General features: G+C 41.9%; 2 protein-coding genes across 3 annotated transcripts in view; one reads left to right on the forward strand and one right to left on the reverse strand.

Moving 5' to 3' along the window:
- The first annotated feature begins 12265 nt into the window (after positions 1-12265).
- c1qtnf6b (C1q and TNF related 6b) lies at positions 12266-28724 on the forward strand. Its single transcript, XM_085785479.1, has 3 exons — positions 12266-12388; positions 18399-18591; positions 28088-28724. Exons 2-3 carry the CDS (start codon positions 18411-18413, stop codon positions 28633-28635), a joined length of 729 nt encoding a protein of 242 aa, XP_085641605.1. The 5' UTR covers positions 12266-12388; positions 18399-18410; the 3' UTR covers positions 28636-28724.
- A 34593-nt stretch (positions 28725-63317) lies between these two features.
- The window catches only part of mgat3b (beta-1,4-mannosyl-glycoprotein 4-beta-N-acetylglucosaminyltransferase b), a 70299-nt gene continuing 61527 nt past the window's right edge, over positions 63318-72089 (reverse strand). Inside the window, exons 2-5 of one of the 2 annotated variants that reach the window (XM_085785496.1) lie at positions 70904-71396; positions 66697-67364; positions 65167-65449; positions 63318-65053 (exon numbers count right to left, since the gene is read on the reverse strand). In XM_085785496.1, the coding sequence (XP_085641622.1) occupies positions 64556-65053; positions 65167-65449; positions 66697-67364; positions 70904-71396 (1942 nt within the window). In that variant the 3' untranslated portion in view covers positions 63318-64555. The remainder of the gene's footprint in view (positions 65054-65166; positions 65450-66696; positions 67365-70903; positions 71397-72089) is intronic. The other variant, XM_085785503.1, reaches the window with a different exon arrangement.

Below are 72089 nucleotides of genomic sequence, written 5' to 3' on the forward strand. Positions count from 1 at the left end.
GTTAATTTCATGTATATATCTTTTTTTGGCCTGAGATAATGGAGTTTTAGCCGAGCAGTCGTCAGAAGGTTGTTTCAAGGTTTATGTGTCTAACTCATAAAGTCAGAGAGTTACTGGGGACAGGGGGGCTGCAAAGCACTTCTGCTCTCCTCACTGTGTGTTCAACGCAATGGAAACTAGTTAAAGAGAGTGTGTTACACAAAAGATGAGGACAGAAAGAGATCTTAAAACTCTAAGTCTCTAAGCCACAAATAGCCGAAGGTAATTTGCATGGAAATGTGGAAGATGGTTAAGAAGGTTTTATGACGCATAAAAGATTTTAGGTGGATTAACACATTTCTATATTGTCCTATGAGAGCAAACTTTTTTTTTTTACAAAGATTAAGAATTCATACAGTAGGAAAACATGGTTCTGCACAACAAAACACTTCATCTGTTGTTGTGTCCTGAGCAAAGACCTTTTATTGACTTTATGTCATGCTGTGATCTGATACAACAGATGCTGACAGGAGATCAGCCGCTTTGACACATCTGACCGGTCATGGAGGACACGCTTTTTTTTTTTCGTTTCCTTTTATGTACTGATCCTACAGACTCTGCTGAACTTCAATTTAAGAGAGACTGTTTGCAGAGAACCAGAGGTATGAGAACCAATAAAGCCACTGAAGCAAACAGAGGACAGATCAAAACCAACAGAGTCACAGAGACGAGCAAACTAAACAAACGCACACAGGAAGAAATTATAGTGCACACAGTCAAGAGCTGGATCTCAGTCTGTTCGCAGTATATCATGTTTGCTAGCTGCAACTGGCTGTAGAAAAAAATGTTCAAGGTGCAGAAACCACATGTTTAGACACAGACTTTAGAAGATTCTGCAAAACATCCAAGTCATGTCAAGTTTATTGCATTAGTCTCTCTTGGGAGAAATTTGTCTTGGATAAATGGAAATTGTGGTATTGAAGTTACAAAAATACAATAGAAAACCACCACAATAAGAAACAATGAAAGGACAGATGTGCAAAAACATTAGCTCATGATGAGCTGTGCAAATTAGTCAATTACACATTCAGTCATACATTTATTCTATAATAAAACACAGGATAAACACTGCACACACAAGTACACAAAACCCTCCCCTCTGCTCATTAATGAGCAAAAAAAGTGGAGATAGACATCCTAAAATCCTTCATGCATGCATTTATAAATATATATATTCATATTTAAAGTTGAAAAGGAGGAAAAACACTGCTGTAATGATGCATACATTAAATCTGCACAAGAACATAAAACTCATACAAACATAGATGCATACTCGCAATCGCCTCCACTGGATGTCCACAATAAGAAAACTGCTCTTTGCCACTCTCACTTACGATTTGAACTTATGCTTCCTGATCCAAAGTCAATGGCATTACCCAGAGCACTATCCAACAGGATGCTCTCACTTCACCTCCACCTTTCTATTATCTTACATCACACTTCACGACACAAAATACAATTCCTTGTGATTTCAGAAAACAACCCAGGCAAAGATGAGCTGTGCCAATGTCATTAGCTACTGAGCTATCCAGCTGAATGTGTTGATCAGGGACAACTCTGACTCTCAACACTCACTCACACAAATACACACTAACACGTTGACAGCTCCTTCCTGTCAGTGGTCAGAGGGAATGTGTTTACCATGTGTCTGTTTAACTCTGTTTGTACATGTTGTTACTCCTGATTTTAAAGGGAAAGTGCAAATCTGGTCGCGTTTCCACTGTTTTGCTAACCCTCCTCCTGGCCATGTGCATTTGTTTACAACAAAGCTGGCGGGGAAATCAATCAATATAGCGGTACATAACGTTATATATCATATATGATGTTACGACGTGTATATTTGTGTATTCTTATCTGTCATAAACAACACATTACGGGTTGCGGGGTGCATTTGTGTCGCGGTGTTGCAGAGACGAGAGCTGGGACACCGGGGCGGCATCTTGCAAAGTTGTTTTTCAGCCAAGAGACACTACGTGGACGGCTCTCTCGTAGGTGTCTTTTATGAAACCATCACAATAACTCCAAATCTGTTTAATTAAGGTAAAAAAAATTAGCATAGTTAAGCTGAAAATCCTGCATAGTTCCTCTTTAAGGTCACGGGATCAATTCCCATGTTGACAGAGATCATACCTTGACAAAGCCCCCAATGGCACTCTCAAAATTTCTCTGAGGTTAATTTCTACTTTGTAATGCAGTCCTGCATTTGGAGGATAAAAGCACCAGTGGTATAAATGAAACCTGCAATCTTTGTGTTTATTTTTCTATCTATCTAGATTTAGCTCCCCATCTGCTGCGGACTGCTTTTACCCATTGATCCCAACTCTATTTACATTCTGTCTGACCACTACCTTATTGTTCTGTCTTATTTGTGGCCATGTTATGTTTATATACTACCAAGCTGATCCAGAAACTACAAAGTCGAAAACATAATCATTAGCTGGATTATGTCCAGGGGTAAGGTTTTCTTTTTCTTAATGAATGAGACGCTACATTTTCTTAACAGCAGGGAAAACCAGGAGGTGGTCGCAGTGTTGGCTGTTGTACAAAGCGCACAACTGTGACACAAGAGACCAGGGTTCACATTCACACTCTGATGTAAGAAATGCACATCGGTTAAAAGTTAGAGAAAGTACTGAAATGTACTATCGTTACTTGTGAGTTAATTTTGTCTCTCCATCATTAAACTGCACAGGTCTCTGTTGACAAAGAGATTATAGTGGGGCTATGGATTGAATAACAATGAAAACACAATAAAAATCGACAAATAAAAATACAATTTCAGTTTGGGCTGATGCAAAGGGAAGGGAGATAAATACAGGATACTGAAAATTGAAACAGATAATAATAGGGAAATAAACAAAGGTACACACACACCTTTGTTTATTTCCCTATTATTCCCTGTTTCAATTTTCTGTTTATATCCTGTATTTATCTCCCTTCCCTCAGCCCAAACTGAAATTGTATTTTTATTTATGCCATCTTTAGGCATTATATTCTCCAAATCAACTGGCTTCATATTTGTATGTTTTTCCTGCATATAAAAATCTTCCCCTTTAAAGAGGAACTATGCAGGATTTTTTCCTTAGCTATGCTACATTTTTACGTTAATTAAACAGCTTTGGAGTAATTATGATTACATAAATGACTTTTTACAGGGAGAATGGAGGCTCTCTGCCTTCCATGTAGCGTTTCTTGATTGAAAACCAACCTTGAAAGATCAGTCTCTCCGACCCGGTGTCCCAGCTTTTGTATCAGCGCCCTGTAACCTGTAATCTTATGTTTATGACAGATAAAACTACACAAATATGCACATCATAGCGCATATAATGATAAATAACGTTATCCACCGCTCCATGGATTGCTTTCTCGCCAGCTTTGTGAAAAATAAAATGCACATGGCCAGGAGGAGGGTTAGCAAAACTGTGGAAAAGCAACTAGACTTGCATAGTTTGCCTTAAAATGCCTCAGAAGCTAAAGCAGATGTATTTTAGTTTTTGAATAACATGTCATTTTAGAGAGTCAGTATAAAGTCAAGTGGAATCAAATAAAAGAGAAGAGTGTGTTTGTGTGTCTGTTCAAGTTAGACCTATAGCTATTCTCTCTTATGCGCTGCTCCTCTGTTGCTCTGCTTTCCAGTTCACAGAGATACCTCTTAGCTTTCAACAAATGCATTGCTCTCAGCCATGACACACACACATACACACTCTCCCACACACACTAATACATGCACACACAGAGTCAAAGTCAGAGAGAGGCTGCAGAATGAATTGTATTCATCACACACACACACACACACACACACACACACACACACACACACACACACGGCTCAGTCTCAGGTCTCTCCTGCCATCTGTCTCATCTTCTTCCAAGTTTAGTTTCGACAGATGGGACCCAAAGGTGTCACGCAGAGCTGGGAGATGATACAACTCCTTAAGAAAAAGAAAACGCTGGTAAAGATGTTAAGAGACAAAGAAGAGCAGAGAGACAGAGACACACACACACACACACACACACACACACACACACACACACACACACACACACAACGAACAAAAGACACTGTGACAGAGAGACAGGCGGTGCTATGAAAGTTTTATATCCGTTCACCAAGGTACCACATGAACTGTGAATACTTTTGACATGTGGAGCTGCTTGGGGGGTGGATGCACATTCAGCCTCATTCACATCACTCTGAAATGTTATATTACAGTGTGAATATTGAATATTTCTCCATGTGACTTTTTCTTCTGTAGCTCAAAGTTGCATCAGGAACAGTGTTAAACAACACCAGGTTTCATCAACCTATGAAATCTTTAGTTTATTTCACAGTTTTTCGTTTTTGTTCTGTTTTGTTGCATTAAAGGTCCATTATGGTTCACTTTTACAGTGTTTTATTTACAGTAAAATGCTGATATGTGGCTACATCTCTCAAGAAGCTATAACCCTCTCCTCTGATTGGCCGACTGTTCAATGAGTTAGCCCATAAAGATATCACAGATTTCAGGAAAACACAGAGAAGTCAATACATGCAAGGTGGGTGGGGCTTGTGGCTTGGCTAAGAGCCAGTGACTGCTTCGTTGTGACATCACAAAGTTACAGAAGTCCTGATGGCTCAGTTTCTGAATAAAGGCTGTTTTTATTTCTCTGTGGACTGAGGCTTTGGTACTTTCACAGTGTTTCTATAGAGCCTAGAGCTGATCTATAATCAAAGCAGACATGGGAATCTCACTTTGTATACAACATGGGCCTTTAAGGTTTTCAGTCAAAATGACATTTTCTTCGGTACACTACAGCAGACGGTGTACTGGAAAAGCTGTATTTTATTAGCTTGTGATTTATTCTTTGCCCACTGGACAGCTGCCTTTTGGCTGTGTCTAGTTTTGAGTTTTACTGAATCTGGATTTTGATCAACTTCGCAGATACTTTGTTTATTTTCACACACATCAGTTGCTATACACAGATAAAGTTGTGTGTTTCACTTTTCACTTTTCTTTCAGCTCTGTTTTGCTGCATGTCCAACTTGATCCTGAAGGAAATGTCTGGTTTTTCAGCTGCTGAAGGCCTCACCATGTTCTCGGCTTTCTCACTGAGAGTAACGGTGAGAATGAGCTGCAGTCTGGAAAACAAAACCAATGCAACTGCAGACTTTATTTCCACGAGTAAAACTTTCTCAGCACACCTTGTATTTCTATCCATTTTTAATATGAACATATTGATTATTGCATCTTTAAACCACCAACCTTGCTGGTGCAACACATCATAAATAACAGGGTTAGAGAGGTGAACCAATATTCCTCCAATGAGCCAACACATTTCACTTTGTATTCAACTTGTGCGCCCAGATGTGGTGTCAGGATGTACAGCGCTTTTTCCACGCCCACAGGAAGAGCCAAACCTTTAACTTGTAAATCCCGACAAACTCCATATTAGATGAACAGAGACGTGACTGTCACATCTGCAGCCAAGTTACGTAGTAGGACCTTGATCCTGCTTAGACCTGCTATCAATGATAAACATGCATTGATACACTACACAAGTATAGCCGGGAGCCAATGAGCAGGATGGGAACATGGAGGAAGGGCGGGCTAACTTCGAACATATGGATGCCAAAAGCAGTAAAGAGCATCCACTGCAGACTCGGATGAAAATGAAGAGCATTTCACGCCAAACAGGCAACTTCGATTAGGAAAATGTCTGCTGTAATACCTGCTTTGAAGACAGGAGGGGACTCACGAGCCCCACGGCTACAACAGGACTATAAGAGTGAGTGATAGCAGCCATCCCTCCCTCAATAATCAGCACTGAGCAGCTTTAGAGCAGCGCCGGTTGTGTGCACTGTGTTCAGATGTTTTAGTATCTCCTGTCATTTTGAATCATCATCAGTGGTTGAAAAAGAAAAAAAACATTTGAAGTTCACAGAGTTTTGAGACTTTTGAGCTGCTGCTGAAAAAACCCTGAACTGTTGATCCTGCTTGTGTCAGAATTGAATAAAAAATTATTCCTTTTTAAGGGTTTTTAAAAGGAATATTTAATTATTGTTTTCAAAATAGTAAGTTGTTTTTATGCTTTATTAATAATTGAAAATGAAAATTCATCAAGTATCCATTAAGCTTTTGAGGCTGATGTATGATGGATTCTGTTTGAGGCCGATTTAATTTTGCTTTCAAAACATCTGATGATGTGAAAAAGCTGCATAAGCTCTGAGCGACTGTGCAGGTGCAGCTGCAGCTACATGTGGTTGTTAAGTGTGAATGTGGAGATGAATCAGAAACTGTGTATATGCGCGAGACCAGTGAGTGTCTCTCCAGTCACCTTGTTGAGTGGAGAACAGGAGCCGTTCCCTTCACATCAAAGGTCCAGACGACCGCAAACTCAAACAAATAGTGTTCAAATCACAGCTCCAAGTGCCGTAAACCTGCTCGGCCGTGACCGACAGACTTTCAACGTCATGCTCCCTCACTTTTTCTTTTGTCTGCACTTTATATTTAACATCTGATATATCTGTCTGTATTTATTAGATTTTTAGCTTCCTTTAACTGGATTTGTGTGAGGGTTTTATGTCTCTCTGCACCAAAGTGTCGGCACAAATGAGACATTGAACTCGTGAACTTCTGTGCTCTGAAAAAAGCTGCAAGAATAAAAGTGTCTAAGTACAGGGCTACACTTTTCTAATGGGGTTTTAATGATGTAGGAGAGACTGTTTCTTTCTTTTTTACAAAGGAGGCTAAATTCAGATGTGAAAGAATGTAACTTATTTTATTTTTGAACAGTTGTATTGTTATTTAATTTAGGTCTTAAGTGTAGGTCCTACACAGTCTTTTTCTTTTTTGTTCCTTGGAGTGAAGCACCGCAATCGCGACCAACGTTTGCTAAGGTGCCACAAAACCACAAAAAGTGTCAAAAAAAGGAAAGTATCTGCACACTTGGATAATGCAAGTTTAATATAGTTATTTTTTCGGTCTTCAACAGTTTTCCATAAGTACGGCTGAAAACGACTCTTAGTTTCGGCCTGTATGTGGCGCTGTAACACTGGCACAGAAATACACCAAATACAGCGAATAAGACATGGAGTTTGTGCGAAAAGCTTGCACACTGTCGAATAAATGCGACAATGGTGACTGGGAGTTGTGCCGTCTAAATATGACGTTAAATGGACACGTTTCAGGCGCAGATTTGGATGCACCCCATGGTAATCCGCCATTATTGTTGTTGTTACGTAACATCTAGCAGCGTGGCTCCAGTTACAGGTTAGAGAGGCGGGGCTGTGACATATATCAACTTTATTTAAAGGAAAAGCCCCTTGAGGTGGATCACCTCGTTTTCAAGGGGGATCCTTAGCATCTCAACAATCAACACTGATACAGACAGAAGCAAAACAGAGGCAAGACAAAAACGAAAGGACAAAATCAGAGGAAAGGAGACAGAGACAAAAAATATAAGGCAATGCAAATACAAAACAACAACAAAGCACACGGGGGAAGGAGACGCATTGTACATGTACATCCGACACCTCCAAGACCAGGCAGATATCACACACTAGAAGCAAGAGCATTGTGTTTTTAGGTGGTTAAGTAACTCAATCTTGAAAGTATGTAAAGAAGATATGGAGCGAAGGGAGTTTGGCAGGTTGTTCCAGTCAAAAGGTGCTTTGAATTTAAAGGCTCTTCTCCCAATGACTCTGGATGTTCTAGGAACAATAAAGGAGGGATATTGCAATTGTCTGAGTAAGTATGACGATGAGTGTGGAACAAAGTATTGTTTAAGGGTGGTCAGGTCAGAAAAATGCATTTAAAGATAAACTGCAACCAGTGAGAGTGCATTCCCGCGTTAGGGGTAAGCCAATCCAGTGGTGGGTGCGATATGGACATTGCATGGTGAACCTGCATAAGCTGTTAAAAGTGACATACAGAGGACTTAGATTTGTATCAGAGATATTTTGATAAACAATATCAGCATAGTCTATGATTGGAAGTACTGGTTGCGTGATGATTCTTTTCATACGTTGGTTGTCTACATCAAAACACTAGGACAGAGTTTTAAGAGTCATTCACTCCAAGACGTTCAGGGATCCTGAAATGCTGGTTCCATGTAGAACGAAATGGAGAAATGATTTAAAAAAAAACTTTTGCGAATACTCATAAACTTGTCTCCGCATGGACAGGCCCTTAACGAGGCTACAACCATAGTACATGTAGGTCACCACTATGGAGAGAAATACAGGTCTTGTCAATCAATATTACATGTGTGTGTGTGTGTATGTGTGTGTGTGGGCTTGTTTTAGTACATTCATGGGGTCCTGAACTTGGGGGCCCACTATAAATGTGCGGTCCCACAGCTTTGTGGGGAACAGAAAGTTTGGACCTCACAATTGTAATGGCTGTTTTTAGCGTTACGACTTCTAGAGGTTTGTGTTCGGATCAAACATTCATTTCAGTTCAGGGCAAAGAGTCAATGAAAGATCCCAACGACAGTAAAACAGAGATGCGTGTGTGTGTCTAATGTAAACCATCTGTTTTCATCTGCTGTGGTTGGATTGACAGGTGTAGAGTTTCTGAAACCGTACACAACAAAACATGTACACATCTTTACATCTTTCCACACATGCCTTGAATTAAACACTGAATTTAACACGACTCTAAACTAAATCCTGCTTTTAATCTTTACCCTTAAGCCACATCCAGGTCTTAAAACACAGCCTCATTAACAACGATGGGCTGTATGATGGGCAACTAATGACGTGGTCTGAGCCTTTTTATTTTATTTAATGATTAGAGAGCAAATCCTGTTTCCACTAAAGACTGAAGTTGGCAGTTAGATCCAGACAGGTCTGGCCTGCGCTGCAGAAATGTATAGTTCTCAAAACCCCTATTATATTGTGTCGTTTAAAATGTATTTCGTAAATGTAGGCCCTTTATATCTACAGGGTTGATAATAGCATATATAATATGAGGGCAATTGCATCAGTATAGAGGGCAGTTTGCAGGAATCTAAGGCTGGTGATGGTTATGGGCCTCAGGGCAGCTTCTTCCACACTAATCCATAAAAGCAGCGAGAAGCAGACAAAGACAAATATCCTCTCTTCGGGTGTTTTTTTCTTTCTTTCTTTCTGTTTCTGATCTTTCCAGCTCTGTGAGGACATTTCGTCCTCTTTTACAGAAACACAAGCTGCTACCACACACAGAGGTTTCATTGTTATTCTTCATGAGTTTGCTCTATTTTGTCTTTTCACCTCTGTGGCGTCTGGCTGGCTGGTTGGTTGGTTGGTTGGCTGGCTGGTTGGCCGACTGCTCGGTGAGCTGAGCAGGCCGACAGGAAACAGAACAAGCGAGACACAGGCAGGCTATATAAAAAAAGAAAGGAGGAAAAGACCAGGTGATGGATTGCTAGACTGAAGAGCAAGGAGCGAAGGATGTGGAAGTAGGGTGAAGGGAGGGAAATTTGGAAGACGAGGTGTAAATATGCAGTAATACAAAGTAAAGTTCTGTTTAACTAAGAATAAACAGAGAGTGAATAAAAAAAGTCCTGTTGCTTCTGTTTCTGGGTTTGAAAAGACAGACGACAGAAATGCGGTTAGCTCCTGCCACAAACAACCAGTGATGTCATCCATTAGTGCATGAGGCAGACAGACGGGGGACAGAGGGAGAAGCTGTTTCCAGGCTGGATGACCCCGTCCTGCAGGAACTCTCAAGTGCAGCTGCTAACAAACTGCTCATGATGCAGTTTTAACCCATCGCAGTTGTCGACCAATGAGAGCAGGCCCCAGGCCGAAGCCACTTAAAAGCAGTGTGTGACTTTGTTCCAGACATAAGATCATAGAGGGTCTGCTGCTTATCACATGGAAACCCCCTCCCAGCTGATCTAACACTGTAATATACTGTAATTAAACTGTAATTTGATGACTCCTGCAGCACGAGTGCCTTTCATCACACCTCAGATTGTAAGAAGAGGATGTTACGATCTTTGAGGTTTTTGTTTTAGGTCAATGATGTAATTGTAACAGAGGGTCCGGGTGCACTTACTCACCCATAAAGGACGTGCAAAGCCAATTACTAAGCGGTCATTGACCTCTTGGCACAACGGTGTGCATCGTTGCCCGCTGTTGCTGCCCGCTGAATGATAAAGCAAAACAAAACATTTGTTAGTGTGGCTCTGTCTCTTTTTACTTTTTAAACGCACACTATGTAGTTGACCTGTGTCTTAAGCCACAAAACTCCACAGTTCTTCTTTCTTATGAGGGTTTATTGAAACCTTTCTTCAAGTTACAACAAAATAAAAACTGCAGCAATCAAAAAAAGGTCTCTCCATAGTCACAACTAAACCAAAGTACGCACACATCATGTTACACACTACAGTACTTGAGACCGGTCTTGGTCTCTCTTGAGACCACATTTTCAAGGTCTTGGTCTTGACTCGTTCTCAGTCGAGCTGGACTCTGGATTTTTTCTCAAGACCAGTCAAGACCACAGCAGTGAGAACTTTTTTTCTATTTGTTTGTCTAACCACCAGAAAAACTTGGTGTCACCAGTGTCAACAATGGGAGGAGACTTCAGCAGGTTCTGTGCTGTGTTCTTCTGCTCAATCCAGACTTTATTTCATTTAAATATGTTATAGATTTTATATAAAATATATATATATATATATATATAAATATTTCCTTTTAGCTGAGGAATAAAATATCAAGCCACATGATTATTATTGGTAGTGGTACTGAATACAGTAGTGGTCTTCACAGCGGTCTCGCATCGGTTTGGTCTCGGTCTTGGACTTGGTCTCGTCCCCCTCACAGTCTTAGGTCTTGATTCAGTCTCCACAAAACTATTTCATCCTCCATCGTCTTGTACTTTTTTGCAAACGCCCTTCTGGCGTCCTTCACATTCAAATGCTGTGCAATAATTCAACACATCTCTGTGAGATCTCTGAAACTTTGTTGGTCTTCATGCATCAATTTCTGATAATGCGATAAGACTTTACAGCTGTTCCTTGTGTAATGCTTTGTGTATGAGGTTTAAAGATAAAACTTTTTTTTTAAAAATCCTACTATTTTGCCAGAACGGCCTCACAGCCCAGCGCTGCTGCTCCTGAGTTTGAGTTTTTTTGTCCTGAGACCGAGTTAAAGAGAACGGAAAGATAATTATTTGATGCTACGCTGCATCGTGTGTCCGCAGAGAGTAGGAGTATTAGCAGGGAAGCGGTTAGAACTTCCTGTTTGACTAAGACCTCTCTCTGCCCTTCTCACTCTAATCTTAAAGTTATCCAAACATGCAGCTTGTTACTGTACCCCAGTGTTGTTGTTTTTTCCCCGCTCTTCTCATGCCGTCCTGGAATTTGCACATCCTCCAACCAGTGAACCCATCCTAGCTGTCGTTCTGTCAAAAAATGGTTTGCTTTCCAATTCATATACTAATTAAAACATGCATACAAGTCAGACACCGCTCTGGGCTGCTGGTTTTTACAACTCACACACCACTTACTTACAGTAATGATGATAATGTTCTCCGATCAGGCTGCTCCTCTGGGCGCTCATGACACCCAGATGTTGGAGCTACAGCTGCTGTAGAACAACCTCTTCTTCCTCAAATTTACAGATCAGATATGTGAACGAAACATTAACTTTAACAAGCAGATTTCTCTTATTCGTTTTTACACCACGACAGAGAGACACAGAGGGCAGCAAATATGACAGGTTTATGTGATTGACAGCGATATAAAAGCAACTTCCACCGTGTGATTTAAGAACTACAGTGGGAGTTTATGAGAAAATGAATGATATAATGTGGTTATTTCTGGCCCTGCAGAGTTTTTGGAAAGCATGGGACGAATGAAAAAAGGAAAAAAAAAAAAAAAAGGGTAGCTTGTTCCTCTTCCAGAATCTGAGTCATGGACACTGAGAGGTAAAAGAGAAAAAATGTGGACACAGCAGAGAGAGAGAGAGGGGAGATCGAGAGTCAGTCGACCTTAATTTGGTGTTTGGGTGTTGACAGCCGACTCTGTCACATTGCACATAGCTCTGTGTCATAAAACTTCTGGGATGAAGGTGCAGCAGTCGTCGCTCTCTTAAGTAATGATGGATGTGGAGTTTTCTTTGGAGGGGGAGAGGGTGAAGTACATGAGATGATCACAGGAGGAAAAAGGCAAGAAGGGAAGTGAGGAGAGGAGAGGGAGGGGGGGCACTGAGGGGGAGAAACTTTTGATGTAGTTGTGTGTGTAAAGACAGAGAGAGAGGGAGGGAGGGAAGGAGAGAGGGAGAGAGAGAGAGAGAGAGAGAGGTTGCTCCTCAGTTGTTCCTCCTCTCAGCCTGACACCAGCAGTCTGCTCTTCCTCCTCCGCTGTGGTGAAACTCCACCAGGTAAGAAAAGCGACCAGACACTGACACGATGTGATGTGACAACGACTTTGTCTCTGACAGCGCGCGCTCCTCTGCGTAACAATCCTGCAAGTTTTTTTTAAAAAAGAGGAGAAAAAGAAGAAGGAGAGGAGAAGGAGAAGGAGAGGAAACACCCGGCGGCGCGTTTGCGTGCTTGTAGAGACGTGCACGATTGAAGAAGTTATTCACAAGTTGCCAACGCAGCAGCAGCAGCAAATGTTTCTAGAAAGTTACCCTCCTAATATCGCCTGTGCACGCGCTCCCACGCGCCGGCTCACTGACACGTGTCTCCTCAGTGTTGTGTGTTGCATGTGGGTTTTTTTTTCTGTGTGTGTGTGAGTTTATAGTTTCCTGCAGCAGCAGCCAAACTGATGCTCCAGCTGTTGTAGACGTGGCTCCTTAAATGATTTCATTATGACTGTTGCATGAGTGTTGCGGCTGGAGGAGTTGCCCCGGCAGCCTTTGTCCAGCTCATTAGCTGATTATTCATCATGTTGTCAACATTGTTATGGTGCAAATCCTGAAAGCACCTCTGGAGGGGTTGGGTTGAGTTGGGTTGAGTTGGGTTGGGTGGGGGGTCCCCATGGTGGAGGCGTGATGATGAGGTGAAATGAGTTCATGATGTAACAGATGAATTTAATGAGGAACTGTGAGATTAGCTGATGAAATGGGTCAAATCTGTAAAAAGTTTTTCTATTGTCATGCACATTGTGTCACAGTGGTATCAAAATGTGAAGTCCATAGGCTACTTTTTATTTATTATGACATATATTTCTGCACAATATGCACATGCAAGCAGCGGGTAAGTGTTGTAAAGAAGAGTAGGCTATTTCTGATGCAGGATAGGATGGAGTGAGAAATAACACAAAACCAGCAGGTTAATTAATGCAGACTATCACATGTTGCACACCCACAAGCCCGACAAACGCTGTGTCTTAACATGTAGACTGGACAGATGTCAAATAAATCACTGTGTCAGCACGTTGTGCATTAGAAATTGTCAGGCTGCAGAAGCTCTGAGCCAAATATTTCTTGGCATATCAGCGAAGGTTATCATGCTGAAGAATTTGTTGTTTTAATTTTCAATGAGCACAGCTGGTTAATGTTAATGTAGGCCTCGTTTGAAGTTTGTTAACTTTGGTGACAGATGGATGAGAGAAACATGAACTTCACTGAAATTGAATTTCTGAAAATATCATTTTGTGAATGAGACTGAGAGTGTGGAAGAGCCATGCAGGCAGCCAGGTGAGGCTGTGCTAAAGGAGCTAAAGGCTAATCCCTATTTTTGTACTTTATCTTACTTGATCTCAAATTTGCACTGTCCTTGCACTTTCCTCCTCAATTGTATGTATGCTTGTGTATGTGATTGTGGTGTGGCGGTCAGTTGTAGAAACAGAATTGCCCTATGGGATAAATAAAGTAATCTCAACTCTCAACTCAACTCAACACAGATAACCTGTTAAAGGGATAGTTCAACATTTTGGCAAATTGGCCCATTGCCATAATCCCTATAGTCATAGCAGTAGGTTTGTTACCTTTAATTGTCGGTACAAGCTATTTTTAGAACGGCGCAGCAGAGCTGTGAGCTGCTCAGAGCTACGCTATGGAGGCTCAAGGGATCTCTTGGTTTCCCTCATCAAACTCATCAAATACACAATCCAACAACTCCAAAATTCTCTCGTGGACAAGTTGTGACCTGCACATTCACCACAATTTGAGGTAATAACAGAACGTTACGAGACAGAGTTGTTTTAGAGGTAAATTCATGCAAAACCGCTGATGCACGTTTCTGTCGGGGGCAGTTTTTCTTCAAGCAGTCTCTGCATTTGCCTCAAAAACAACTCTGTCTCGTAACATTGCATTATTATCTCATAGCGTAGTGAATGAAACATTTTTTTTGCCAAAATGTTGAACTATCCCTTTAACTTTGTGTATTTGCTAATTTGCAGTAAAAACACACTTAGTCTCATACAGATTGCAGATATGTGGCCATGACACAACATGACAGCGCTGCTGTGGTTCATCCACAGGAGAGTATGAATGTCACAGTTGACAGGTTTCCTCTGCTGGACTGACAAACTGACAATACCACCCCTATTTTTAATGAAATGATTGGTGGAGTGTGGTTGACGGTGTTGATTGGTTATTGATGAGTCAAAATGGCTACTTTTGTACATAAGTGCAGGTTTTTCTGTCCATTCAATTCTACATCCCAAATAGACCAATCACAACAGGTAGTGGAGGATGTCGTCCAGCTATCAGGATTGTATAGCTATTCTGTGTGTTGCTTTCAGGTGACATTGGATTTTCTAAAACTACAAAATCAGCAGTTTGTGCAGCAGGTTTTTATGACCCACAGCCTGGTTGTGTTTTTATTAGGCGACATCTGGTGGCTGTTGTAATTATAACAGGCCCAAAGGGGAAAAGAGCGATGATGTAATATATAAAGAGTGACGAAGTCTGCATCGGGAGGCTGATGTTGTGGTGGATAGACGGGTCAACGACACACAGGAGAGCCGAGTTTGATTCCCATGTGAAAGTAGCCGCTTATGTTTACGTTTCTCTCATCCAAGTTAGCCGCTGTGTTTTGTCTTGTAACCACGGAAACACAGACTGTTTAATGTTAAGGAGGATGTAGCCTGCTTTTTTCTCTTTTTTTAAAACCCAAACTGTCTCTTCCGTCGTTCTTTTTTTTTTTTTTTTTTTGCAACTAAACTGTTATTATGGTAGAACGTCTTGTTTATTATTGTCACAACTACAGGTCTGAGGTCCAAAAGTGACCTATTTTTTTATTTATCTATTTATTTAATGGAAACAGGCAACAACATACACAATTTATAAACTGACAATACACTGACCAAAAACAGACAAACAGAAAACATAGGACAGAACAAACCTGAAGACATAATAAAGCAGAACCAAAACAGGACAGAAAAGTTAAAAAAAACAACAACAACAACAACAACAACAACCTGTGACTTGTTGACACTACAAGTACAGTGGCATTTGGGCAGGGGTGTTTCTAGACACTCTGGAGGCCCCAAGCAAGAGGCACCTTGGGGGCCCCCCTCACCAACCGTAGCCACAAACATGTGGCAACAACTGTTAATCAATCCAAACATCCATTCAATTTGTTTTGCACAGTGTTCTGTGTACACAGCCAATGGCAACATCATGTTGTCATTGATATGGACCAATGTCAGCCATCTCAGGGGGGCCCCTTCCAGCATGCAAGGTTGTTTGAAGGCTTCAAAATCAAATTTTTTGGTTCTAAGAGCTCTTCAAAACTGCTTCAAGCTCCTCATAGTTCCAGTCTTTCAACTTTACTTTGTATTTTTGTATTTATTTTGGAGGGAAATTGAAGCCATTCTCATTGCAAATCATCCGGGGTATGCAGATCAAGTAAATGACAGAAATGATAAATCCGCACCAGTTTTTCTACCATGTTGCGGAAGTCGAGTGGAAATGTATCCTCTGACATCTGCCTGCCTGCGACAGTGATGCAGCCTCAGATCACAACTGTTATGATAATAATATTTTATGATCAGTAGTCGGGTTGAAATATTGAGGCAGAGATCTCGACATTTCATTTTCTCAAAGTCACGCTCCATTTGTCATCTGAGATCCTGTTAACTTTCATCCATCACTGTGGGGGAAAAAATAAAAAACCTCCCGGGAATCTCTCTGTTATCTCTCTCATCTTTCTCTCCCCTGTTTATTTATCTTTTTTTTTTTTGTTAGTGTAGCTCTGTTGTTTTCTTTCCCTAGATTGATTTTCACATGAGTGGGAGTCAGAGGCTTGAGAGGTGGTGGAGGAGGAGGAGGGATGACAGGAAGGAGAAAAGAGAGAGAGAGATGTGAATGAGCCAAATGAGAAAATCCTGTGCCAACTTTAACACTTTCAGACAAGTTTATATTTGCGATTGTAAAAAGTGGAGATGAAATTCAGAGACAAGAAATGGAGATGAGGCCAAAAAGCCTTTTCAAAGGGGCGACAGGTTCAGCACAGCAGCACATTTTGTCCTTGGAAATGTGTGTGGATGTTTATGTCTGTGGGAGGAATCGAATCCCAGCTGATGTTTTCAAACCCAATTCAGTCCAGGTGTGTGTACATGTGTGTGTTTGAACGTATAGAAATCCACGTGACTCCCTCGACTGTATCGTCTTCCTCTTTTCAAATCCAAAAGCTCTGGATCCCATATGAAAACTCGTCTCCTCTGGTTTTGACCTTCATACCTCAAATTTCTTCAAAGTAGAAGGAAACTTATCTCTAGTTCACCATCAGCCTGTGGTTCAGTGTGTGTGCCAGGAGTTACCGAGTGCCGATGTGTTGTAATCTACTTTTCTTTGGTTTATTAGCTTTCTTTTTCATCCCCACTCCTGTAATTAGTGATTTCCTACATATCCCACAAACCTTTCAACCACCGCCAGAGAATAAATATGAGGTACTTCTGCCTATTAAAGATGATGACAGCGGGTTAACTAGTCCCTGAACACTGGAAGATCTCCCATGATTTTGGATTTTGGTCGTGGCCCTTACTCAAACCACATCAGGGCTTGGCTGCATTGCATTCTGGTATATTGAGACAAGCTGCTGCTGTTGGAAAAAAAACAAAAAAAACTTGCATCTCTGAGAAAAAACTTCCCTGACTGACTGAAACATCCGTGAAAAATGGTGAATCTGGAAACATTTTCTGAAACCGTCCATCAACGGCCCAAAGATAACTTGAGTTTTTTTGAACCCTCAAAAATCAACGTTGTTTATAATCGGCATATCTTGACTCTTGTCCACAGGAATGTGTAAAAATAAACCAGCTTACAAAATCTGTCCATAATTGTTGGTTTTGGTTTAGTGTTTCTTTGCTTTTTTTTTTAGTGTTTACTTTCATTTCTGTTTGTTGGACGTTCTCTGGAGAAGTTACGAAACAAAAGTCTGATTGGAGAAATTATGCTGGGTATCATGGAATGATTTGTGTTGAGAGTCATGCAAATCTATAAGTGCTGAAAGACAAATGCTGTGTCTCAGTTTAGAGGCGGGATCCTTTGGAGCCTATACACGGTCTCTGGAGGCAACAGCTTCGGAGGCATCTCCAATGGTCCGCGTCAACCATTGGTAAATTGGACGGTCTGGCCTTTCTGAGCATTTCCTGATTGCGTCTGAACGCAGTCAACACCATAATGTTGAACATTTGAAAGTGGCGGCTTTTATACACTTCCAACGGCCACTCAGCTCCATCGCATCGGGTGATTAACAGTTGACCACGCCTGCAAGCAGAGGCATGGCTACAATGCAGAGCTATAGATAGCTAGCATGCTAGGTGGCAAATAGTTCCAAAGTTATAGTTAGTAATCCTGTTCAGAAACACTGGGTGAAATGGTCCTTCTATCCTGAGAGTAGTCAATACATTATGTATTCAGAAAAAGGAACGAAAATAATCCGACCTCTGTGGCAGCTGCAGGACTGACAAAACTCTGACCAATCCATGCTTTTCGCTCCAGAAAGGAAAAACCCATCAGATGCCTTCTTGTCTAGTTCAGCCTACGGCCAATCAAGCGGCCGTCTCTCTCCCCCTCTCCCTCCTCCCGCTTGCGTGACCGGAGTCTTCACCTACGTCCGTGGAAAAGCCAGTCTGGTGGATGGCAGTGTAGCTCTGGTATGCGTTGGGTGTCTTCACCTACGTCTGCGGAAGGGTAAAGGTGCGGCTTCAGAGAGAAGTCTGAGGAAAGGGGCTGGGACTTTTGACTTGTGTATTTTCAAAATGTGGCCTGCTAGAACCAGTTTTCCAGAATCTCCAACACTACCTTTAACGGCACGCAAAGAATCGTGGGATACAGGAGGCCACGAAGGAAAGGTGCAGTGTGTCCTTCAAGAACAGGCAAGAGAAGGCCCGGTTTGTCTCGCCGCATTTGGAGGAGCCTTCGAATTAGGACAACCCTTGTCACGATGCTGTGGCGTAATCGACTTTTCCCCTCTCTTTCCTTCTGCTCTCAGGTCGTGACCACCATGTTGACGGTGTGCATGAGGCTGCTTTTGCTCCTCCCCCTGGTTTGCTGTGTCCCCTCCCCCTCCAGACCTCCCTCCAGACTCTGCAGACGATGCTGCGACCACCAGGAGCCGCCACACGCCACGGGCCAGTACCAGATGCCAGAGGTCCGCACCGTCATCAACATGACCATCCTCAAAGGTATGAGAGTGAAGTAATGGACCAACATGACTGGTCTACCTTCTTCACCAGGTGTTGTCTGTCTTGTGTCTTCTTCATTCGTCTTTAAATATCTCTGATGCTGTCTTCCTGCTTCAAGCTGCACTTCCTGAATCAGATCACTGCCTTTTCTCCAGATGTCCCAGTTTCTGGTCAAGGTTACTACTTAATCAGAGGCATAATCATGTAAGTTATAATGGAACAGAGTTTCTCAAGTGTGACCGTGCAGTGATGGTGAAGTGGAACTGAGACAAAAAAAAGAAAAAAGAGAGAGACTGTGAGACAAGATGGAAATTAGACATCCACCGCTAGAAAAAGTCTGGAACTACTCAAAAGAAGCAGATTTCCAAGAATCAGTGACTTTAATGGGGTTTGACAGCATCTGTCATGGGAAGTGTAAATCAACACAGGACTTTATTTTACAAAAAAAAACACGTGGAGATATCTATCTCCACTGTTAAATGAGCATATCAGGGTTAAGGGTGGGGATTTGGGTTAACCCTTTCAGCACAACAACTTTCTGCATGGACGCAGGCCAGAAAACAAGCATGTCTCTTCACCTCCTTTAACTTGTTTGTAGAAGTCTTATAAGGGCCCGTCCACACAGAGACAAGCGTAGGAGTATCCTTGAAAGTGTTTTATTGTATTGGGGTTTCATTTACATGGAGCTGGTGCTTTAAACACTTTTTTTCTTTTTTAGAAAACATGTCCCAAAGTGAACAAATCTCAAAAAAACACCCTTGAATTTTCCTGTATAAAATACCCAGCTTTTGTGAAACAATGATCCCACCTCTCTCACCTCACCCAAAGCACTTTACAGAAACCTTTATTCATTCATACCACATTCACACCTGGTGGTGGTAAGCTACGTCTGTAGCCACAGCAGCTCTGGGGCAAACATTCATGCGCATTCACACGAGGCAACTTGGGTAAGGTGACTTGCCCAAGGACACAGGATTCAAACCGCCAACCCTCTGGTTATTGGACGACCCACTCTACCTGGGTTTTCAGTGGTTTCATGTGTGTCAAATGATGCTGTGTTTATGAAAAAGAAAAGTATTGTTTAGGAAAGGCTCAGTTTCCGTGTGGATGAGGCTTTAATGGGTCCAAATATTGTGAATTGAAGAGACTGGATCTTAATGGGTTGATTTGGGTTGAAGAAAATAAACCACAATCCAAAATAGAGCAGGAACTGGGTTGCTAGCTTGGCAAAGAAATCAACTCACAACTCTCAGAGCCTCTGGAGCCCCAACTTGTCAGTGTGGCAATTACTGCTGCTATTTACTTCGTGATAAATTGATTACTAATTACATTTTTTTTTTTTTACAATAAGCAGGAATGTGAAAGTTCCTCAGGTTGGCACCTATCTCACAGCTCTCTGTTGAAAATGCAGCTTTATCACCTTAAATAGCTCAGGTGATGTTTCACATACCAGATGTGTAGTCTCAAATGAGTTTGTGTGTCGTTACATAACCACAGACTAACAACAGCAAACCCTGAGCTTCCTTGTGCATGACTCAATCCATATGGTTGCAGTGAGTCCTGCCAGAGCCTAATCTGTATAAGCTTATTGAGGAGGCAGCGACGATGAAGGCCAACTGCAAAGATGTGTGTGTGTGTGTGTGTGTCTCTGTGATTAATTGCTCCTTAATTTGTGTTTGCATGTTAGTATTAGAACCTGAGGGAAATGGAGAGAAACAGAAAAATATGATGAGAGATTAAAAAAATACAAGAATTTGCAACTGTCCAAGAGCTGCACAGTCAGTCGCAGCTGGAGAGGGATTTGTTGCGAACATGTGTATCTAATATCAGAGGCGTAGCGGGCCAACTCCACCGGCGCGGTCCAAACGATGTGTCATCACTTTGTCGTTTTATCTGCTGGTCCTTTGATAACTGGACACGCCAAGTTTGTTCTGACCCCCAATCAACCCCCCCTCAAAAAAAAAAAAAACAGCTGAACCACGAAATCTTCTCTCCTCCCTCTCTCTCTTTACTTGTCTCTCAGGCACAAACACACACACACACACACACACACACACACACACACACACACACATAGTTTCAGGGCAATTAAGGCGCCACAGAAGAACTCATGAACTTTTCCATTGTAAGAACTTTGGGTCCAATTTTAATTTCTTGGACCAGGTTGGTGCCCGAAAAATTGTGCAGCATTTTCCACTGGGGCCACAAATTCCCTGGACGATGCCGTACTTACAAAAATAAAAATAAAAAAAAGTTCCTGCTGTTATTTGACATCCAGGTCTGATTGTTCACGGGTGGGAAGCCAGTGAGGGATCGTGTCAAACAAAAAACAACATGCTTTTATTGGCTTTTGAGTTTTTACATGATGCATCACTAGACAAGGACTTTCACTTTGTCCTTCTTCTTTTTTTTGTTGTCATTTCCTGTCAGCTCGTGAAATTGTGTGTCAAGTGTTTCTCCTCTGTGAAATGAGGCAGTGAAACAGTGTCACTGAGTTGCAGCTGTGGAGCGAGGGAGTTCCCAGCAGGCGCTTTCACCTGGCACTGAACCTGCTTATGTGGATGAAAACACACACACATTGAGACACGCAACCATGCACAAGGACACACTTAGCTATGGACAAATATAGCTGCACACACTCCATTTTCTTCTGCGTTTCAGTGACTAACTGGAAAACAATAACGCCTACTTTCAGTTTGCATGTCAAGTGTGTGCGTCTGGCTTCCCCACACACACACAAAGCCGCTGTTATCAAATTTAAACAGTGTAACCCGCAATCAATTCGTCAAGCGATCTGAATTAGGGGGGGGGGGCATCCAGCCAAATTTCTCCAAAGAACCCGCAGTCATGGACAAAGGCAAATTCTGCGCCCACACATTTTCTGCATCTGCATCTTCACAGGATTAAATTATGCTTTTTTACACTGTGTTGAAATATTCAGGACGCTCAGGGTGGCTTACGTGCGGTTAAAACGTAACATGCATATGCATCATCTCAAATGTAGCTATAGCGATGTTGCCTTTGCATCCTGTAAGACGAAAAAAAGTCACAAGATATGTTAATCAGTAGACACGCTTGAGAGATTTCTTGAGCTTAAAAGTTGTAAAAAATTTAAATTCTGATCACGATTTAGTTCTGGACCTTGCAGAACATGTCGATCCTTCAACATTAAAAGGTAAAATGTCAGCGTGTCTTATATATGTCAGTGGTTCCCAGCTGGTGTAGGCTGCAGGCGCCACTCTGAGTGGGTTGTGGGAAAGTGAGTATTGACTTTCCAGACAAGCAATTTTTATTTCTGCAGCACTGCCCCCCCCATTTCACCACATCTGTTGATTTAACAGTCTTTTCCAGTGCCTTTGTTCTCCTGTATCTGCTGCTGCTGCTCCTGCTGCAGTGCCTGTAATATTGGTTTAAATGTTGGTTTCAAGCTCTAATAGCTGCTGTGCTTTTAATTTGTTAAGCCCCAGCTAGTTGTACTTTTAATTTTGAAATTAGTATTGTCAGTATTGTGCAAATTAACAGTTGGATGGATGGATGTAAACTGAGTGGGTGTTAATTTGAGCTGATATGTGAACCTTTGTAGGTTGATATAAATATGCATATAATAGCTGATGGGGGTTATAAACTGTGATCAAAGATGTTTGCTGTTATATAATGTAAACGGCCTCCTTCACTGACTCCAGTCCTCCTCTCTGCAGAGTAAATATATGTTTACATAGACTATTTATTTATTCTTTGTCTAAATCAGAGCAGATATATCCAGAGACCTCTGCCACACAGATTGTCGCCTTTTTCCTCCCTCAGTGTTCACCTCTGGTTGCAGCCAAGTCACACGTCTGTTCACACTTATCCAATAGATATCTTTGCAATGACAGAGTTCATGAAAACAGTTTCAGTCATTTGGTGCTTTGTGTTTTTTAAAAGTGCCATTGCCAAACAACTCATTTTGTTCAGTTGTTCAACCATGTTCAAATGATCATCAGTGACCTATTAAAGAAAGTAGGCTATCTAGCATAATGACACTTTAACTGTTATAAAACCAGCCACTAGTATGTGATGTGTTTTATAATTTTCACTGTGTTGTTGTTTTGCCAGCACATTTGTATTAATAGTGCAAATACACGTATCACATCAAATGAATTAAAGAACATTTAAAACAATAATAAATGTAAGAGTTTTTGGCTCTGAATGTAACCAAAATGATAATATGACACACTGGAAGGTCTTACTAGTAAAAAAGCAACGAGTGAAGTAAATAAGGCTTTAATTGCAAGGGCAAAGAGAGCACGATTAGTTATTCATTCCTAGGTTTTTTTTTTAATGATTGGCATTCGTGTGTGAGCTCATGTTTTACAAAGGCTTTAAAGATGAACTAAGCAGGATTTTTCCTGTGGCTATGCTACATTTTTACCTTAATTAGAGCTCCGGAGTAGTTTTCATAGTTAACTACATGACTTGTGACTTGTTACGAGTGAGAACAGAGGCTCTCTGTCTTCCACCTGGCGTCTCATGGCTGAAAACCAACCTGGCAACATCAGTGTAGTACCTGGCCGCCACCTTGATGTCCCAGCTCTCGTCTCACCACAACACAAACACGCTCCGTAACCCGCATTTCTTTGTTTATGATGGTTAAGACTACACAAATATACACGTCTTAACATCTTATATGTTATATAACGTTATCCACCGCTCCATGTATAGATTTTTTGACGGCTTTGTTGTAAACACATGGCCAGGTGGAGGGTTAGCAAAACAGCGGAAAAGCAACCGGACTTGCATAGTTCCTCTTTAAAGGGCATGCTATGCAAGTCGCTTGTTTGCTCTTTTTTCATTCATGTGCATTTGTTTTCATCAAAGCCAGTGCGAGGCAATCCATGGAGCAGTGGATAACCACGTTATATATCATATGTGTTACAATGTGTATATTTGTGTAGTCTTTTCTGTCATGAACAAGAGATTACGGGGCTTGTTTGTGTCATAGTGCTGTAAAGCTGTCGGATCGGAGGCTCTGATCTTGCAATGTTGGTTTTCGGCCCAAGAGCAGCTACAGTAGGTGGAAGGCAGAGAGCCTCCATTCTCCCTGCAGCAAGACATTTAACCATTACAAATACTCTGAAGCTGTTTAATCAAGGTAAAAAAAAAAAAACTTGCATAGTTCCTCTTTAACCTGAGCCACAAGTTCAGGTATCGGAACTGGTGGTGTAGAAACATGAAGTGAAAAGGTGAAATGCTCAAATGTATTGAACATCACTGATTTAATAGTGTATGAGTTGACAGAGCTTTATTCTAGAGTAGGATCACTAGTATCGGTGCACTTGTTATTTGATTTCAGGATGAAGGATCAGCCCCATATATGGTCAGCGAGTGCAGAGGTGGCTGCTTAAGCTGCTGTTTGTGGAAACTGCTGTGACTCTCTCCTCTCTGGGCTGTGGGCACCGGTCAAAGCCAGACAGATCTCTGTGGATGTGTGGAGAGGATGATGAGCCGTGTTGTTTACTCCTTCTGGTCTTCAGGAAGTTTTGGTCATGGTTGTGAATGAAGGCTCCTTCCTGTGAGGTTTATACCCAGCCCTGCGGTGCTTAACTCGTGACCTGCCTAAAAGTCTTAGAGACGGCACAGCACCATCCTACAAAGGTTTCTTTATATCAGCAGAGCCTCAGAGACCTACGTGCATTTACATATCAGGATTTTAAAAGCTTTAAAAAACCATGTAGTTTTGAATCTCCCGAGATGATTTGAAAAGGTTTCTGCACGTCGTCCTTCAACTGGATGTGGAAATCGCAAACTGTCACCAACTTTTCATCCGACAATTTTCAATAAGCCGTGCCGCTCCTCAGTTTATTTGCCTCTGTTTATTGTCGTGGGAGTGTTTTGTCGGCTCACAGGCCCTTCAAGATTTACAGCTGCTCGGTGGTGATATGAGGATGAAGTTTAAAAACGGGGGGGCCAAAAGCAGTGTCACTTGATTTGAGAGCAAAAGAGTGTTTTTTTGTGTGCTGGGGAACAATAGCAACACTCAAAAATGTCCACTTAACCAAAGACATTTCAGTCAGCGGCGGCGACAGGAGGATATGCATAAGCTCATTAATCATTTTCAGAGCTCGTTGACAGTTTGCATATGAATTTAAAATCCAAGGGAGAAACGGTGTTGGGTTGTCGAGGAGCCACGATATATACTGTAAACAAGAGCTAGGACTACAGGTACATAAAAACATCCTGCTGACATTTCCAACATCACACACAGCACAGGTGGCTTTATCAGGTGAATGGGTTTGACAGGTGTGGTTTGTGCAAACAGGAAAGTGACAAAGACAAAAAAAAACAGAGACTCCAGGATGCTCACAGGTCACAGGTTTATGGTGACCTTATGACCTTCACACTCAGCAGATCATATGCAGTTTTGTTTTTCATCAACAGACAGTTTTCTCCACCACCTTTATGGAAGCACTTTCATCTCTTCAGTGAGGTTTCAGAGTTTTGTTGGATCAATATCCAACAGCAGTAAAACTGGTGGTGGAATCTGAGCAGCAGATCGACACTTAATCACCCTCTATAACTTTATATAGTTCTTTCCCCTTTACTCCCTATCACCATCACAATGTGTGTGTGTGTGTGCAGTCTGAGTTATAAGATATGATGTGAATCTACCCCAGAGGTACACGGTTACCCATAAAGTTGGAATCGTTTTGTTTTCAGACTCATTCCTCTGTTTTATTCATATCATAATGGTTTACTGTGGTTAATTTTCACATTGTCACAATCATTTAATGAGAAGAGGTTAAAAAAGTATTTTATTTCAACGTTGTTAGATTTGAGTTAAAGTTTTGAGTTAAAGATCCTGATTTGAGTTAAAGTTCTTATAAACATTGGACAACCTGTTTCATGGATAACAGAACTAATACAATACAACTTATTCAACATCACTCCTGTTCCTTTGTTTTATTGTTCCATCCATTCACCACAACCTCCTCCTGCTTTACGCTCCACGTCACTACACTGGCTCCTCTAAGCTGCTGCACAAACCCTTGGAGCTACCTATAGCTTGCATTTGTCCCATATTGCACCTTAAAGGAGAATTCCGGTCATTTTCCAAGTAACGCTCTACAGCTCGAGTGCGACCATAGGAAAAAGTCCGAGAAAAATATGTGCAGACCGGGCCTAGCTCTCCTGCTAGCTGTGCTACACTGCAGTTAAACAGCGAAGTAATGGGGGCAGTTCTTCTAACTGTGACTTTGGCCTCTATATATAATGCTCAAAATATCACTACACATGCTTTGCAACATCCACCAGTTCCTTACCACACAACCCTGAGTGTGCATAACTCTGTTAATATGAGAGAGCAGTGTTAACTGTGTGTTTTTATCACGTACATCTGTTTACTCTAGCTTCCTGGGTAGACCTTACTAGTCGACTGTCAACTGTTTCCATATCAACAAAGTCAAAACGTGGAAACGTGAAAAACATGGACTTAGGAGGAAAAAAATGATTTATATTCATATTTATGCTTTTTTTCCCCCATTCAAAATCACAGTTTTCCTCCTAAACTGCAGTGTAGCGCAGCTAGCAGGAGGAGAGCTAGGTCCGGTCTGCACATATTTTTCTCAGATTTTTTTCTATGGTCGCACTCGGGGACCTAGAGCTGTAGAGCGTTACTTAGACAATAACCAGAATACTCTTTAAGACTTGTGCATCTGAACTTTATATATTAATCATATGTTTTACCATCATTAACCATGTGTGCAACAGAGGGAAGTTTGACAATATTTGGCACAATCACTATATTTACATTCTTTGTTTCACTTTGATTTAGAGTGGCCATCTGTTACCACTGGAAATAACAGCTGCCTGTATGCATCTTATGTTGCCTTGATTAGCAACAGTATCCACCTGCATGGAAACATCTAGATGATACCTACATGCAGCCTCCATGTGGCATCACCTTGTTGCCCCCTCCAGCCCCGGTGATGGTCTATGGCTGCATGTGCTCACAGGCCTGAGCTCAGCATCTGTTTTACAAATGTGTTGCTGCCAAAACCACATGTGACTCCAAGAACAGCATTTTGTGATCTAAGAAAAGCTCTGGTTTAAACTTTGTGGATTAAGAAATAAATTGGTGATGATTTTCAGAGCACAGGGGACATTTCTCCTCTGTTGTACTTGGATTATATATTTTATTCTGACAAGTAGACCCGGCTGTTTTGTCTGATACCAAGTCGACAAACCAAACTTCTCTTGGTCTCTTGTATTAGGTGACTATTTGTTGTTGAATTGCCTGTAAATTGAAGCAGTATTTAAACACCTGTTTTCTTTTTTTTCAGCCAGGTGTTGATTTATTTAACTTTTTTCCATCACTTTCTTTCCTCTTTGTTTTTTTTTCATGTGTTGGCACTAAAATATTCTCCCTGCAGGCAACATGTGCAGGCAGGAATAAATAATATCGATTTTCTTGCAGTTCCAACTGGTCTTCAGTAGAGGTCAATAAAGGTCAGGGTTTAATTCAAGTTTTAATTAATTTCAGACTGTAAACCGTCGTAGATACCCTGCAAACCACAGTTTACATGTTTCCATCCTTAAATGTTTCTGTTTCAGAGAAGAAGAAGACGAACAAAAAGAAGAAGAGATCAGTTGAAATGAGCAGGGATTTAACAAAAGTCCCTCAGATTTACAAGCAGGATTTCAAATGTCTGATGTAAAAGTTTTGCAGTAATTTGTGGATTTGTTGCCACGAGAACGAGACAAAAAGCTTAATGGATTTGTGTGCATGACAGGATGGAGCCTCCGAGCTCAGATCACGTCTCGGATTTGTTGTTTTCTCTGGGCGAGCTGCACTTTGTTAAATGTTAAAGATGAGAGATGACCTCTTAATATCTGGGATATTTCCATCTCAGTTGAAAAAAACAAAAAAGAGAGCTCTCTTATCTCAGTGAGCTGAATCCATTAGTTTCCCAAAGAAAAAAACACACCAAATTTAGGATTGATTTTAAGATTTTATTGTTTGTTTTTAAGATCTTAAATGGCTTAGCCCCACCCTATTTATGTGACCTTTTAAGTTTTCAAGTTGCACCCAGAGAAACAAGATCAGCAAATACGCTTCTCCTGGGGGTCCCAAGAACAAGATGCAAAACTAGAGGTGACAGAGCTTTGGCGGTGGCAGCACCCAGGCTCTGGAACAAGCTTCCTAGACACATAAAATCTGCTGAAGATGTTGTGCAATTCAAGTCTTTGCTCAAGACCTACTTTTTCTCGCTGGCCTTCAGTGTGGGTTAATATGGGAAACTATGTTTACTATGTATACTGTGGAACTGTCTATTTGTGCTTGCGTATGGATCCGAGTCTGAATGTGTTTGATATAATGTGTCTGATATGACTTGTACAGCACTTTGGTCAACAGTGGTTGTTTTTAAACGTGCTATATAAATAAAATTGAACTTGAACTTGAACTGAAACAAGAGCTACAATGTTTCTGCTCCTCATGTCTTTCCTCTTGTGTCCTCAGGTGATAAAGGAGACAAAGGGGACAAAGGAACACCTGGAAAGCCCGGTCTGGAGGGCCCTTCAGGCTACCGAGGACCCAACGGCCCCAAAGGCAGCAAAGGTCAGGCGGGGGCCCCCGGAGACTCCTGCAAGATCCCGCACTCGTCCTTCTCGGTGGGACGGCGCAAGTCCCTGCACAGCGTGGACTACTACCAGGCCATGGTGTTCGACACGGTGTTCGTCAACCTCCACGAGCACTTCAACATGTTCAAGGGCAAGTTCTACTGCTACGTGCCGGGGATCTACTTCTTCAACGTCAACATCCACACCTGGAACTTCAAGGAGACCTACCTGCACCTGATGCACAACGACAACGAGCAGGTGATCCTGTACGCGCAGCCCAGCGAGCGCTCCATCATGCAGAGCCAGAGCGTCATGCTGAACCTGGCGCTGAACGACGAGGTGTGGGTGCGGCTCTACAAGAGGGAGCGGGAGAACGCCATCTACAGCGACGACGTGGACGTTTACATCACCTTCAACGGATACCTGGTGGCCCCGAGCTTCCAGTGAGAGAGAGAGAGATGCAAGAGCAGGGACAAGAGCGAGAGGCGGGGTTTCGGGATCGGCAGAATCTCTGGGTCAAATATTTCTTTTGTTTTGTTGCCGTGGATACTGCTGCTTCGTGCCGAGGAAGAAGAACTTAACAAGATGACATTTACAAGTTGGTGCTTTTTTTTTTTTTTTTTTTTTTTAATATCGCTCTCAGCCTGGAGAGGAACATACTGTGCCTTCTTAAATGTGGACTGCCCAAAAATATCAGTGTCAAAAGGAACAATAAAAAAAAAAAAGAAAAGGGAAAAAGAAAAGTTATCACAGCACACAATTAGGAAAAAATGTTGAATCACTTCCTTTGCACTAGAAATACATTTTTGTACAAAGCCAGACATTTTTCCCCTACTTTCTGTGCTGTGCTGGTTTTTTTCCTTCCCTCTTGGGTTTCTCAGTTCAGGGACTTTGTGTAAAAAGTGTTGTCACTTATCAGGAATCATCAGTCTGTGCAATCATTTCTATATTTGTTCTATGATGCCTCTTAACACACGGGCAGACTGCTGTCGTACGCTTCCTTTGTGCCTCTCAGAAGAACACTTTAAAGGGTCGGTTCACAACACAACACAACACTCGAAAAAAATAAAAATAAATGCTAGTGCCACTTATCTTGATGGTGTGCAGCCGTGCAGAGAGTTTTAAATTGTATTTTCTGAAGCTCAGAGATCCAGCAAACCTGATATAATGATGTTACACAATGATGCATTCAAGCTGCTGCAGGAAGTTTGACAACACTGACAAACAACAACAAGAGGCTGGTAAAGTCCACGACTCAGTTCAAATGATACTCGGTCTAACTCTGGAAGTCAAAGAGTCAGAGTTTAAAGGGATAGTTCAACAAATTGGCCCATTGCCATAATCCCTATAGTTTTAGGAGTAGGTTTGTTTCCTTTAATAATCGGTGCAAGCTATTTTTAGAACGGCAGAGCAGAGCCGCGAGCTGCTCAGAGCTACGCTACGGAGGCTAATGGGATTTCTTGGTTTCCCTCATCAAACTCATCAATCATCAATTGGATCATCAATTGGATCATCAATCCAACAACTCCAAAACGCTCTGGTGGACAAGTTGTGACCTGCACATTCACCACGCTATGAGATAATAAAGGAACGTTACGAGATGGAGTTGTTTTAGAGGCAAATGCAGAGACTGCTTGCCGAAAAACTGCCTCTGACGGGAACATGCATCAGCGGTTTTGCATGAATTTACCTTTAAAACAACTCTGTCTGGTAACGTTCCGTTATTATCTCATAGCGTGGTGAATGTGCAGATCACAACTTGTCCACCAGAGCGTTTTGGAGTTGTTGGATTGTGTATTTGATGAGTTTGATGAGGGAAACCAAGAAATCCCATTAGCCTCCGTAGCGTAGCTGAGAGCAGCTTACGGCTCTGCTTCGCCGTTCTAAAAATAGCTTGCACCGACAATTAAAGGTAACAAACCTACTGCTATGACTATAGGGATTATGGCAATGGGCCAATTTGCCAAAATGTTGAACTATCCCTTTAATGTCAGAGTGTGAATATAAGACTTTCTATTTCTATTCTATTCCATTTTTGCTATCAGTTTCTGGAAGTTAAGATCTGCTCCTATGTTATTCTACTTTTTAATTCATAGCACATCGTCGTAGTCGAGGTCCATAGTAACTGTCTTCTGGTCCACGTGGAACCACTGAAAACCTCTGAAAATTAGTTCATACATATTTGATTTCTCTTGGTTTTCCATGGGTGTGTTTGGACATTTTGGACCAGTGAAAACCTCTGGAGTCTGATGTTGCGTGTTGGTCATTTGATAAGACAACGTGCTTGTTTGTCCTTCAGTATGTGGTGGAGGGTGGAGTCCAGTCTTGTTTCCTTGTTTGGCTGTTTATCAAACCTCCTCTGCAGAGATCATGGGTCAGAAGCATCGTTGGCTCACGTCCACCCTCTCTTCTTTTGATGTAATGATGGACGACTGTTCCAAGTTTCATTTTAAGGGTAAAAACAATAGTGGAGGGTAAAGACCAAAAAATGTTCCACTGAGCAAAATAATGGTTCATTGTATCATCTCAACATGGCACACCTCAGAAATCTCTTGTGCCTTCTCACAGGTGTCACAGTGGATAATTACAGTCTGATCCTTCCGCCTCATGTGTCAACACTTCTGACCTTCAAAACTCTTCCTGCAACAGCCCAAATCTATAAAACTGACAGACTTGAATTAGAGATGGTTTAAATTTTAATTGGAGTTGCTTAAAACTTTAGAACTCATTAATGCTTCTTTACAGAAACAGTGATGTGGTTAATTGGGAAAACGCTGTGGATAGACTATCACTGTTTTGATTTTATGTTGAAAGCTCTAAAAGTCTCTTTAAATATAACAAAAATTGTCTGCATGGCTGCAGAGTTAGGTGGTAAAACCATTGTTTTTTTCCCGAACTGACCCTTTAAACAACAACATCAATACCCAGCATATCAAAAATAGTAATAAAAAACAAAAAAGGTGCTTTATTATGAAATGCAGGGATGCATTAGTCTTTTTAATGATGAAATATCATGACTTCATACTGCAGAGCAGTTTCTGTAAATAGCTGTATAATAGCTGTCTTAAAAGCTCATATCTGTGCTTCCTCTTGTGCTGTTGTGGGATTTGTGTTTTTAATTTGTAAACAATATTTCCTCCTCTGCGAACCAAGTCTCTCTTTGTTCTGTATCAGTGAGCTGCAGCAAAAAGACACTTGATGGAAAACAATGAAAGAAATTAAAAAGTTTTCATAATTCCACATGATCAGGAGCCTCTATCTTCCACTAACATGTCACTTTATTCTAAGCACATCATCATACTTCTACAGCTTTTTGCAACCTCTCTTTTTTACATCAGACAGCATCCAGCTTAAGTCTTGGCTCACAATGAAACCACTCGATCCTGTGAGGGAAATCTTTGAGTTTAACCAAAAAAAAACAAAAAAAACCTGAAACTTTCAGAGACAGCGGACGAGTCTCTGCAGTTTGCCAGCTCCATCTGTTTGGCCATATCCCTCCCATTAGCTGTAATGCCGTCCTCAGGGAGGCTTTGCTAGAGGAAAAGCAGGCTGCAGCGTTATAAATACTTTAAACCCCGCGTGGAGATCTGAAAAAAGGCTCTATTGGGAAACAAAGCAGGACATCAGAACAGTTTCCTGGATCGTCAGCCCAGACTAGTGGAAGCTGATCCAACGTGCACAGGAGAAGAGCTCATGGTTAAAAATGAGCTCTGGTTGATTTGGTTCACTTTAGGCATTTAATTTTGCCCTAGTTGAGGTTTGTCAGACTTAGTTTTGTCAGAACACATTATTTACAGTCGTTTGATGAAAGAAGGGGAGTGAGGGAACATGAATCAAAATAATGTGAATAAAAAAGAAACATGAATTGCATAAGTGGAGTCAAAAATTGTGCAAAAACACATGTAAATCTTCATTGAGACCAGATGGGAGGATGAATAAATTAAAGACTGAGCATGATGAGTTTCTCAGTGTGTGATTTTAAAAACAGCCTTTTCTTTGCACTCACTTTGTTGCCCAGTAAAAATACCTGCACACTGCATTTCGGCAAATCAGTTTAATTAACTCAACTTTTATAAGACTGTTGAACACAACTGGCCGAGTTCAGGCTGATTCACTCAGTCCCATTAAAACAAACAACCAAGTGGTGTGAAATCATAAAAACCTGTAATTATCCCCCTGCAGAGTTTAAAACACTGGCTAACAAGGTGAGAGGTAGGACACACTCACAGTCTGAGCATCTCTGTGCAAGAGGTTTTATAGGATGTTGTCAACAGGATTCAGCCAAAGAGGAGCAACAGCTGGGAGATGCATTATCACAGCTGGATCATCTATCAAATACAGGGTGTATGGTTATTTACACCCTTCAAACAGTGAATTATCCTCCCTTTTTGACATTTTTACATTCCGTTCGTTATTGATTGGTTTGATTACATTTCTAGTCATGTATGTTTTTTTTCTTCCAAAAGTATATTGTCATGGTCTATATCTCTTGTCCCATTCCTGTTTTATTTTGAAGTTCAATTCCCAATCTTCCTGTGTGCATCATTCCGTGATGTGTCTCACCTGTGTTGATTTCCCAATGTGTGCTTTGTTTCTCCTTGTGTATTCAACCATTGTGTTTTCCAGTTGTCCCTGTCTTTCACATTTGGGTGGAGGACTGGACCCAAAGAAATGCAGACTTCTCAAAAACAGGGACGTGAAACAGAAAGAATTTAATAAACTCACTGAAAAAAAAACAACTCAGGAAAATGCAGAGAAAACACTGGAACATGGGAAGAACGAAGTAAATGGGCAACAGGCAACAACACAGACGACCCCACAAAGACAACCAACACAGGTGAGACCAAGGGGGTGGATCAGACTACACGCAGGCGTAGCTCACAGTCAGCCATATGAGGACGGGCAACTTGCTCTGACTCTGGCTGCAGTTACAGTGCAGTAGATAGGTGATCCAGTCATCTGCACTAAAAAAACGATTCATAACTATGTGAAAAATAAATCAGTATGTAGCTATTACTTTAACTATTTGCATAATGTCACTATAATGTTACTTTTACAAAAAAAAATACATTAAAATTATCCGTGATTCTAAATATGCTGCATCATAACTGCATAAACGTTCATAAAAATCAAACTGTTTTGAAATCGGACAAAAACTGAGCAAGTTATGGTCATTATAGCAGAACATGCACCATAGGCTTAATGCTCTTAGTTGCCCGTCCCAAGATGGCCGCCGTACTGGCTACGCTTTGTCATTGGGAAACAGCTGCGGGTGAGTCCTCTAGTTCTTATATATATCTATGGGTGAGACAGGTAATCACGGAAGGAAACACACAGGAAGACAGGACACTGAACTTCAAAATAAAACAGGAAATAAAATGGGACTAGGGACACAAACCATGACATCTATGGTCTTTACAGCTAATTTATGTCGTTCCTCATGCACCACAATGCTTGTAGTTAAATAAATACTGAGGAGCTGCTGAATGGACAATATTAATATTAATAATAAAATCTATAATAATAATGTTAAAGTAGTGAAAGGGCAGTGGGACACAGGTATTTAAAGACACAGATCATAGACTCCATCATATCACTGTGTGAATGAATGAATGCGTTATTGTCATTGTACAACCAATAAAACAAAAAGTGCTACATAACAGTGCAAATGAAACAGTCACATACATAGGAGGCAATGAAACCACAATAAGACAAGTGACAAACACACATACCAAAGATCAATAAATACCAATATGAATAAAATAAAGATGAAAGACTAATAAATATTAATAGCTAAAACTACTAAGATTAAGGAGGAATAGGTGTGAGCATTTGTATTGATCGTCCTTATGGCCTGAGGGGAAGAAACAGTTTTTAGTGGTGTCCAGACCAGATGAAGCAGTGATGCATGGAGATGAAAATACACCGTTAAATTTAACAGCATGTTAAGTCTTGTGGAGTTTGAGTTGTTATTTAAACCTTCACGTTCACACTTCCAAGTGCTGGACACAGATGTTTTTAATCTCTTCTTACACCTGGACTGTTCCCATTTATTTTCTTGAAGTCTGCCTGCAGTCTTTTTGACTGACAGCTCACGGACTTGAGACTGGATTCAGGATCAGATTCTTCTACATTTTTTTTATACTTTTTGGACCCAACATACAGAATACAAACCAGGAGGGAGGGTAGGTTTCCTTTAAACCTAAAGGGATAGTTCAACATGTTGTCAAATTGGCCCATTGCCATAATCCCTAGCAGTAGGTTCATTACCTTTAATTGTCGGTGCAAGCAGTTTTTAGAATGGCGGAGCAGAGCCGTGAGCTGCTCAGAGCTACACTACGGAGGTTCATGGGATTTCTTGGTTTCTCTCATTAACCCATAAGGACCCACGGTGACACGGGTGTCACACTGCCTTCAAGTGTCCTGGAAAGCCCCTTACACATATTGATGTTGAACTTTTAACTCATGAAGTCCCTAAGTGACATCTACTCAACATCCTGGTGCAGTCACATGACTCTCTGTGAATCTCTCTATCCATGACAACATTTCCAAGATGGTGGCCAGCAGAGTTGGCACATTTCACAGAGGCAGCTACTTTTAAAAACCTTGCTTTCTGTCAATAAAATAAGCCACCACCCATTTCACAATGCAAATTCTTTTATAACATGTCCCTTGTTGTATTTAATCTGTTCTGACCTCATTTTTTGAAGAAACTCATATAAAACAACTTAAGGAAATATTGCTGTGACACATACGTCACATCGGGCCTTAGTCTTAAAAATGTCAGGAAAAATACCATGTGACGCCTATGTCACAATGAGAAAAATGGGAAAGAACTGCTCAATTAAATTAGGTGATTCAGGTATTTTGAATTAATATACTCTATGTTGTTCAATTTAAAACATAATTTAAAAATGTTAACATAAAAATAATGTCAAATTCAATCAATATTTAATAAAATGATATATCAGTCCGGAAATTGAACCACAGATTTAGCAGAGACACTCTTCTCAGTAAATGAACAAGATTTTAGTATCCCATGCTGGTCCCATATTAATGTAATTATGCTTTTTTGCTGTATTTTCTGTAACAAAATAGGATACAGTGTTCAGGATGTACTGACGATCATCAGACGTGCAATAGATGTTGTATACAGAACAACAAATACAGCAAAGAAGAATGAGAGTTTACATAAGAAAATATTAGGAAACAAATAAGAAAAGTTAACTCAGTCAAACAGTCATGAACCAGGTTTGAGACAAGGGTTCTGGACTGCTGTACTGATGGGAGAGAGGGTCCCATGTGGTGCATTGTGAGAGAAGGACGTTTTACCCAGCTCAGTTCTGACGAATGGAATATGACCCAACTATCAGTTCTGTGATTGGATACCAATGTTTTGTGATTTCATAGTTAACAGAGATGATAAATAAGGAGACAATAACTGTGACAGGGCTTTAAAAATGGATAAAAACCAATGCTGTTGTCCCCTTACTGTCAGAAATGACCAGCCGGCATTTTGATAAAGAGTGCCGTGATGGGTATTATATGAATCATTGGAAATGAAATGTAAAGCTGAGTGGTAAACAGCATCCAGGGGAATCAAAGTGGAACTAGCAGCTCTTCCATAGATGTCATCTCCATACTCTAAAACAGAGAAAAAATAGTGTCTCCAATTTTTTTCCTGTGGTGAGTAGGGAAACGGTGCTTATTTCTGTATCGAAAGCCAAGTATTGTTCTTAGTTTAGCAATGAGGGTGGTGATATGGTGCTTAAAATTAAGACAACTGTCCATCCAGATGCCAAGGTATTTGTAGTTGGAAAGAAAATTGTGGTTGCACAGCTTTTAAGGCTTCAGTAACTGGTTAAAGCCTTCAATATGAGGCAATATTCGCATTTCTATAGTGTTTGCCCTTTTTTGTTGTGAAACTTGTCTTAAAAAGGTGTTAATAGTAACCAGCTAATTTGTAATTTTGATATAGGTTATGGAAATGCAAATAAAAGGTCAAATTTGTGTTACAGAGCAAAAGAAAATGTTAAGCCCATTTATTTTCAAGTGAAAATTTAAGTTACCAAAAACGCCCGATGTGACATATATGCAACATTCCAGATCTCTGACAATGGGTGGCGCTATTTCAAAAAAAACTTCAAAAATGTGTTCCATGCATTCCACTTGGTCTGTGTTTCACCCCACTTAATTTTCCTTCAAGGATAAATGGGTCTGGGTTCTTATGGGTTAAACTCATCAAATACACAATCCAACAACTCCAAAACGCTCTGGTGGACAAGTTTTGACCTGTACATTCACCACGCTATGAGATAATAACAGAACGTTACGAGTCGGAGTCGTTTTAGAGGTAAATTCATGCAAAACTGCTGCATTCCCGTCGGGGGCAGTTTTTCATCAAGCAGTCTCTGCATTTGCCTCGAAAACAACTCTGTCTCGTAACGTTCTGTTGTTATCTCATAGTGTGGTGAATGTGCGGGTCACAACTTGTCTACCAGAGCGTTTTGGAGTTGTTGGATTGTGTATTTGATGAGTTTGATGAGGGAAACCAAAAAAATCCCATGAGCCTCCGTAGCGTAGCTCTGAGCAGCTCATGGCTCTGCTCCGCCGTTCTGAAAATAGCTTGCACAATTAAAAGTAACAAACCTACTCATAGGGATTATGGCAATGGCCAAAAATGTTGAACTATCCCTTTAAGACTTGGGGGGTGAAGCTGGACCGGGTGGAGCATGAAGCAAAAAAAAAAAAAGTCTAAACAGGGAAACCAAGGTTAGTCAAACAGAAAGCAATACCAGGAAAATGAGACTTGGGAGTTGAGCATCGGCACCACAGGGGAGACTGAGCCATCTGGCCGAGAGCGAAGACAAGAGCCGGCGTTTAAATACTGCAGCAGGTTGTAGAGTTGATTGGCTGATGAGTCACAGGTGCTCAGGTGACTTGGCACTAGCCTGAACCAGGAGGACGCAATCTGCAAGACACACACACACACACACACACACACACACATACAAACACACACAGAGGGAGGGAGTGAGACAATAAGGAACAGACAACGGGGGACGGACAAAAATACAAAGGACAGAAGACGAAGGCAGTGGGTCGTTGGTGCAGCAGGTCGTCATGACACAGTCACAATGACTCCTTCTACATAGCAGACCAGTGTTGACTTGTTACATAACAATAAAGGTAAGAGACAATTTGTGTTGGGTTAATTATTCCCCCCAACCCTCAAATGAGCCTCTTGACCCCTGGAGAACTCTGAAGGAGCGTGTTGGTGGTCTCGTCTTCCCACACACTCACCTGTGAGCAATTCTGATGATGGATCTTTTTGTTTGACAGGTTGGAGGCAACGCTACGGGGGCCGAAGCTGCAGCTGCATCTGTGCTGCAGCAGTCTCACGCTTTCTCTCACGTCTCCTTCTAGGTGGTTCTCCCAAAAGCTTACGCAGGAATACAATGGCAAATACTGAGAGACCTACTGGGAAAAAGAAAAATATGGCTGAGAGGCTGGAGGCTGGAGGATTTCCTCAAGACTAAACCCGGGTAACAAGAGCCACCTGTAAACCAGAGTAGGCACAAGTTGAAAACAGACCAGAGGATGTTGAATGTAGAGATAAAGGGGAAAAGGGAAGCATATAACTTCAGTTCCTTTTCAATGATCCAAAGCTAACAGACTAATACCTTTTCTCTGTAACATAAAAAAATTACAAGATTTACAATCCGGCAGATATCAACTATATGTGAGCACTGTGAGGCCTTCTGCATTCCTGCTTCTCTGTAGCTCTGCTGTTATGTAATTGATCAAGCAAGAAGGGAAATTGAAGGGTGGAGCAGGCGTGGCGGGGGGATGGTTATGAGGATAGATGTTATGAGACTACAAAGACAGGTTAAAGACTGTTTTATTTCAGCTGAGGAGTGCGGAGGCCGAGCCTCGAGGCTAACAGCTGTTTTCAGGGCTGACTGAGCTGAGGCCCTGTTTTCTCGTAGATTAGAAACAGGAAGCGGGGCCAAGTTCTGAGGCAGCACTCCCCTAATTACAACCACATGACCTCTGACCACACTCATCTGTCAGCGGCACATAGCGTTTTTGAGGAGTAGATGGAGAGGAGTGTATTGAAATGGAAAAATGAGGGAGGCTTTATGGAAAGAAAGAAATAATAATGAACGTGGAAGTTGAATGAAAATATGTATGACAGATCAAAGGAGACAAGATGGTTCCTGGCAGTTTCTTAAAATCATAAAATTACAACTCTTTTAAACACAAAAAAACCCCAAAAGATATAAATCTACTAAAATCTCCAGTTTCAGGATCTGCAGTCTACCACTGCTGTGTAAGCAGAGCAGACAGGGTGGCTGAGACGGAGCCAACTAACCTTTCATATACCCTCCAAAGTAAGCAACATCATTTCTACAGCTGGTGAGTTATGGTGGTGTGTACATACCAGTGAGCTACAGTGTGCAGCTTTGTTTTTGTATATATGTGGGGTCAAATCCCAGAAGTTTAAGTGGCTAAAGAAAAAACAGATATGTGGGTCAGTGGTGAAGGCTGGGGTTAGGATAAGGATAACAAAAGGGTCAGGGTCAAGCAAATTATGATAATAGTTATAGTCCCCAAAAGTGACCAGTGGCGTGTATGTGTGTGTGTGTGTGTGTGTGTGTGTGTGTGTGTGTGTGTGTGTGTTAATCATGAGGCTTTTCATGTCTGCAGATATCTTTCTTGGCGTGTTGGGTGGAAGCGCAGGATTGACCAAACATCCAGTTAGAGAAAAGACAGAAAGAAAGTGGACGACGAAAAACAGATTAATTGCAAAATGAAAGGCAAAATGACATGCACCCCCCCAAAAAAAGTTGCATGCAGTTTTTCAAAAATGAGTTCGATAATTTATGGAAAATGAAAGTGTAGCGTGAGTTCAGACATTAGTTTTTTGGCATTAGTGTTTTCTGCAGGCTTGCAGGTGTTGTGCTGCTGGCTTCTCAGTGTGTTGTTATACAGTACCACTGAATCTCTCTGCATTCCTCTTCATACTTCAGACTAAGCTCAGTGCAAGGCTTCAAATATATGTGTATTTGCAATGTCGATATTTTCACATTTCATATGCATTGGGTTTATTCTGAAAACCATGTCCATTTAGCAGTTAAGGTCATTTATTGAGTGTTTACCTTGTGGTTGATGTCCAGAGTTGCGATGTGAATAATTCTGTATGGGATGAATCAGTCTTGGGCATATTTTCCCCTGGTGGGTAGAAGTTGTTTGTGGGACTTTCTATTAGCTCGGGCATGGTGATCGTTTGAGATTCTTGCAGAAAACTTTGCTTATTGTTGTCCATAGGAAACTTATCTGAGATTGTGCTATTGCTATTTTAATTTAAGAGAGCAGAAAAAGGCCTGGCTGGCATGGAGATATGATTCAATCTTTTGAATTCCCTGTAGGTGAGAATTGCTTGCTAGATCTCCAGGGTGAAATTGCAATATACTTGTTGCATATTCACAAAGATGGATCAACACAACTCTGTGTTTCTTGGGTACGAGTCTTGCTAAAACTCAAGGTTATGGTTAGCAGTTACGGAGCAATAATCTCATTTTGGTCATATACATATATTGTATACATTCCTCTGTAGACCATGGATATTGATATACAACATTTAATTTTGAGTAGTTTTCAGTCTAGACGCCAGTAAATCAGGAGTGTGAACCACACTAGAAGAGTCACAGTTTGTTACTGACCCCATAAAAGTTTAATTGGTGGAAACATTTACAGTCCATTCATTACGGGAGTTCCTGTAAATCACCATAGCACATTATGTGTTTATCATTTCAGTATGATTTTAAAATATTTTACAATGTGAAGAAAAATGGATGTTCATTTTTATTCCTCATTATCACTGTAACACCATCCTGTTATCCAGCTTAAAGGCTTCAAAGCACAAGTGTATTGGTATTTAAACGGGAGGGAAAACAGAGCAGTCATAGCATTTGCTGATATTAATAGCAGAGTCCACATACAGAGCCTTAAAAGATCATAACATCCAAACTGGCAGCTCAAGCACCACGATGCTTCAGCCACCTCGCAACCTCTTATGTAAAGTGAATAGAGCCATTTTAAGATACAGTGATTCTCCAGCTAAGAGGTTTATGGTCATGGCTGTTGATCATATTTGACAAGTATCGTGAGACATCTCAATACATTATGTAGGGTTTAGGGAAGTGTCCAAATGCGTTACATACTGCATTCCCAGTACAAATGCTATAATCCTTTGCAGATTCATACAAGAATACACCACGTTTTTAAATTCAGTAGCCCTGCTTTATTAATATAAATCACAACTGACTGGAACATTAGTTAAATTGAATCCATCATTGAAACTTCAGGTTTCTGCTTTCTCACTGTCGCCTATTCACATTTTCCGTCACACTGTCGCTTTGTCTTTCCTTCATCACTCACTCTTCTCTGTTTCCCTTGTAAAAGCCACACTACCTAATAATTGGGTAATGGCTCTTAAGAGAGCACTGCCAGAGCCCTGCTGGGTGAGTCAGATCCGAGGGAGGGGATGAGGTACATGGCACTGCCAGACACAGCTCCACGCTCCGTTGGCTTTATTTTATCTCGTGGTGAAGGTCACGAGTTGAGCAAAGACAAGCAGATTCAGCTCTGTGCAAACAAGGTAAAATCTTGTCTTGAGCCAGCGGAGCAGGCCGGTTAATGGAGGACAGAGGCAAAAAGGGTTGTTCAGAGTGTAAGTTAAACTTTTAATGACCAAATCTGCGGTCTGCTTACATTTACCTCAACTGTTCTTGTAAAGTTTGATGTATTTCTGAGGAACACAATCATGTCTCACATTTCCAGGTGTAAAACATTGGAGTATATGAAGTCTCCCATAGGTTTCTGAAGAGCGGTTTTCAAGCTCAAGAGTGAGCTGTTTTGCTGTTGCCATCTTGGCAGTGCCTGCACTCCCAGCTAAATCCAATGAACGGAAAGGTCAAGCATGTATGGAGCCAAAAACTGTGGTGAATGCTGATTAAATAACTGTGGATTAGCATAGGATATGCTCCTGTTAGCACCACTGGGCACCACTCAACGTCTAACCTAAAGCTAATTAATTTGCTGGCAACCTAGCTAGTTAACAATCTACGGTAACAAGCCAAATGTCATGAGTAGCCTAATAGCCTACATGCTAATTAATGCTAGGCTAGCATAAAAAATAGCAGACCTTGACTCATCTTTCATAAAAAGGAGCACAGACTTCCTCATGTTTTGTAGGCTAAGTCATTTAAGAATATCCTGCAGAGGGCACCGACACCACAAACACAGTCAAACATGTTCAGTGACTTATCTGACATTTCACCTAGTAGACAACTAGAGGTTAGCTAAACTGTAACGAGTCACGACATCCACATTTCACTCAAATTACACATGGCTTTAAAAACATCAAGGCTATATGTGTTTATAAATCTGTCGAAATGAGTTACAATCCCATTTGGTAATAGCCCATAGAGACCTAAGGTGTTTTTTGCACCAGGCTGTAAACACTTGGGGACCTCCTCAAGTGGCCTTTCAAGGAACTGCGGTTTGTTTTCAGCATGCATGGTGTCAACAGGCTCATTCAGTCAGTCAAAGTTGGCGATGTTGAGGTTTCATTAAGTTCCTCACTATAACAGTTCTTATAGCCTAGTTGTAATTAATCAAGGTGGTTTTTGCTTGCATAAAAACTGCAGAGAAATGAAAGCTGGATTTTTTTGACAAACAGATCCACAAATCCAGAGCCACTACTGACAACCAACCCCATCAGACTACAAAGTATCTGCCTAAAATGGCATTTTCTAACTGAAGTGAGAGTCCAGATTACTTTTGTGTGTGAAGCCTGCAACCTAACAATGGTCATCTGGCACGCTCACAATCCGGAGGGACATTCATGTGGTGTGTTGTCTGGTCACAGCACCCATCGTAACATTTGCAGTGAAATTACAATGTTCTTGTTTACCTCTGTTGCCTCTGCTGTTCAACAACAATCTGTAAAAATCCTATTTTTAAAGAGCAGGGAAAACAAGGACAAGGTTTTCTGGAGGACATATAGGTTTCTCCTTCAGGCAGATGTGTAGTCAGAGAAGAAGAAAAAAAGAAGGAGTCTTCTCTGTGACTTATCTTTCTATCAGAGGCTAATTTAGTCGTTTGGTTTTCTGAGCCAGAGCAGCTGACAGGGCAATCCTTGAGGAGACGGATAAGGTTTCTCCTCTGATCTAGGCCCTGATCTGCCCTGATGCTCTCTGTGGGCTACAGAACAAAATGCCGACTCCTAAACGCACGCCCTAGGTCAGAGCTCTTATCTGCTCCCTGCACAGCGTGCGGTGTTGAGCTGGGAAAGAGTAAGCTGATTCCCTGGTTGATATTTGAAGACATCCCCTGTGTCAGAATCTGCATGCGTGTGTGTGCTACCAATGAACTGCAGCATAAATGTGGGTTATATGAGGATATTTATGTTGAAACGAACCAAAATCTAATTCGTCAAACACCAAGAGGACGGTTCTGGTTCTTAATCCTGTGTGTGTCTGTAATCTGTTCAGAGAAAGTCTCACTGGAAATGACCCACCTGAGGTCATCTGATCGTCCCATGTGAATCTGCGCCTCGGTTATTTGCTCCATTGTGCTTCTGTGCGAAAGATTTTCCCTTTCTTCTTAATCTTTTGATGTTGACGATAATGGAAGCCGCAGTGGAAATACTTAACGCTTATTCAGATTGTCAGCACATAAACACGCTCAGAGAAAGAAAATTAAATCAGTCCATCCAGTTTCCATTCTCTTTTCAGCTGCGGGCCACGAAGGCAGCGGGCTCAGCTAGATAGCACAAAGGTGTCCTTCCTGGGGCATCCCACGCTGGATTGGATATGTAATCCCCTCTCTGCCTCAGGCCTCCTCCCAGTTGGATGTGACATGAATACCTCCACAGGGAGGCGTCAGGCAGGCATCCTGATCAAAAGCCTGCATCACAACATCCAGCTCTAATTCCATGCAATAACAGTAATACAGTTCTGTCCTGATGCCTCAGCTCAATTAATTTTTAAACGGAGTGAAACACAAATGTCGTCATGCAAATGTAATGCAGAGTCAGAGAGGGAGGCTGATACATAAACATAATAAAACATATCTAGGTTAATATGATCGGATTTGATGATTTTATAAAGTGTGAATATCTCCTTTTTTTTTTTTTTTTTAAATCTTGGTTGTTTTTTGTATGCTGCTGAAACACGTACATTTCCAAGTGGGATCAATAAAAAGTCTTACCTTACACCTTACCTTACCTTAAACCTTACCTTACTTTACTTTACTTTACCTTACACCTTACCCTACCTTACCTTGCCTTACCTTACACTTTACCTTACCTTACCTTACACCTTAACCTACCTTGCTTTATCTTACCTTAATTTACCTTACCTTGCCTTACTTTATCTTACCTTGCCTTACCTTAACTTAATTTACCTTACCTTGCCTTACTTTACCTTACCTTACACCTTACCTTACCTTACCTTACTTTACCTTACCTTACCTTACACCTTACCTTACCTTACCTTACTTTACCTTACCTTACCTTACCTTACCTCTTATGCATTCCCATTGCCAACCTTGTTGTTGTTAATATATTGTTTGTTCAGTTGCTTCCTTTTTAATTGTTTATTTTCATTTCTGTCCTTCATTCATGCAGCAAACAGAGTAACTGGTTTGATTTTCTTGCTCACTTGATGAGTTAGATGGAGACTGTGAAGCATGAATGCTGTCAGTCAGACTCAGACAGTGCTCTGCCTGAATTAACACCGTGCTCCACCACAGTGCAGACAGCGATTAAGAGAAACTACTTTCTACTGACTCCGTATGTCACACCGCAGCCAGGATCTATATTAGCTTTATAGAGATGAATGCATTCATCCACATGCTGTATATGAAAAGCGACAAAATAAAGATTCATGTAGAGCTACAGTAAGCAGCTTTTCCGCTTCAGGCAGCTCAGTGAGCTTCAGCTGGTGAAAAACTGTCGAGGGCTCGAGGCAACAAAGTTTGCTACAAGTCTGTCATGGCCAAGGCAATTTACGGCCGTGACGTACATCTAGCAGACTGTCACCCTGAGCCATTGCTTAAGGAGTGATGAACGAGAAGAGAGACAGTTGGGAAAGGAATATTTTATCCAGAAAGTGGTGGGAAAGCAATCATCTCTCAGGAGGCCTTGTTAATGCCAAACACAATGAGCGGTTTGACTGTGGACGTCTTACACCAGCTAATTGTCACAAAATCTTGAGGAGAAGTATAATTATTCCCTGTCCTGCTCCTTCTATTTCAGTCCAGCTCTTGTCACTAATCTATAGGTTTCTCTTTGAAAACGGCATCTAGCCTGAAGGTAACTTGTATCTGAGAGGCAACAGGCACTGAAGAAGCAGAGGGTGAATCTGATGTAAGAGTAAAGCAACAACCAAACCAAACTTAGTTCATACTGAAGAATGGATCTTTCTTTTTTCGGCATTAACGATGCAGCCTATGGATATAACTTTATATGAGCCTTGCTCTCTGCAGCAACACTTTGACTCATGAACTCAACATGTTTACAATTAAACGCGGTTTAAAGTTGTTGCATATGGTTTGATAAGAAGCATTAAAAGTCGATGTCACAGTTTGCTGGTCTGGTGTTCCTCATGGGTCTTCAAAGTAGCTCTGTTTCCAGCTGGATCTCCAAGTATTTCTTGCCAGAAGCAGCTCTGACTATCGTTGCATCATCACAGTGAGTCGCTATTAGAAAGTGACAAGTGTTGGTGAGACACTCATAATGATTCCTCCGGACTGGTGAGTAAACAACTGCTAATGCTAACATTACCAGACTAAATTTCAGGATGAGTTTTTACAATGCATCCTCTGGGGACCATAAATATCTTAACGACCAAAAGTTGTTGAGGTATTCACTAAGAATGTTTTTCTATGGACCCTGGATGAAACACAAGACAACATTTTCTAACAGAGCCTTCCCATTAGTGTGGCCAAAAACAGAACCAAAACATTTCTATTTTCAGTGTAACCATTATTTTTCACTCACTTTCATCTCTTTCATTCACAGCTTGCAGATATTTTTTGTTTTAAATTCCTACACATGGACGTTAAGTGTTCACTCATAAGCACTGGCGGAGTTGAGGCTACACTGCTCTCAGATGTATCTTAGCTTTTCCAGTTCAGCTTTGCCTCAACAACTATTAGTCAGTCTCTCTGGGCCTCCGGTGCCTGCTTGCTCCGTGTTGTGGGCATGAGTAACTCAGTCTGCTCTGTCTCTGCTGCCCAAATGTCCCAGTGATGCTGTTAGGAAACTGAACCACCCACATCAATGGCAGTGTCCACAATAAACAAAAACACACTCACACACATACAGTGTATACACATAGAAATTTGCAGGTACTCATTTACTCATGCTCACACATCCAAGCACAAAATAATGGGCTGTCGGCCCTTTTTTGCAGGGTTGCAAATTACAGACTGGTTTGCCCTAGTTAGCCTGAACCCACCCCGTGCTCTTCTAAGAGGCAGCCTGAATCAAACAGACACACACACTCACACATACACAGAGCCATGCAATACAGGAGCAACACCCAACAATGCAGCCCGAGGCCTCCTGTAATCTCTGCCATCCAGCTCGGCTGCAGTTATCCAGAGTTTTCCATCTGCAGGAGGTTTAATATGAGTTATTATCATTGATGCTGACACACTGAGGGCATCCTCTTTCCTTCGTGTGGCATCTCTTGCTCAATTTGATAGCAAACCTTGGAGACTGACAGGTGCTGGAGGAGAGAGGGGAAGCAAATGCTGTGCGGAGTACCTGAATTTCTCCGCTCTTAATTTTTTAAGAGATGAGAAGCAGAGCTCCCTTTTAAGTTACTGCAGGCAACCGCCGTTTGACCAGCAGGTTGAGATATGCAATAGCGAGAGATGGGAAATTCTCTTTTCTCTCTCCTCCAGCTGCGAATAAGTGTCTGGAGATGAGATCATTAGTATTGCACTAGTGTTGCATGCATGACCCCTTGGCAGCAAGATTACAGATGCATACAAAAACCGAGTAGTACTGCCTCAGTCACATAAATTGTTGGAGAAAGGAGTGGGTTGCTTATTTACACAGTGCTTACTAACAAGCAATCCACTTCCTGTGGTTGAGAGTGCTGCCATGCCAACAGCAACGAGCAAGAAGCAGCAGCGATTTGATTTCAGACAAACAATTTGTCCATTTGTTCAAGTGGTAACTAAATATACCACTATGTAGGAAAATAAGACTTTGTATATGGGATGTAATCAACTGATGAGACGCAGGTGGAAGAGAATATCGGCGGGAAAAAAAGTCCACGAGGACAGGAAGCAAAATCAAAACACAAGCACATCTGGGCAGTATTTTCAGAATAAAACAGGAAACACTATAGCAGATCCCAGACAGACGATAGTTTAGTGTATTATGTTCAGCCAGTGGTTTCATTGAACCCTCCAGTTCCCATGGTTACTGCTCCTCCTTAACATCAGAGGAGCTGAGGAGGAAAAAAAAACAAATGAATATAATGCAACACAAACACAAACATCAATCAAATATTACCAAACCACACCCAAGAACAGTAATCAAAAATACAGTACGAGGGTGATATTAAAACTGTGATTTTAAACAATACTTTTGCTGTTTTCTGAATATTAATTGACAGTAAATGTTACCAATTGTTTCCAATAATACCAACAAAACACAATAACACAATACCTTGTTCCAAGCTGGGCGCTTCATGATGAACTTTTGTTTTTTTTTCCTCTTTGAATTAATTAACTTTCCTCTGTCCCTTCTGATAGGCTAATTATACTTGCTGTCATGGAAACAAGATTACACAATAGAAAAAATCCCAAACATCAAAAAAAAAAAAAAAAAAAAGAATTAAAAGTCAGAGTCATTTACCAAAGCAAAAACCAGGCAGTAAAATTTACAATAAGAGTTACCACCTGGATTAGATAGGACGGGATTTCTGAAACTACCAAATTTCTAATTTTAACCACCTCCATCACTCAACGCAACAAATTCAGAGATATTAAAGTCATTTGCATCTCATCAATGTGATAAACAAAGCCAGAGACGAGTGAAGCAGTTTTTGTGTCTCACTTTGCATACAAATGTAAAGTGTTTCCATTACTCAGCAGCAAATGTCAATTGGATTCTCACTCAATTTTGACAGATTAGTATGAAATGCACAATGGATTACACTCTGTGGTCTGTCTACTGAGCATATATTTCATATTTCAACTTAATTTTTAAAGCCTGAGATCAAGTTTGCATCTATTTCTCAAATTTCTGTCTTAATACAGATATATGAGTTAAGAGACTCTGATATTTTTCAATGTGTTATTAGATCATTTTTATTATTAGGCCTATTTGGTGATACAGACACTACTCACTGCACATCAGTGTCCTCTCAGATATTGTGTTGCTATATCATAATATTCACATTGTACAATCCAACAACTGTGTAACACGCTGCTCCAGTGTGATTTACCAGTTAGTCCGTTATCTCTCCTGTGGGGAACATTATGTCTCTGCTGTTTCGTAGCCATTTCGTCCCCTCACAATTCAATTTAGCAGCACAGTACATTTCATTTTCTATCTGTTCCCCATACATCGCTTCAACAGTGGAGAAAAACCTTTCAATTGAACGCTCATTAGCTGCTGATACGGTGGTGTAATATAGCCGCAATTAGGAACTACAACAACAACAAAAACACAAAGAGACATTACACTTTTACATTAATATTCTATAGAAGTACTAATGTGCATCTGGATATGTACAGTTTTATATGACTGGGTGAGGAAAATACACATTAACTGGTACTACTGTAACAGTCTCTTTGAATAACGACTATAATATCAGTCTTGATAATCTGTAGCTGTTATTCAAATGCTTCCTAGGAACTTGCCTCCCAGCTATCACAGTTACTCCCCGAGAGGAGAGCAGAGTCTATGTGTTACAAGCAGCCCTGACATGAGGGATTATAGGTCTGGACTGATGAGGACGTCTGTCGGTGGACTGTTTGACAGAGCTTTTCAATCTGGACAGCCTCCTGTGATTCAAAGAAGGTAATGCGACTTTGATTTATACAGTGGGCACCTTACGACACGTTGTACAAATGGGGATCTGATCAGAGGTGTGAAAGTACAGAGAGAACTTGACAGTGGTGTTGTTAAGTTGTCTGTCTCTGATCACATAACAAACCTGAATAAGACAAATTCTGGGTCATGTTCAGCACTATAACACAGCAGAACTGGATAAAAAATATAAGTTTAAAGGAGCTATTTGTAAGTATTTGCTATTGCTACAATGTTAGAATTGATACACTGCAAAAACTCTAAATCTTTCCAAGAATATTTGTCGTATTTCTTGTCAAAATGTCTAAGTTCTAGTCAAAACTAATCTTTTTCCACTTAAAATAAGACTCATCACCTTAAAAATTAACTTGTTTTTAGATAATTTCACTTGTTTCAAACTAATTTTCACTTGAAATAAGTAGAAAAATCTGCCCCACTATCAGATTTTTCTACTTATTTCAAGTAAGAAATATGCTTGAAAGAAGTAAAAAAGTGTCTAAAAACAAGCTATTTTTTTAATGTGATGAGTCTTATTTTAAGTATAATGACATTTGTTTTGACTAGAAATGACATTTTGAGAAGAAACAAGACAAATATTCTTGGTAAGATTTTGAGTTTTTGCAGTGTAGGTGTGTTTATATAGTAGAAGAAACAGTTCATTGTCAAACTGTGTCATTTTACTCATCAAGCAATGTCTCCAGTGGTGGAAAGCAAGTCTTTTAATTTGCCTCTGTTTCTATCACTTTTGGTCTCCAATTTAAGTTAGCATGCTAACCAGCTAGCCACAGCCTGCTTTGCCCATCTTGTTATTTTCCAATACCGAGTCAGCATCCAAGGCGTTGAAATATACGTCTTGACTGGTGGGTGTAGTTGTATTCTTGCACAGAAATGGTCATTGGTTCTTGATCTGACTGTGTGTGAGTGGGTCATTATGGGATGCAGACGGTAAATTCAACCCAAGTAATTGGGTAAAAAAGGAAAAGATTATAATAAATAACTTGCATAACATGCATTATGCCTTGTATTTTATATACACACGTACAGTATATTTATTTAGCTCATTGTGCCTAGTGTTTGAGTTTAATTGCAGGTCAACATGTGTCACTATCTCTGTTTCTTTTGGTTTTCTTTGTATTAGCAGGACGCCCATATCCATCACTGAGAGTTCACTGTGCAGAGGAGGACATTTAACATCCTCAACGTGCTGTCAATTTCATGTGAATATTCAGAATTACAAGTGAATATTTCTTGCTGACAAGTTGAAATGTTGGCCTGATGGAGGCACTAGAGAGACGGTTGAGGTTGACCAGGCACATGTGAGACGGTCTTTAGGCATCGTGACAATCAACAACCAGAGCTGTGGAAACCTTGTCATGGTCTAAATGGTCACCAAAATTATTAAAAAGCAGCCGCGGGCAATCATGAATATTCACAACACATTTTACGACGGTCTGCTGTGGAGCTGCTGCTGTGATATTAAAACAGCTATTCTTGGTCCTTGCCTCTAATGGGGCGTAAACACAACCACAGTCTATCCATTAAATGACATGTTTTTTTCATGGTTGCCGTGCAGCACTGATGCTCACATCTGTTCCTGTCAGCGTGCATATACTCTACATGCATCCCACTGCCGGCCTGCATCTATGTATATTTGATATGTGCAGACTGGTGAGTGCTGTGAGCGTTTACTGGATGCATTCTGGTGCAGTCTCCAGATATCTAAAGGGCTTTTTGTTTGGTGGCTCATTGTCTCCGCAGACTCAGAAAAACAACGAGCAGAGCATTCCTCGGTCTGTGTGGCTGGGCCGGGAGCTGTTACACCCCGGCCCACTGTGGCTGATCTGGCGCTTCAACTGGACATTAACTGGATGTGTCATAGTGGGGTCACGGCCTCAGATGACACTTTTGTTCATTTGGTTTTCCAGAGATGGACCTTCTGGCTGCATTTTGTAGATATCTGAAAGGGGGTAGTGAGTGTGTTATTTCATTTCATTTTATATTATACTGCACTTACATCGCACCCCACAGACCCTGTTATTGCTTCTCTAACTGTGACCATATGGTGTGGTCTGGTGCAGCTGTGTTCCTGGAGGCCATTACCATTTAATATTCACCTGGGGCCAATTTTCCATAACTTAACTTTAGTTGTTAAAAGTAAGGTTAGATTACCAACTGGGCAAAATGAGCCAATTGGGCGACTGCCCCCAGGGCCTCACGTCCTAACAGTTCCCCTCAAAATACCACAGCACCAGTTCTCTACTTGTCACTTTTTTGCTTAATTAGAAATCAGTGATGGAGTCTGCACTATGGAGGATAATGGTGTGAAGCTGTGACAGGTGGTTAGCTTAACTTTGCGCTGAAGAGTAGAAAAATGAGTTTGGCCAAATGTTCAAACATACACATACCTCTAATCTAAAGCTGACTAAATACAGTCACAACAACACAACTCATGTGGTTGATTTAAGGAAATGAAAATGCAAATCAAGTTTGACTGGTTTCACAGGGAAAATAACTGGCAGGTGCGGGGATTACCTGACGTCTCCATGGGTTACTGAACTCCAGGAAGTCACTGCTAAAAAAAAAAGAAGTGTAACGGCAACTCTTTACGCTTTGCCTATCGTTATCAACAGAGCAAAAGCTCACCATGTTGGTCTGTTTCCAGTCTTTGTGCAGGGCTCAACTGACCACTTCCTGTTGAGATCAGTATCAAAATCACGTTATGAGACATTATTTCAGTTTATATTTTGCATGTTCCTATGCAAAGCTCTGGTGTCAGGATGGGAAGTTTAAGTTTGTGTATTTCAATGAGGAATACTGGTTAGTTTGATGGGAACCTGGAGGTAACAGGTTGCTGAGAAGATCAATTTTTACCCTGAAGCCCTTTAACAGGTCTTATTTTTCTCAGATACTAAGCTAAACCTGCAAACTAGTATAGCGACCAACATGGATGTTTACTTTCAGTTTGTGCCGGTGTTTTATATTAAAGCACAGCAGTCAGTGTAATCAAACACTTCCCTTTTCCATTAGCAGTTTTGGACATTAAGTCTGCCATTCAAATTAATCCAGAGTAATATGAAGTGTGCAGAGTGCTGCATCCTAATGAGCTGTAATGATGTGTGCTGCAGTGCTGCCCTCTAGTGAGATGAGGGATGGATGATGCAAATCACAGTAATCTACAACATCTGCAACAACACACACACACACATGCATTCACACCATTTCCCAGATGAGACACAAAAAGCGACAGCACTGTTAAAATTTTAAAATTAATTTATTATATGTCTTTGTCATAGAACTCATTACTTTTTGTTCATGGTTAACATACAGCCATTCATATAGAGAACAAATGAGTTTTTTTATTCATCATTTTCAATTAACTTAGAAATTTACACTCTTCTTTGTGACCCCGAAGAGGAGAAAAATATCCTTTTTTCAAAAGTATCTTTTCTCATTTGTAGTTTTTTTCCCCCCCTGAGGGAAAAGGCCCTCTGCTTCCTCCTCCTCCTCCTCCTTGTCATCTCCCATTCTCTCTCTCTTTTATTTGGATGAACGGATGTCGAGGCGAGGGAGCACCTGAACACACTGGCACAATGATGAACACAAGCAAAGGGCTGATGTGCACCGGGAGCTGAACACCGAGCCACTGAACAACACACCCAGTTGCTTTCTCTGCTCTCTCTCACTCATACATACTTGTACACACACACCCAGCTACAGTGCATACCCACATATACCCTCACACACACACACACACACACACACACATACACACGCTCTCACACACAGATTACATAGACCCATTGAAACCATTTTCGAAATGACAGCACAAAATAATAAAACAACCCCAGGAAACAAAATGAAGCCCCAACAATGATATAAAAAATAAAACTATGCGACCATATACAATCATTATCAGTGCATGGGGGACAGAGGGAGGCAGAGGGAGGGGGTGGGGGGGGTGCAGGTTGTGTTAGTGTACAATGTCACGATATGTAATGAAGGGGTTTTGCTCATACGCAGCCTTTGTGTCAGTAATAAAAAAGGAAAAATTGTAATTTCCCTCGTTTGTCCTTTGCTGACAGCTTCTGCAAACACATTTCACACGCTCCACAAACAGCATCTGGTTTGGACTTTTTACAGGCTACATGTGAACGAGGCTGAGAGTTATAATCAGGTAGGGGTGTGTGTGTGTGTGTTTGTGTGTTTGGACCGGATTCTACTAATCTTTCCATTCTCAATTATGTTTACTAAAAATAATAATAATAACAGACAAAGTGCTGCAAACCGCTGCTCGCTTACAAAAGAACTGAATCCAATAAAAAACAAACCCAAACCAAGTTATCTAGCCTACTTTCATTATCCTTCTCACATTGTAAAACTTATTTTATTTGTCTTTTTTTTTTTTTTTTTTGTTCAACACCACAAAGTCTGTGTAAAGAGTGGAGGACTAAATCTGGCAACCCGGCGGGACGGTGGAGAGGATTAGATGGATATGGACCTGGCAACCGGCCCTGCTGGTTAATTGGCTGCAGACAGCACTTTGCCCCGGGGACATGAGACCGGGTGGCAGCACCATGCCCGGTGCCAGTCATCTGCCAAGGCCGTGTTGTTGATATGTGTGTTTGTGTGTGTGTCTGAAAATGTGTGAGCAACATGGTGTCTTGTGTCAGTGAGACATTTGTCCTTTTTCAAGGACAAGATGGACGGAAGGCAGAGGAAGTGTTTTTGTTGTTGTGAGTGATATGTGAGAGGACAAGCAGGACACCTCCTAGTGGTCACTGCATGAGGACATGCCAGTGTGTGCGTGTGTATGAGTTTGTGTGTGTGCGTGTATTTGTAGACAAGGCTTCACTAAGCAGCAGCAATTAGCCAGGCAGTCACACTTGTCTTAATCACAGAGCTGCTCAGTCTGGACTAAAAAAATGTTTTTTCTGCCACACATTTGTTAAGGAAACTCAAGGCTCATGTGAATTAACGATCAGGTTTTTCTGCACAAGCGAGAATATTGAAAAGTCCAGACCACAAATGTCATGACTAATTTTCAACATTCATTTTGTGGTCTGTGCTCGTGAAAGATAGGTTTCCTATTTAGTTTAAGATTCACAATTCATCTTTGTGTCATGAGCTGTTTCAGGAAATCTGACGGTTTTGCATGTTCACTGGTCTCTGGCTTATTCCCACATTCTGCTTAATGAAGCCGTCCCACAATAAACAACAGTGACTGAAACAAATATCATGAAACCAATTCATAAACATTCAAAAAAAAAAAAAATCACAACCCTGTTTAAGATACAAGCAAAAGACCCAAAAGTTACATCTTTTATCAAAATAAAAAGAAATATCATACATCCCCCATTTATATTTAAGTATGCATAAAACAAAACCAAACAAAACCACATCCCTCCATTAAGGTGCAATTTGTAGCTTTACAGGCAGAAGAAAATCTGCATCTGCATTTCAGCATGCAACTCAAAAAAACAAAAACAAATAAACAGACAAAAAAATGAACAAATTGTGTGTGAGTGTGTTTTTTGACATCTTTGTCTATTCGGAGGAAACAGAGGAAACCAGTGATAAAAGAGGAAAAACATACAAATTGTTAAAGCAGCACAGTGACAGACAGACACCGAACAAAAGACAAGGGTAAAAAAAAAAAGGACATTTTCTTTCTTTCTTTTCTGTTGTTTTGTTCCTGGGTTCCTCTTGGGTTGGGGGGCTCTGGCCCAAACTGGTTCTGAGTGGCTGAGCGATGACAAAAATGGTTTTTTGGTCACACAATGGCGAGCCTTCATAGCGATCACATAACAGCGAGGGCACAAACAGAGCAGCTACAGTAGTCTGACTGTTTGACCAGTAGAGGACACGGCCACAATCACACCACAGTAAAAAAAAAAAGAAACAGAGGCTGCACTATGTGTGTGTGTGTGTGTGTGTGTGTGTGTGTGTGTGTTGGCTTTTAGTGTACATATACGTACATATGTGTGTTGGAGTGATCTGTAGGTGTATCTGTCATATGTTTACGCAGGAAAATGAGTTGTGAAGGAAAAGGACATATTCAAAATAATACGAAAAAAAAAAATTCAACAGGTGAGGTGATGCTGTCAAGGTCACGTGGAAAAGATGACGTCATCAAAACAACAAAAGAGTCACAGAGAGAGGAAACAAGGCGACGGTCGGACGGCCTCAGTGTGAAAGTCCTGTTTACGGCATCGAAGGAGGTAAAAGATCTGTGAGGTGGAGTGGAAGTCTATTCTAGCAGTGAGACTCACACACACATTCACATACACACACATAACACATGCACACACTGCCTTAAAAAGACATTAAATATCAAGCTGCCAAGTGGATAAAGTTACAAAAAGAAGTACAAAAACAAAGTTAAATAGAAAAAACAGAGAGCCAGAGACACGCATTATTGCCCCCCACCCCCCCAAACCGCCCACCACCCCCACTAACGCTCTGTTTCTCAGACTTCCACCAAAAACAATATTAAAACCTTTTAAATGAAACCCCCAGAAGAAAACACACATCGATTGACTTCACATAAACGTATAAGTGCAAAACAAAACAAAAAGAAAAGAAGAGAAAATGTGGGGAGTGTGTGATTGTGAGTAGGATCAGTCGTTCCCTCTTTCCGTCTTCGTCTCTGTTTCTGATTGCAGGGAATTCAAACCCCCTCTGGAGGCTCGGCCCTGCCCTCCTCCTCCCTCTCCCCTCCCCTTCATTTGCCTCTCTAACCCCCCTCGCCCTCTCTTTCTCTTTCTCTGTCTCAGTTCAGGTCTCGTTGCTTAGGGACAGAAAGTTTCTGAGAACTGCAGGTAGGCTTGAATTACAAGTCAAACGCACACACACACACACACACACACACATGGAAAAAAAACACACACACTGAATGACCAAAGAGTTTGCGGACATCCTGTATGTGATGCTACAGAGCTGTGGGCATTGATTAGCTGCGGGAACAGCTTCCCTTTTTCCGGGAAGAAGGATTTTCAAAGGATTTTTGGAGTCTGGCTGCCGGGACCAAGGTGGAGCGCCGGCTGGTGCTGCTGGGCGGTGGGAGCACTTTCACACTGAAACAAAGGAGACCCTCCCCAAAGTGCTGCATTAAAGTCAGAGCTGGAAGAAAATACCTGTAGGTTACACTTGGGTACGTTTTGTGATACTGTGTCGAGTCTGAAAAAATACTATAATAAAATACTCACATGCACAGATTTGTGGCAGACGGTGGATCGATTTGCGTTGTTTTGTAAAAATGTAAACTGAGACAGGAAGTAGCGTAACAATGCACTCCCTCCAATCGCGAAGACGTCATTCAGGAGCTCGGTAAGAGTCATTCTGAAATCCAACGCTCAGTGACCGAAACAAATCAAAAAACGCACTCCATTAGCAAAGGCAGCGTTTCCCACACACGGGCTCTACTTACAATGGAGGCTTCGAGGACGTATGCAAATTCACTTTCTTGTATTTACCACATATGAAGCTACAGCTAACAGCCAACGAATCAAAAAGCGCATTTAGCAAGACGCTGTTCGCTAATGGCTAACGTCATGCAGCTGACAGAACATCAAAGCTAAAGCGCTAAAGGAGCAGAACCGTCTTAACTTCCTCTAACACAAGCTCACGACTTCAAGTTGTGCAACTGAAGTGACTCACAGAGTAGCTACAGTAGCTACTTAACTCCATCAGCAAAGGCAGCGTTTCCCACACACAGGCTCTACTTGCAATGAAGCTAATTTAGCTTAGCATGGGAACACGGGAAACATGAAACTGAATTGGCTTTGTAAAATACAACAAAATCCACCTGCTATTGCTTCTAAAACTCACTGCAAAAACTACAAAAGACTGGAAATAGGCCTATAAATTTGCAGTTTTACAAGGAGTTACATACTGGACTTGTACCGTTTCCCAAAAATTATGAACATAAAGTTCTTGATAAATCGTACCTGAAGATATTTTATTATTATCGTGGCCTATTTTGACATGAATATTAGGCCTAAACATAACAAAGAAATAGGCTACTTCAAAAAATTCAAAGCCAATTATTATTCAGTGGCCTGATTTCCCATAATTGGAACGGAGGTTTAGCCCAAAACCCATAGTGAGAGACATCGATTCAACACTTGTCCCTTCCCTCCAGTTTGTGATGGCATTTGATAAACAGCCAGGTGTTGGCCTGTCTGCTTAGCCGACTTTTCCCTGCATGTGTGTGTGTGTGTGTGTGTGTGTGTGTGTGTCACCGAGTCCATCTGTCTGTGCAGTGCCACACTGACTTTCATCTTTTTGATCTGCAGTGTCACAACATATGGACCTGTGGACCAGACTCGTCCCACGCTCAACCTGAAGCCAACAATCTGTCCTGGAACACATTCAGATGTGTTAGGACTCCAGACACACACACATCACACACACATACACACACACGCTTCTCCTACTTCGGCTGTTTTGAATATGATACGTGTTCATCAGACAAAACGTGTGACATGTTTACAGACGAGCAATTTTTCGATCATTACCATGAACGTCTCTCCGCTGTTAAAATATTCTTAACTGTCTAACTTGATGTGTTTCTTTGCAGGAATCTCAAGCTCCTTTCACTTTGTGTGATGTGGCAAATTATTTCCAAAGCAACTTTTATGCAGCTTTTTCTCAGCAGAACTGAACTGCAGTCATTAAAACAGACCCAAACAAATGCTTCGAAGGGTCAGATCATCACCACCACACGTCCCTCATCAGCATATGAACTGTAATGTTTGTCTGAGCTCTTTTGTTCAGGAACGGCTCACAAGCTGAAAAAACATTTCTCTTCCACCTCCAGTGATGACGGCATGGCCAGATACTGTTGCACTCACAAGGGGAAAGTGTTTCTCATTTGGGTGGACTGTCCCCTTCAATACTGGCTTGGACGAATCAGAAAAAGTGAGCACAACAATAAAAAAGTAGGTTAAAGACTTGCACTTGTTTGGGGGCGATGCCTGTGGTTATAGCACCGAGTACTTCCCAATCAGCGGTGACACATCGTTGCAGCTGTCGGAGTTAATGTGATTGCTCAGCTTGCGGAATGCGAATGCTTTCCGTGGCTTAAAACGCGGAGAATAACAACATGTTTACAGCCGAGACGACAACACCAGCAGCTTTTCTGACAGGAGGCGTGCGCCGGTTCCTTTCTAAGAACTTAATTTCTTGATTTTAAATGAAGCTCAAAAGCGTTCAGTGTGATTAACCCACAATGTTTTCGGCTATAAATGCAGGAATATATGAGATGAGATGATGGTACATTGGCACTTTATTCTAAGGGTTTCAACACTTTCCAGACCCCTGCAGCCTGGGCGAGAAATAGGAAAAAGAAAAGATAATGACTTCAGCAATAGTGTGAAAATGACCAGAGGAATGACCCTCTTTTTCTCTGCACCCCTGCACCCTCCTCTCCTTGATTTCCTGTCTGCCGCTAATGTTTCTTGGAAAAGATCAATCGGTGGAAGCCACAGAGCTGGCGGGGGGCCAGCAGCCGTGAAGGCATGTAAAACCCTGTGGACGGGCAGCCAGTCAGCCAGTCAGCCGCTCTGCAAGCACAACAGATGGGTAGTGGTGGTGGTGGTGGAGGGGCCACTCAGCCCTGCAATAACATCTGTACAGATCACAGACACACACACACACACACAACAACAAGTGTCGATAATGTGTGTGTGTTTGTGCGCTGAGTGGAGGGCTGGACCGATAATGAGAGATTCAAAGGCCAATGACGCTTATTTTAGACTGATGGTTGTGATCTTTTTCGTTGTGATCTTCAAAGCCGTTTTTTTGAGGGGGGTTGGGGGGGTAAAAAGCGCGTCAATGATTTTTAAGCAGAAAGATCAGTTTACAAGGTCAACAAGGCAGGAATACTTGTAAAGGTCCTCTGAGGAGTTTTGGAAAATATCGGATGCAGTTTTTTTTTATCTCAGAAGTGCCACTTAAAGCCTTTAGGGACATAAATCCCAAGCAGCTCAATAAACTGATCAATTCTGCGAGGAACATATGTTGTGTTAAGTCAGGGAACAGGTTGCTTGGCTGGTTTCCAACGGTTACCCAACCTGAGCAGACTGCAGCAGACGACCTGCTGAGAACAATGCACATATTTCTTTAGTCAGTGTTTCTTTTAAACACCTTGACAACACCTCTAAACTTTATAAATGCAAGTGCAAGTTTGTTCCCCCGCTGGCAATATCACAGCATCGCTCCATCTCATCTACAGTTTTTTAATTTACACTTAATGTATTCCCTGCGGTTTTGTTCACTGCGCTTCTCTGATCAATTTACATTTAGTTCATGTTGTGTATCATAGGTTTCATTTCTTTTCTTTCCCATTTCGCTATCGCTTCATCGTGCACCGAGCCAGAGATGCAAATTAAACACCGCAGCAGGTTAACAACACGTCACAATCTGCTGAAGTGTCCTTGAGCAAGACGTAGCGCCTCCCCTCTTATCTGCATATTGAACCCTTTTTAAATCCATTACAGGCGCCTAAACCGTTCAGCATCACAGCCTCGTTCTCACTTGAACTGTCTCTGGTTTATAGATTTCCTGTTGAACAGGGCCGATGAGCCACGCGCTTCATTTGGTTGATTTTCATTTCATTGGCGTGATGACTTTCCCCCCTCCCCCTCTCCCCCTCCTCTCTCTCTCTCCGATCAAAGAGAAAACTCCAAGCTGTTTGGTCAAGCCTATTACCTCCCTCCTCTCTCCCCGGTGTCATGACCACGCGTCATCCAATAAGACCGGCTCTGGAGGGATTATTTCCGAAACTGTCTCTTTTTGGATTCGAGTCCTCCATTAATCAAGCGTTGGCTTTGTTTAAAACAGGACTCTCTCTTCTCTCTCTCTCTCTCTATTTCATCTGTCTTTTTGTGTTTTCCCATCTTTCCTCGGTCCAAAAAATGTTTTCCATTCATGTTTTATTCCTGGCTTATGTAAAAAAAATAAAAATAAAAAAAGAAGGTGTTTTTCCTGCATCTCTGCTCCTCATGCAAATTGCCTGTTCGTTGAGATGACTCATTCAAATCAATGTAAAACACAGACAAACGGCTGAAAAGAAGTGTGCATGTGTGTTGTGTTGGGTTGTGTTGTATGTGTCACTACTCTCAGCTCTGCTGCGTTGTGACATTTACATAAAGTGACTGAGCTGATAAGACAAGTTTTGCAATTTTTTTTTTTCCATTTAATCTAAGCCAGGGCTGTGCGAGCTGTAGAATGGAAAACAAGTTTTGATTTCTCTCATCATCATCATCATCCTCCTTCTGCTTTCCCCACACCTCTAATCCTATTGGTCGGCTATCTTTGTTGATGACCTCAGGCTGTTAGGGATCTCAGGAATTCATCAAGAGGATCGTTGCCATGGCGATAACAGGGCAACAGGCCGAGTGAAGCAACCCTGACTCTGTCTTTCAGCAGACCAGACTCCCTTATCTGGTCTGAGTCACTGTCTGTCACTTTCACACACACACAAACACATACACACACACACACACACATGACATACACACTGGTATGCAAACACGCACACACACATACGCAAATGGCTGTTCACCAGATGTGCAGCCTGGATGCAGCAGGCTGAGAGTTGGGAGTAAACTCTGATTAAACGCCTCTTGGCAGAGCTTAAACACAAACTCACACCCCCCCTCATCCCCCCCCCCCCGACCCCCTGATGGGATTGAACCGACACCCTCGGCGGTCACATTTCAGAGATGACGTACGGCTATAAAAGCAGAGCCGTGGTTTCAGAGGGGAGTCGACAACTTGTGTTTGTTTTTTTGTAAATCAAATTAGATACTTTGGTCATTTAAAAAAAAAAAAAAAGAGCTCAGAAAACACTCAGTTGTTGTAGTGTTTCAGCTAGAAAAGCTCACAAAACCACTCACCAACTCCACTAATGCCTGAAAATAGCAGATGAGTGATTTACTACTAAATCTTCCACACTCATCTATTTTGGATAACTGCCCTAATTCATGATTCAGCAGCTCCAATATATAAAAAGTTATAACTTGTAACCTTCAGCATTGTGGTTGACTGCCAGCCAGGAGCTCTGAATCTACTTTTATCTCATTTTAAGCCACATATTTTCTACACCTTGGTATTTTTCAACTATATTTTTTCATCGCACGTCTCAATCTTCAGTTATTAAGAGAAAAAAGGCCAAGAAACTGCTTTATTTGTTTCCTGGTTTTGATGTGCTCATCTGTTTTCTATAGAGAGGAGGTGGAGGAGGAGGAGGAGGACACCTCTGTGGATATTTTGGGCTGTCAGTAAAAAAACCTCCTTAACGTCTGCTGCATAAAAGGCAGATAAAACAAATATGTCAGCTCTGACCTTTCACTGACATCACGGTTATAAACACCGTATTTGTTTGTGGCGGTCATGGCGGTGAAGACAACAACTCCCATGACTCCCGACGCCTTGATTTTAGTTTTCAGAAATAACATTTTGAGCCTTTACAGTGTCAAGTCTCCTCCATCAATCATCACCAATCATCACCTTTTCAAAAAGAAAAGGCAGAAAATCTAATTCAGGAACAAAACGTGTAACATCCAGCATTGTTGTCGTCCCTTCTGCCGTCTCATGTCAAATCCTATTTAAAGCTTGTTTCCCTGCAGCCCCTCTGGGTTTCGGATCGGCGGGGTTTGGCTCGCCGCTGCAGAACCAAACCCCGAACAGCTGCCGCCGCAGACCGCGCTGCCACTGAGGCAGCGGCACAGATATGACACAACTGTCAGCGGCCGGTTGGCTAATCTGATTTTCCCACCATGAGCTTACAGCCACGAAGAGCCAGCGCGGTAATGGACTCAGCAACACACACACACACACCCACATAAACAGACACACACCAACAAGCTACTGCCAGTTTTGCTAATTCTCTGATTCAATCATTCAGAAACTTCACAACAAAACCAGTGTGGTGTGAATGGAAAGCGAGGAGGTTCAGCGTCTTGCTCGAGGATACTAAAAGCAAAGTGGAACAGGATTGGATACCATTTCAACCTTAAAGGGATATTTCAACATTTTGGCAAATTCACCCATTGCCATAATCCCTACAGTTTTAGGAGTATGTTCGTTACCTTTAATTGTCGGTGCAAGCTGTTTTGAGATCGGCGGGGCAGAGACACGAGCTGCTCAGCTAACACAACTGATGCTCATGGTTTTTCTACGTTTCCCTCATCAAATACACAATCCAATAACTCCAAAACTCTCTTGTTGAAAAGTTGTGACCTGCACATTCACCACACTATGAGATAATTATGCATAATTGTGTAACATTATGACCTATTAAGCAAATACGGGGAACTACTTTCGCTTTTAAAGTCACCCTGCTGAGCAGCTGTCTCAGGAATGTAGTTCCGGTTACATATTTACCTCTAAAACAACTCTGTCTGGTAACATTCTGTTATTATCTCATAGCGTGGTGAATGTGCAGGTCACAACTTGTCCATGAGAGCGTTTTGAAGTTGTTGGATTGTGTATTTGATGAGTTTGATGAGGGAAAGCTTGTGTCTCTGCCCCACCGTTCTAAAAACAGCTTGCACCGACAATTAAAGGTAATGAACCCCTATGACTATAGGGATTATGGCAATAGGCGAATTTGCCAAAATGTTGAAATATCCCTTTAAGTTTCCCCAAAGAAATTCTCAATCCAAACATTTCCCACAAGTTTTCTCCACAAAACTTGTTACTAATCTAGCGGAGGTGTTGTTCACCTTGAAACAACGACGTGTAGACTGAGGTAAACAGTTTGTGCACAGAAGCAGATGGTCGGTGCCGTCGATCTGCAGCTGAAAGAAAAGAGTCATTGTGTTCACTGGTTTTTTGATCAGCGCTCCTCTGCTACATGTTTAGCTTCCACCACTGCCCCACAGCGCTGTAAATATTGCTGTTATGATTTCCTTGCCCTCGACAAGAATGTTAACCCGGCTCCCCCGCTGACCACAGCCCCACATGACACACACCCACAGAGGGAAATATGCTCGCCAAGCGCTGGTACACGACTCAGGGCAAAGGGATTTTTGGGCACGCGGCCCACATCGACAGCCGTCCGCGACGATGACGACGGGGAGAAGAGACAGGAGGAGGTGTGAGCGCTCATGCCTAAATGTTGAGATGATAGCGATCTGTGGGCAGGGGAGGAGGGGGGAGAAGGCATCGCCATGGTTACGGCTTTACCCCCGTCCTGTTGAGACAGGAGAGAGGGACCAGGGTGGAGAGAGATCGAGGCAGAGCGAAGATAAATACACCCCTATTGTTGAAACTGTTGTGAATTCTTGTGAGGATTAAGAGGAAATAGATCCACACCCAAAATGCGAGTGCGAGAGTCAGTGTATAAACGTGTGTGTGCATGCGTGTGTGTGTGTAGGTGGAAAGGAGTTGGAAGAAGAATCATTTCAAAGTTTTGACGGAGAGGGGGAATGTGTGAAAGGCAGAATAATTGAAAAAACATTGCCTTGTTAATGAGGATTAAGAGGAAACGCGCACACATATACACACACCCACACACCCACACATACATACTGTACATGAAAGACAGAAACAAACAACCCCTCCCCCTCCCAAAAGAAAAAAAAATACAGCGGCAAAGACAGAAAGAGGCTCTTGGAGGAAGTCAGACTCTGGAGGAGAGTGGGCGATTGACAGCTCAGGAGAAAGAGGAATATTTAACCGGGGAGGGAGAGGGAGGGGCTACAGTCTGCGCTGACCTCGTCTGAGAGCTGCAGCTCCTCGCCTGATGTGGTGCACCCACCTACTCATCTTAACAACACCGTCTCTCCCCATCCCCTCTCTTCACACGCTGTAGTTTCCAAGGAAACAAAGACTTCTCAGCTTGACGACTGACGGCGAGACCAAAAAAAACCCCATCGCTGATCTTTTCCCTCAACTATATAGTCTCTTAACTTCATCTTCCTCTGTCTGCAGCGATGCCAGTGGAGTGTCGGCTTTTTTTTTAAAGAGTTGGATGGGAGAGGGAGGTGGTGGGGAGTAGGGAGTGGGGGCGGGGGGGCACACACATATTTTGCACACTCATCCCTGCAACACCCCTCCGTCCTCGTGCGTCAGCAAGACGCTGTGGGGAAGGGAATGTCGAGAGTCTCCTTTTCATCGGTGCTCTCTTCCTCCCTCATTATCCTCCTTTCTTTCCTGCCTCCTGTCTCCATCGTGCTGTTTTTCCCATCTCAACCCCCCCCCCCCCTTCACCCCCCAATGTTTCTTTTTCTCTCTCTTGCTCCTTCACAGCCCCACAGCCACACAACATGACACAAAGACAGACCACACACACACACACACACACACACACATACATACGTACACTTGCTTCTTCTTCCTTCTTCTTGTTTTCGTTGTTTTTTTTTACAAACACACAGACGAGTCTAAGGTGCATGTGGATGTGTGGAGTTCATGAATGAGTTGAAACACCTCCTCCGCGGAGTCTTTTCCTTTTTCATTTGGCGATGGGCACTCCAGCAGTGTTTTGAATCCGTTTTAACAATTTCCTACTGATACCCGGAAAAGGAAAACATAATAATAATATCTGAATGTGTGTGTGTGTGTCTTGTTTCTGGAAGGAAGGAGGTCACCGAGTATGACAGGAAGACATCTGAAGGTGGAGAGTGAAGCGGGAACATCAGCCAGTTTCGTAAACTTTAGTAAACACAGACGGGAACACACAAACAAACAAACAAAACAAAACAAAAAAAGAAAACTTTTTCTTCACTCCCAGTTTTCTCCTCTCCACAGGTTTCACAAGCCTGCAAAATATCCCTTGTTTTTTCTTCTTCTTCTTCTTCTGAGCGACCCCATTCCTCTCTGACAGCAGGCATGTCGAATCAGATTGGGTGAAGAAAGGGAGGAACAGGGGTGGGGTACCAAAAAAAAAAAAGAAAAAAAAATAGCTTGGCTCCTCCCCCAAAAAGGGGAGGGATGAGGAAATCTATGATTTTTTTTGTTTATCCAGTGGTTGTATCCTCTCCGTAAATCCATGGTGGATATGATTCAGTGTTCCCTTTTTTGACCCCGAAATAATGATTCTTACGAGATTCTAAATCCCTGCAACATCAGTGCTGCCTGGTGGAGATACGTAGTAGTATCATGTAGTATCGCTCCAATGAGAGATGTAGTTCATCAGTACCGTTACGCCCCACTCCCACCCCCTAACTCAGTGCTGAGGCCTCAGTCGGGCCTGACTAGTTATTTCACGTACTGTTCGCCCCGGCTGAACTCCTAGCCCTCACTCAGTCTGGACGCTTTGCTGTAAGGGTTCTCCAGGAGGTAGCGGTAACTGTCGTAGTGCTCCAGCATGTACTTGGGGGCGTACATGTGCTCTTTGGGGTCCACCGGAGGATATTCCTGCACGGAGCCGTCGAACCAACCCCCCGTCCGGATCAGATTGCGGATGTAGTTGAGGTCTCGCTTGTCCTCGTAGTCGCCCCAGCGCGGGAAGTCTCCGTTCTGCGCCGACACCAGCTTGAAGTAGATCCCCTTCGGCGTGAAGCACCAGGAGCAGTGCCACCCGGCGAAGTGGAAGGGGCTGCCCACCGACCACTGCACCAGGATGTGGCCCGTGTCGTTCTCGTACTTGCGGAAACCCGGCATCGTGTAGTATTCGCGACGGCGCAGTCTGATACCGTCGCCGTCGTAGACGTCCTGGAGCATCCCCAGTGTACAACCTGATACCACCTCTAGAGAGCCAAACTGCTTCCAGAAAAACCCATAGAGTGACTGGAAGTGGAGAGAGGAGGACAGAATTATAAAAAGACAAGCATGAAACACGGTCGATGTGCAAATGTGGGAGTCAAAAAAGCTGCTACAAGAAGACGAAACGTTGCGGCTACCTTGCGCATGTGGATGGCGAAAGGTTCCGTCCAGCCGTCGAACAGTTTGAGGAAGAGGAGGCCCTCGTGTGCTGGGATTTCATCCGCGTCATTGATGACGAAGACGTCGTCTGGCCTGGAGCCCACCACCCTGGACATGCCGTTGCGTGTCAAGAAGGTACGCAAGTAGTCGTCGGCGATCCAGCCGTCCTGCCGGCCGCCCTCTGGGAAGTGGTCGAGGAACACGTACTGGATCTTATGACGGATGTAGTCATACGTCCCATTGAGGAGGAGGCTCAGGAAACTGGGGGAAACACAGACATGAAGTTGACTGAGGAACTTAACTGTGTTGTTAGTTCATATCCAGAAAACATACAAATTTACAAAGTACAGACAGTGAAGTTTGCACTATGGAAACTGTTTTTATAATCTGTGCAGGCTAGGAACCAGCTTGAATTATGCCATCTGTACTTAGTTTGCATTATTTACTAATGGTTTAATGGTTTTACCGTGCAGTTTTCCAATCAAACCAATTGTGGTACAGTACAGCCCTGTTTTGTGGAGCCAATTTTGGCCTGTGTATCAATGTGCCATTGGTTTGTTGGACGCACTACTTAACAGTTTATAGCATTAAAATGTTAATGCATTTTCAAAAGCAGGATGGAAGATACCTGCAGGCTACCATGAGATCATAATGTAACTTTGATAAAAAAAACAAAAAAAAAGCAAAAAAACAAAACAAATGCAGACCTGGTGTTTATTGTTATGGATGACACAACTCCCAGCTAGTTTCAAAAGTTAATGGATTTCCCTACAGAGAATGAAAAACCAATGATTGCCTCAATCTGTAGGGGAAAAAATAAATCCCAAGTGTGCTACCATGTACCGTATATATTGGCAGGTGGTTGAAGTACATCATAAGGAACAACAGGTGACAAAGATCCTTGTTTGACAAATGATTCCTTTCTGTGCAGGAGCCCTCACCAAACCAACTGGAAGAACAACTCAATTAACCTGTTGATATGCGCAGCTACTGAATTTAGCTACTTTCATGCAGTGTCACATCCTATGATTGAACACACCAATCTCTCCCTTCAAGGCTGCATGCAAAGTCAGTCGTGTTGCTCTTGTGATAATCTGCTGTAAAATTGCTCTCGAGGCATTTCAAAGGAAATTCATTGTAATTGTTATTCCGCACACTGATACTCACGAAACCGTGAAGGTTGGCTGTAAACAAAGGCTGTGGGCCGTAAACAGTGAGTACTCAATGCATCAGGAAGTGTCACAATTTGGCAATAAAAGTTGGGATTTCGTTTAACTTTTACGTTTTTTCTTATCTGTATTGAAACATTTGCAAGACGTGAGCGTACTCTGGTGACTGTACCTCACTGCACTTCCAGTCTGACTATCTGTTTTACAACGCAGTCTTGTCAAACACAATGAAAGAGATCCGCTGACGGTCACACAGCAGCTCAGCTGAGGATTACACATGTTGCTCAAATACACCTTGACCTTTCCACACACACAATGGTGCAGAGTCGTGGGTTTTACCTCAGAGGCCGCCTCTCTCCGTAGGCAGTAAAGTTGGATTCACATACAAGGAAAAGATCAACGGCTTGGGCGAGCTCACGAAAGCGCACGTGCAGCAGGTCAAACTCGTGATTAACATTGATAGCGTTGATCACCCTCCGCGGGGTCTCTCTGGGTGTCAGCCTCTCCTTGGTGGGCAGATTGGAGTGGAACACCATGGTGGGAACCCCACAGTAAGGCCCGTGCCATCCCGGCCGACATACACACTTGATTAGCCGTTTCCCATTGCCCCTGGTCCTCGTCTTGGCTTTCGGCGCCGTGGAGGGCTGCTGTTGGACTTGTAGAGGTTTCCGTTGCCCAGCAGCCCCCGCCCGAGCTCCTTCCCCAGCCCCGTTGGCCGCGGTACCCCCCGATTTCCCAGAGTACTCCTTCGGGGTCGCTACTTCCGTCCCCTGCCGGAAGCAAAGAGCTCCGGCTTTGGTTCGGACAAAGTAAGATGTTTTATCATCCTGAAGCTTATAAGTGCGGGTGTGGAGGTCTCCCATGACTTCCAAGGGGTCCGGGAGTTGTTTGTTGAAGAAGACCGCTCGGTGCTCTCGCCCATTCGACGGGACGTCTGGGGGGTCAGGCCCAGCAGGTTGAGCTTGGTGGCTCGAGTTCCCTGGCATCAAATGGTCTTCAGCTATCTCCTGGAAAGAAGAACATAAATAAGACCACTTAGAATGAGCATCACCTTCTATATTTCATTGTAATAACTAACTAAAAACGTATTACAAAAAGTAATAATGTAAGAAAGATTTATATTAAAGCTTCAGTTGGTAACAATTATTCAGTCATATTTGCTGGAACTGTCACTATATTCTGATGGTCAGACATTAAATGAGTAATTTAGGACAAAATCCAACTCCTCTGGCTCCACCTACAGCCTGTAATCGTATTTGCCAAAATCCACCGCGCCCGACGATTCTCCACCAGTCAGGTAGAGGGAGCAGGAGGAGCAGCCAATCGCCGCTCCTACACGTCGTGCTATGGATACGGTACATCTTTTTTTTTTTTTTTTTTTTTTCTCTGTGGGTGCGTTTATGGCTACTTTGTGTGTGTCTGTGTGTGTGGGGGGCGCTTGGCAGAGGTTCATAAAGGGACCTGACGGAGTATTGTCTTGAAATTTCCGACCAAGTCGCGGAGTTTACTTTCACTTTCGTCAACTTACCAACTGGAGCTTTAAGTCATGTTGTCTTTCACCAGTTGCTGTGACACTGATACTGACTGAGCAATTTGGAAGACACACTCAAGTCTCCTTGATTTGAATTACACAAGTTTTGTCCATTAAGGAGAACTATGTTCATGGTCAACATGTCTTCCCAAGACTTCTTTTTGGAAATACCAAATATCAACCACCAGCTAGACCTGGTGCTGACCTTACTGATGTAACCGCATAATTAATGCGACACAAAGCAGAAACATCAGTAACCCTTTAATATACAGGCCACTAATTATGTGATAATGTCAAGAAATAGCCAAGAAATAACAAGTAATTGCATCATAATGTCTAGAAATAGCCTAGAAGTAATGGTCAATTTCATAGTAATGTCGAGAAACATAGCCAAGAAATAATTGCTTGTGCAGATATAACCCTAACCCCAATAACTGATTTTTTTGCAAGGACTTGGTGGAGAAGAATTGTAAAGAATGAAAACCATGTGTAATTTTTTGCCTTTATGAAAAACATGACATTACTATGAAATTGACCGTAATTTCTTGGCTATTTCTTGACATTATAATGTAATTAGCGGCCTGTAAATTATAGGGTTACAGATATCATATTACCGGTAAGCCTTGATATCCAGGATGTGCCTGAACTTACTGAATGGTCTGCAGGATTAATAACTCTGCAAACCCCCCACCCTACCGTCTAATTACTGACCAGATTGATAGCTCATTTAGCAAACAATTTAGCCTTTAATGACTTTTTATATCCCCTACTGTCTACAAAACCAGTGTACCAGTGTGACCTTAACATCGATATTAGACATTTCGCAAACTGGCAAACTTATTAGCTTTATCTGATTCTGTGCCTTTGTCTTTACTCCAGTGTTATATAAACTTGTCTTTGGTATCAAACAAGATTAAATACGGGTGAATTATTAAATGAATGAATAAACAGTCTGAAGTTAATGTTCAGAAATAAAACGAGCTGCTGCCTGCTGCAGTCGCACCGCAACAATAACAGCTTATCATTACAACTTCAATATAAAAGCCATTATTTCCTGAGTAAACCAGTTATAATCTTGACAGGAAATGATTATCTGGCCATGTGACCTCTGAGACAAAGACACCGTTCTGTAATCACTTGTTTAAAACTTCATGAAAATGAACTCCAGCACTTGCGGCGTGTTAGGGAGTACGGTGATAAAACACAAGGTGAAGGAGTAATAAAATGATGTGGTTAAAATGAAGCAATATTAGAGAATAATGAAAGATGATAGGCAATACATTATGTATGAGGTAATATCACATTAAATTACCACAGGAGTGTTACAAAAATATCTTTCCACAAAGACCACTTTACTACTTTCCAATTTTTGTTTGTTTTACCCAGTTCAGTCAACCAAAATAAAATCTTAAGTTGAAAGACTTCTCTTTTCTGAACAAACAAATATAATGACGATATAATAAAGATTGTGAGATGATGAATTTCTGAAAGATTTTTTCCCCCATTTTTTGCATTAGGCAGATGACAGTAAACAAGCATCAGAAACACTACATTAGACCCAAGTGGGTGGTGACTTCCTGTACATCTGAGACACATGATTGTCTCATTAATCAACTATAATAACAGCATATGACAGGAGGATGGTCACCATGGCGATTTATGTAACTTAAGGCTCTCAAGGAAAACGATCATTGACGGAAAAACCCCTAAAAAAGCCAGTGGTACATTGGATGGGAAATACATTCTTTAATTATTTAGGTGAATTTTGACACTGACTCTGAAATCCATTCAGACAATGTGCCTTTAATTACTCAACTGGCACCAAACATCAATGTAACATCAGAGAGACGTTGGACTGTAATGACTCTCTAACGTTGAACACATGTTTAATTTTAAGAGTTGACGTCAAAACACATCATTGGGTAACTGACATTTTGCAGACGCTTGGTTTTCCTACAAACAGAATGTCTGTATTTTGGCAGATTGGATTTTTTTGTTACTTAACCACACGGTTTAAAACTAAAACCAAAAATCAACTGTTAGTAGTCCATGTCACCAAATGTTACTATCCTTTAGATAATTTCAAATCTTTGGCAGATCATTTAATTGTCATTCAGATGTATTAAGATATTGCCTATTGATGATCAATATCTGCTATCTCCTTCATGGAAGTCAATTTTGAAAAGAAATTTACAGTTTGAAAAGAAATGTTGTGGTACTGCCCATCCTTAACAATCCAGTCCAACAATCAGTGTTCAAAAATACATCTTTTCTTGATCAGGTGCTCAGTCCAAATATAACTGTAATCATGATTTATGCTTCAAAGGGACTGAAACAATGACAAATGCTTCTTATAAAACTTCTATTTTACAAAAATATTGTTGTTGAAGAGCTGAAATTGGCGGCGGTGACTCTTCTACACTGATTAAAGCTATAACCCTGATCTTGGCTTGAACCAATATCTTGGCGATACCAAGTCCAAGAACGAGACCAAACCATTGCGAGACCATTTTCAAGACCATTATTGTATTCAGTACCAGTACTGATAATAATGTAGAATGTAGATTGATATTTACATTATTCTTCAACTAGAAAGAAAAGATCATTTTATGTAAAATCTATACCATAATTAATTAAAACAAAGTCTGGATTGAACAGAATAACAAAGAACGCAATCCCACTTTTAAGACTGGTGCAACCAAGTTTTTCAGATGGTTACACAAGCAGATACTTTAGTGGAACAATTTTAATTATCTTAAAGTTATTGAATTACATTAGGCTACATAAACCAAAGTGAACGAGTGACATTTACAGTTGAAAAAACAATGTTACTGCAGCTGTGGTCTTGACTGGTCTTGAGAAACACATCGGCAGAGACCGCAACAAGAGTAGCACAACGCTACTGGGAACTATAAAGCAGTCAGCCTCACCAAAAACAGACTGGATGGATGTGGAGTTTGGGGGTATTGCTTCATGCTGCATCACAGTGAACATGTAAAACTTCACCCATCTCACCTCAATGGGAGCGTCTGCCCGCTGGTTCTCCTCTGGTTTCTCCCTGGGGTCTGGCGCTGCCGGTTCCTCCCTCAGCCTTATCTCCAGCCCGGCCCGGCCAACGATCCCCGGACCTCCACCCACAATCTCCTGGATCCCAGGAACAATTCCTCCTCCTCCTCCTCCTCCTCCTCCTCCTCCTCCTTCCCCACCTCCTCCTTCTCCATCCCCTCCACCTCCCGCCGCTGCGCCTCTAGCTTTGGCGTCCGATTGCCGTAGCCCGGGGAGGGGAGGGGCCTCTTCGGGGGAGGCGGGGCTGAGCGGCGTCGCGGCCACGCCCTTCTCCCTCCAGAAGAAGCCGGTGACCATGATGAAGGACTTGATGTTGGGGTTGGGAGGGGAGAGCTCGTGCAGCAGGGAGACATAGTGGAGGGCCTTGTAGTAGTGGAGGAAGGAGATGACGCACAGGCCCACCGTGCACAGCAAGAACACCCTGTGCCGCCGCATTTTCATCCTGGAAACAGATACGAGAGAAATGACAAAACATGAGTCTGACTAATAAAAACAGCCCCGAGTAAACAGAGTCACAAACCTGCATTTCACCCTTCAGTTCAATGATGGTCACTGTCTGTTGTTTTCTCCGTATAAAGAGGAAAACAAGGGGAGGACTATGAGGACGGTAATTGATTTTTCAGACACAGAGAACCTGAGGGAAACAGTTTCTTCTTTTTCTTCTTTTTTGTGCATAGATAATAAAATCAGCGTGATTCGATAACGAATTATTCAACATGAGTTTCCATTTTTCCGGTTCAATGACTTTAGAGGAGAAAAACAAATGTGTACGTCAGTCAAACAAAAACCTTAACCCTCCTGTGTTGTCCTTCTGGGTCAAATTGACCCTTCCTTCTTTCCTTCCTTTCTCCCTCCCTTCTTTCCACAATCCTTTTTCCCTTGCTTCTTTCCTTCCTTCCTTCCCTTCGTCCTTACTTCTTCTTCCTCTTTTGATCCAATTGACCCGGTCGGTTCCCTCCCTGCATTTTTCTTTCCTTCCTTTTCCCTTCCTTCTTTCCCTTCTTCCTTCCTTGAACTAATCTGCTCTCTCCCCCCATCTTTCTTTCCTTAACTTTTCCCTTTCTTCTTTCCACAATCATTTTTCCCTTGCTTCTTTCCTTCCTTCCTTCCTTCCTTCCTTCCTTCCTTCCTTCCT

This window comes from Trachurus japonicus, chromosome 1 (assembly GCF_045865225.1).
Source record: "Trachurus japonicus isolate A0001 chromosome 1, Traja_1.0".
NCBI classification, from domain to species: Eukaryota; Metazoa; Chordata; class Actinopteri; order Carangiformes; family Carangidae; genus Trachurus; species Trachurus japonicus.

Bases quoted from the DNA above. Each gene is read 5' to 3' on its own strand.
- c1qtnf6b (XM_085785479.1), top strand. From the start codon at position 18,411: ATGTTGACGGTGTGCATGAGGCTGCTTTTGCTCCTCCCCCTGGTTTGC. The intron at 18,592-28,087 runs GTATGAGAGTGA...TTGTGTCCTCAG, and splicing joins CAACATGACCATCCTCAAAG to GTGATAAAGGAGACAAAGGG.